This window comes from Eleutherodactylus coqui, chromosome 2, assembly GCF_035609145.1.
Source record: "Eleutherodactylus coqui strain aEleCoq1 chromosome 2, aEleCoq1.hap1, whole genome shotgun sequence".
NCBI classification, from domain to species: Eukaryota; Metazoa; Chordata; class Amphibia; order Anura; family Eleutherodactylidae; genus Eleutherodactylus; species Eleutherodactylus coqui.
This window is the reverse complement of record NC_089838.1, coordinates 125,903,884-125,975,972: the sequence shown is the minus strand read 5'-3', so window position 1 is coordinate 125,975,972 and position 72,089 is coordinate 125,903,884. Positions and strand designations below refer to the sequence as shown.

Here is a 72,089-nt window from a genome sequence, read left to right as displayed (position 1 = left end):
GATCCCGCTCCATACAACATCAGGTGCAGGCTGTTCTTACAGCGGGCACCCGGCGGCAGCAGTTCCGACGAGCCGCACCACTCGTCTGAACTATTAACACCTTAAATACCGCTCTGACAGCGGTATTTAAAGTGTTAACAGTTCTGGCGAGCAGCGCGGCTCGTCAGAACTGCTGCCGCCGGGTGCCCGCTGTAAGAAACAGCCTGCACCCGACGTTCAGGGGGCCCGTACAGCGTCCCGCGATGAGATCGTGGGACGCTGTCGGTTGCTAGGCAGCCGGGGACCTCCTGAAAGGCCCCAGGGCTGCCTATGCAGAGTGCCCATCAAGCGCACAGCTTGCTAGGCGCCCTGCATAGACAGCCCTAGGGCCTTTCAGGAGGTCCCCGGCTGCCTAGCAGCCGCGATCTGACCGGACAGGCTTCTATCAGGCTTGATAGAAGCTTGTCCGGTCCCTGCACAGTATGATGTAATGCCATAGCATTACATCATACTGTGCAAAACAGATAGTTCGTATCTAGCGAAATTCGTAACTCGAATATTCGCAAGTCGGGGACTATCTGTATAGTACTCCCTGATGTTCTTTTGAGTCCCTTTGAGAATTTCCTCCTAATGTGTTCATTCCTGGAGGTGAGAAGAAGCCACTTCTAATGTGCTAATTTTTATTGGCTAACCTGCACAATACCAAAAGAAGTCTACACAGCTCTGTTAAAATTTCATGTTTTTGCCATGTTAAGCTATCCCCAAATCATAATACTGCCTCCACCATGCTTCACTGTGGGTATGGTGTTCTGTTGGTGATACGTAGTGTTGGCTTTGTGCCAAACATACCTTTTGGAATCATGGCCAAACAGTTCAACCTTGGTCTCATCAGACCATAACATGTTGTCCTACATACTTCTGGCAGACTTGATATAGGTTTTTGAAAAACATAGCTGGGCTTGGATATTTTTCTTTGTTAGAAAAGGCTCCCATTTTGCCAACCTACCCTACAACCTATACAAATACAGGAGATGGTTGTCACATGCACTGTGCAACGAGTATTTACCAGAAATGCCTGCAGCTCCTTTAATATTGCTGTAGTCCTCTTGGCAACCACCTAGACCAATTTTCTGATGGGTCTTTTCATCAGTTTTCGAGGGACGTCCATTTTTTTGGTAATGTCACTGTTGTACCAAATTTAATCCACTTTTTGACATAAGCCTACCAATAAGCCTTATGCCATAAACAGATATAAGAAATACATTGAAAATGGATATTAGCCCTGGTTCTATGTGAACCATTGTAAAAGATGAAGGCCTTTATATGGTTCACCTGTATTAGGAAGGGAGGTGTTGAATATCAGTGGAGAAAGATGATAGACTTTAGACCTTTCCTGACTAACGGAGTTTTTTTTTAAGTGTGGAAATGGAGAGACAATACGCCCAGCGTCGCTTTCCAATGAATCTCAACAGGCAGTGGGATAAGATTAATCCAACTTCTCTTTTTATTGTGTCAATTAAAACCAGCAAATATGCGTTTCAGGATAGGCCCCTTCATCAATTAAGCTGGGTTAGACATAACTCTTTGAGCTGGAGGATATACCCAAAAGTGCTGGTGTTACCAGAAGGGTCTGTGAGCCTAACCAGGGAACACCAGGAGAAGTGGTCTTGACTGATGAAGGTCCCAGTTTTATATGTGGGAAAGGCTGTGTTGAGAACCAGTACGTGGAGCAGGAGCACTAAGAATGTCCCCTGCAAACATACCTCGGTAAGTAACAGGAGGTTTGAGGAGGGAGAAGCTTCCTGAGATTGATGCACAGGTAAACAAGCATCTTTTGGATTTGGTGGCGCATCGGAGCTCCTCCCCAGCATGTCTGCTCCATTCAGGAGATAGGCCACGCCCTATGTAGACTTTTTTATTTACTTTTATATCTATTTGGCTAATATCACAAAGGCGAGCATGATATCAGACTGCGAAACTCGACCAGAAATTGCACTCAGGAACGTACGATGTCCCCGCGGATGCAAGGCATTTTTGTATAAAGAAAGTGCTTCCCATCACTTCAGGGAAGTAACGGTCCTCTGGCACAGCTTTCATTGTTCTCAATGAGAAACCTTGCATCACACTTGCATGCACCTCATACGCTGTACAATGGTTTTTTGTGGCCCCATTGAAAACAATGGGTGATCTGCTCCAAGGGAGCGCCAAAAGATAAGCCATGCCACGCTTTCCCCCCACCATGATGCAGCCAAAAAATTGCTCATGTATATGGCCCAATTCAAAAGAATGTGGTTCATATTCTTGCGAGATGTGTGAAAGCAGCCTAGGAGAGTATCCAGAGTGTTGGACTGAGCTGCTGAGCCACTGCTACAGAACACATTAAATAGATATTCTGAGAGGAATCAAAAGAATTGTATCAGGTGGGTGCCGTAACAACTGCAATATCTAAGAGCATCTTTGTTTTAATATTTCCAATTAAAAATTTGGGTTTATTTTGTATAATTAGCAGAGAAATGTAATATCAATTTAGAGGACAATCCATTTTAATTTAACTTTGAATTTAGGAATGTATTATTTGCGAAATGGATAAATAATTGTAATTATTTGGATTGCATTAACTCTAATATTGTATTTTGATGTAGGAAGAAGATAAAAGACTTAGAGATGCTTCTACTCATCAATTAAACTCAGATTCATATGGCAATACAGTCAGGGAGTTCTCTAACTTCTCATCTATAAATGTTACATATCAGATATTAGCTGGCATACCAATAGCGAGAAAACGTAAGTAATAGTTCTGACCAGAAAGTCCTTGATCCAAGTGCATTTTAATGCTTAGGCAAGCCTCAATGCTTTTGAAACATGCATATTAGTTGAATCAAGTATGATTTTACATTAAGGTGCTGTCAAAACCTTGTTTTATAATATATATATATTTTTTAAATCACATATCTCAAACAACTAAAGGCAGGAGGACAGAACTCGACTTCAAATGGGCAAATGCGTATTTAACCAAGTGACGTTTTAGCTCTAGTTACATTCTCATGCTAAAACCAGACAGAGATGAAAGTTGTTGCTGTTTTTTTTCTTTGGTTCAGACACTTTATTTTACAGTGGCTATAAAAATCTACACACCGCTGTTGAAATGCCATGTTAAAAAATCGGACAAAGATGGATCACTTCAGATTTATTTCCACCATCAATGTGACCCATTATCTGTACAATTCCATTGAAAGACAATCAAATACTTGAGGGTGAAAAAAATAAAAAATAAAATAATGTGGTTGCATAAATATGCACACCCTAAAACTAATACTTTGTTGATATACTCTTTAACTTTATGGCATTCAGTCTTTTTAGGTAAGTGTCTGAAAGCATTGCACATGTGGACTTGGCAATCTTTGTCCACTCTTCCTTGCAAAACAGCTCCAAATCTGTCAGATCGTGAGGGCATTTCATGTGTAGAACTCTCTTCAGGTTAACTAACACATCTTCAATGGGCTCTGGCTGAGGCAGTTCAAAACTTTGATCTTCCTCTGGCAAAGCCATTCTTTTGTTGATTTGAAGGTATCTTTTGGGTAATTGCCATGATGAAAGGTGAAATTCCTTTTCACCTTCAACTTTTCAGATGAGGCCTGAAGGTTTTGTGCCAAAATGGACTGATATTTGGAACTGTTCATAATTCCCTCCACCTTGACTAAAACCACAGTTCTAAAAGCTGAAAAACAGTCCAAAATCATAATGCTGCCTCCACCATGGTTCAGTGTGGGTATGGTATGCAGAGTAGATAAAATAAACTATCCACGCTCCAGGGGAATACAAGGCTTCAAAATAGGGAACCAATGTCCTTCTTTATTAATATTCTTGAGCAACGCGTTTCGGTAGGTAAACTACCTTTTTTAAGCTCCATACATTTAAAATAACTAGCACATATAAATAGGCACTCACATGTCATTAGGTTTGTCTACAGCAAATGTATGGAGCTTGAAAAAGGTAGTTTACCTACCGAAACGCGTTGCTCAAGAATATTAATAAAGAAGGACATCGGTTCCCTATTTTGAAGCCTCGTATTCCCCTGGAGCGCGGATAGTTTATTTTATCTACTCTGCATACCTTTATCTAAGCCCCGATTACCCGGTGAAGCTTAATGGAAACGGTCCTGCAGCTCTCCAAACAAGGTCGGATGGAACCAAAGGCTTAATTACAAGCGAACGTGGACTATGGTGTCAGCGAGGTGCCTTGGGAAAGGTATCCTCGTCTGGCACCAGGTGAGTTAACACTCATTTCTTTTAACCCCTTAATGACATGGCCTATTTTGAGCTTAAGGACCAAGCCTTATTTTTCAAATCTGACATCTGTCACTTTCTGTGCTAATAACTTTTGAATGCTTTTACTTATCAAGGTGATTCTGAGATTGTTTTTTCGTGACATATTGTACTTTATGTTAGTGTAAAAATTTCATCAATAAATTTTGTCCTTATTAGGAAAAAAAATCCAAATTTACTGAAAATTTGGAAAAATTCACAATTTTCAAACTTTGAATTGTTTTCTTTGTAAGATAGAAAGTCAAACACCACAACATAGTTATTAATTAACATTTCCCATAGGCCTACTTTACACAGCAATCATTTTTTAAGTGTTATTTTACTTTTTGCAGACTCCACAAAGTATATAAATTTAGCAGTAATTTTTCACATTTACTTGCAAATTTCAAAATCTAAATTTTTTAAGGACCAATGCAGTTCAGACATAGTTTTGCCGAGCCTGTATATCAGAATCCCCCATGAATTGCCCCATTTTAAAATCAGCACCCTTCAAAGTATTCAAAATGGCATTTAGAAAGTTTATTAACCCTTTAGATGTTTTACAGGAATTAAAGGAAAGTGCATCAAAAATTAGAACAGTTCCTTTTTTCTACTGATTTTCAATATAAAACCTTTTTTTTTATATAAACAGTAGGAGTTAGCAAAGAAACAAAACTTGGAATTTATTACCTAGATTCCGCAGTTTTTAGAAATGCCCTATATGTGGACGTAGCCTGTTGTATGGGCACATGGCAGGACTCAGAAGGATAGGAGCGCTTCTTGGCTTTTTGAATGCAGGTTTTGCTAGAATAATTTTCAGACCCCATGTAGTGTTTACAGTGCCCCTGAGGTACCAGTGCATTTGAAACCCCCAACAACTGACCCCATTTTGGAAACTACACCCCTCAGGGAATTTTTTAAGGGGTGTAGTGAGCGGTTTGAACCCACAGGTATTTGAGGAATTTTTTTAACAGTTTGAGTTCAATACAAAAAAATCACATTTTTCACATAATGTTCAGCTTTAGGCCCAGATTTATATTTTTTACCAGTGGCAGAAGGAAAAAACGTACCCCATGATGCGTTACCCAGTTGCTCTCGAACACGGAAATGCCCCATATGTGGACGTAGCCTGTTGTATGGGCACATGGCAGGACTCAGAAGGAAAGGAGCGCTTCTTGTCTTTTTGAATGCGGATTTGGCAGGAATAATTTTCAGACCCCATGTAGTGTTTGCAGTGCCCCTGAGGTAGCAGTACATTTGAAACCCCCAACAACTGACCCCATTTTGGAAACTACACCCCTCAGGGAATTTTTTAAGGGGTGTAGTGAGCAGTTTGAACCCACAGGTATTTGAGGAATTCTTTTTAACAATTTGAGTTGAGAACGAAAAATTCACATTTTTCCAATAATGTTCAGCTTTAGGCCCAGATTTTCATTTTTCACCAGGGGCAGAAGGAGAAAACATAGTCCATAATGCATTACCCAATTACTCTCGAACACGGAAATGCCCCATATGTGGATGTAAACTGTTGTTTGGGCACATGGCAGGGCTCAGAAAGAAAGGAGCGCTTTTTTTGAATGCAGATTTTGCTGGAATAATTTTCAGACACCGTGTAGTGTTTGCAGTGCCCCTGAGGTACCAGTGCATTTGAGACCCCCAACAACTGACCCCATTTTGGAAACTACACCCCTCAGGGAATTTTTTAAGGGGTGTAGTGAGCGGTTTGAACCCACAGGTATTTGAGTAATTTTTTTTAACAATTTGAGTTGAGAACGAAAAATTCACATTTTTCCAATAATGTTCAGCTTTAGGCCAAGATTTTCATTTTTCACCAGGGGCAGAAGGAGAAAACATAGTCCATAATGCATTACCCAATTACTCTCGAGCACGGAAATGCCCCATATGTGGATGTAAACTGTTGTTTGGGCACATGGCAGGGCTCAGAAAGAAAGGAGCGCTTTTTTTGAATGCAGATTTTGCTGGAATAATTTTCAGACCCCATGTAGTGTTTGCAGTGCCCCTGAGGTACCAGTGCATTTGAGACCCCCAACAACTGACCCCATTTTGGAAACTACACCTCTCAGGGAATTTTTTAAGGGGTGTAGTGAGCGGTTTGAACCCACAGGTATTTGAGGAATTTTTTTTAACAATTTGAGTTGAGAACGAAAAATTCACATTTTTCCAATAATGCTCAGTTTAGGCCCAGATTTTTATTTTTTACCAGGGGCAGAAGGAGAAAACGTAACCCATGATGTTACCCAACAGGGAAATGCCCCATATGTGAATCTAAACTGTTTTTAGGGCGCAGGGCTCAGAAGGGAAGGACTTAGCATGTGGCTTTATGTACAAGCTGTGCGAAGTACATCAGGGTAAAACGTCAGGGCAATAAAAAAATTAAAATTTCAGGGACGTGTGGTAGATCTTAAAACACTCATTTATACAGAGGCCGGGTTGTGTGGGGCACGTTTCACACTGGTATATGGTGTCTTTTCTTATCCCCTGTTTGTAGCACACTCTGCACCTCTTTTGGGTCCTTCCCTTCGTCGCAGTGGAGGGAATTTCACTGAGAAAATGCTGCCCTGGTACAATTCTTGTGGCCTCGCTTCCAGAAGTACTGGGCCTCTCCCCCACCTCCTGGTCCCCAAATATTAGGTCCTTGATAACTTCCTCTTGAAATTCAACGAATGTCCCCCTGTGGCCTGCACCTCGGAACAGCACATAGGCATTATACAGTGCCATCTGTACGAGGTGCACGGCCAGTTTTTTGTACCACACCCGTGTTTTCCGCATGGCTCTATAGGGCTCCAGTACCTGGTCTGATAGATCGACCCCTCCCATGTACTTATTATAGTCGAGGACGCAGTCTGGTTTGGGGGTCTCTGCACTGGTACCTCGTACTGGGCAGGGGGTACTGCTGTGGCCGTGTATTGTCGTCAACATAAGGACATCCCTCTTGTCCTTATATTTAACGCACAATACATTGTCGCTGCATTGGGCCCGGCTCTCACCCCTTCTGAGCAGTTGCCCAAGCAGCGTCTTAGGGAGGCTTTTTTGATTTTTCCGAACAGTGCCACATGCCACTGTTCCTCTGGAAGCGAGGCACTGAAACAGGGGGACACTGGTATAAAAGTTATCCAGGTACAGATGGTAACCCTGGTCTAATAGTGGGTGCACCAGTTCCCACACTATTTTCCCTGTTACTCCCAGCACAGGGGGGCATTCTGGGGGCTCAATTTTAGTGTCCTTCCCCTCGTAAATACGGAACTTGTGGGTGTACCCTGATGTACTTTCGCACAGCTTGTACAACTTCACACCATACCGTGCCCGCTTACTGGGCAGGTACTGGCGGAATTTTAGCCTCCCCTTGAAGTGTACCAGGGACTCGTCTACTGCAATGTTTATCTGTGGGGCATACGCCTGGGCAAACTTGGCGTTAAAATGGTCTATTACGGGCCTGATCTTATACAACCGATCGTAATTGGGGTGATCGCTGGGGGGACACAGCTGGTTGTCATTGTAGTGCAGAAATTTTAAAATACACTCAAAGCGCGTCCTCGACATCGCCATGCGGAACATTGGGGTGTGGTACAAAATATCGGTAGACCAGTACGCCCTGATTGTTGGCTTCTTTATTAGCCCCATGGTTAGTATAAGCCCCCCAAATTTTTTTATCTCTGGTGCATCCACAGGGGTCCACTTATCGGGTCTGGCATAGCTGGAGGTGGGATTTTCTTCTATAAAATTCTGGGCGTACAAATTCGTCTGGGTAACAATATGGGCAATGAACTCTTCAGAAAAAAAAAACTTGAAGAAGTCCTTCCCTCTGAGCCCTTCCGTGTCAAATTGAATCCCTGGGTTCCCAATAAAATCAGGGATCTGGGGTCTGTAATCTTCCGGGGTACTCCAGTGAGCATCTGATGCATTGGGGTCAGTGGCAGTCCTTGGACGCCTTCTCGGGGGTGCAGGGAGCTCAGACTCGCTGGATGAGGATGAGGATGAGGAGTCGGAGAATGCCAAAAAAGTGGGGTCGTCATCACCACTACCTGAGTCCGAGTCTGATGCAATGATTGCATACAGTTCCTCTGAAGTGTACCTCCTGCGGGCCATATTTATATAAAATGGGGCACACGGGGAAAAAGTTTTATTAGATGGGACACTGCGGGATGGGGTGACCACGGGACGGGGGTCGGAAAGAACACGGAAACTTATGTGGTGTATTCACGTAAGTGTTTTTTTTTTTTTCTTTTTTTTTTTTTTACACAGACGAATACACTGACACAACACGGACTAACGACACACTACACACTAGATGGACTAACGACACGCTACACTAACTAATGACGGGTGACGGGACAGGTAACGAAATGGGAACAACAGGAACTTTTTTTGTTTTTTTGGGGTTTTTTTTACACAGACGAATACACTGACAGTACACGGACTAACGACACGCTACACACTAGACGGACTAACTAAACGCTACACTAACTAATAACGGGTGATGGGACAGGTAATGAAATGGGAACAACAGGAACTTTTTTTTTTTTTTTTACACCAAGGGATACACTGACTACACGCTGCGCTACACTACACTGCTGATCGCACGCTACAGCTCACTCACTACACTTCTGATCACACACTACAGATCCCTCACTCACTACACTACACTGCACTTCTGATCACTCACTCCACTCTGCTACACTACACTGCCTGATCAATCACTCACTACACTCACTACACTACACTGCCTGATCAATCACTCACTACACTCACTACACTACACCACACTGATCACTAACACTCACTCCACTACACCACACTGATGACTAACTCCTCTCCACTACACTGATCACTAACTCCACTCCACTACACTACACTCCACTACACTACACTACACTCCACTACACTACACTCACTCCCTGCCTAATCTACACACTAATCGCTCTTTTTATCACACAGATGTAACACACGTGCTCTCTACAAGCACCAGGAAATACACTGCGGTGCTTGCAGACAGAGCCGCTACTGTAAACAGCGCGAAGTCTGCTGCCGTGCTGTGATTGGTCAGGGAGTTTTTCCCTGACCAATCACAGCGATCGTGGGGGAGGGACCGCTCTGATTGGTCCCCAGCCCGGACGCAGCACTTGTCTGCTGACTATGTCAGCAGACATCACTGCTGTGTCGCAGCGATTGTCACCGCGGCGACACTTTAATGACATGACGTACCAGGTACGTCATGTTGCGGGAAGTATCCCGCTACCATGACGTACCAGGTACGTCCAGGAGCGGGAAGGGGTTAACTATTGCTATAGTTATATACTTTTTTATATAAAAAATACATCAAGGCGCCTCCCCATAACCTATTAGTGTGGGTATGGTGTTCTTTTGGTGATGCACAGTGTTGGCTTTATGCCAAACATGCCTTTTGGAATTATGGATTAAAATTTTAAACTTGGTCTCATCAGACCATAACACGTTCTCTCGGATACACTGTCATTCAGCTGAGAGCTGCCCCTGATTGGTCCCTGCGCTGAGCCAATCAGAGGCAGCACTCACTCACCCATTCATGAGTGAGAGCTGCCTCTGATTGGTGAGGCTGTGACCAATCATAGGCAGCTCATTCAGCAGGCGGGGATTTTAAATCCCCGGCTGCTGAATACTACTCAGAGCAGTTCAGGAGAACTGCCGGCCGTCCGCGGCTGAACTTCGTCTGCCAGGACAAGGTGACTATATATATATTTTTTTGTTTTTACACATTTCTGGATGAATTTCCGGGAAGGGCTTATATTTTTAAGCCCTTCCCGAAAATTCATCGTGATATCGCCCTCAGCCCATTGCTTTCAATGGAGCCGGCTGTATTGCCGGCTCCATTGAATTCAATGCGCTGGACAGCTCCGGCCCGTTTCTATTGAAACGCGGCTAGGAGCAGTTTTTTCGGGCGATTTTTCGGCCCTGGTCACGCGATTTGCGGATGCGCATCCGTGATGCGAACCGCAAATCGCGGGGAAAAACGCCCGTGTGACTAAAGCCTTAGAAAAGGCTTTTATCTTGCCCCCCTACCCCACAGCCCAAACATATGAAGACTATGGGGGATAGTTGTCACATACACTACACAACCAGTGTTTTGAGAAACATCTAGTTCTTAGTATTGTCACTGTTGTGCCAAATCAAATCCATTTCTTGATGACCGTCTTCACTGTGTTCCATGGTATATGTAATGCCTTAGAAATGTTTTGGTCCCTTTCTCCTGACTGATACATTTCAACAATTAAATTCCTTTGATGTGCTGTTAGCTTTTTACGGCTTTTGCAGCTAAGAAAATGTCAGGAAAATCTAAAGAGCTGAACTTTATATGAGGTAAATGAGACTCACTTTGAATAATGGCAGCGGAGTGCTGACTACTATTTAGCATGAGTTTAAATGTGATTGGTGAATTCTGAACACAACCACATCCCCAAATATAACACGGTGTTCACACTTATGCAACCACATTATTTTAGTTTAGTTATTTTTATTTTTCCACCTTAAATTATTTCATTTTGTTTTCCAATGGAATTGTACAGATAATGAGTCACATTGAGGGTGAAATAAATATGAAAAAATTCATCTTTGATTTTTTAACATGACAAAAACATGGCATTTTAACAGGGGAGTGTAGACTTTTGATATGCGTTGTATATTTGTTTATTAAAAATTCTAACTTTTTGCACAGACCCTGTATAGAAGCATATAGGCCATGATTTATCCAGGCAGGGGTGCTCCCTAACACTGTCTTAACATAAAGCACGCTGAAGTAAGATGTTCCAAATTTGTTAAAGGAAATGTATCCCCCCCCTAACTACAATGCTTCATTTACAGTACTGATTTCCTCATATGGGGAAGAGAGACCTTATGAGTCACCTAAGGCTTCATGTTCTGTATACAGTGTATGTCAAGAGAATTTCCCCTCATATACACCAAAAAAAACTAAAACTGTGATGTGAACAGAGCCTTAATTTAGATTAAAAAGATACATCAAAGAGAAACAATTTTTATTTTATAGAACAATTCATTTTTGCCCACTGTCCAGCAACTATACCAAGACCAAAATGAAAACCTATCAACAATGTATTGCAATTAATCAATATTGAGATTTAGTGGCTCCCAGATTTGATTGCAGCACTAGAAATTGTCCTCTTTTGATGGTAAGTACTAGATTATTAAATTAAATTAAATTAGAGCTGTGCATAAAAATCTCTGAATATATGTCATCCTCAAGAGGTTAAATCTTTAGAACATGGTCTCAGCCATCCAAGCAATTGTATAACAAGTGAAGCACAGTGCTTTGCTTTGTTATATAAAAAAAATAAAAAGAACAGTATGAATACTCACAGTCCTTTCTTTTTGTAGGTTTTCTAACAATTGGACTATCATCTGTGAAAAGGAAGAAAGGAAATTATTTGCTTGAAACTATCAAGTCTATATTTGAACAGTCAAGCTATGAAGAACTGAAAGAGATAGCTGTAGTTGTTCATTTAGCCGATTTTGACCTAACCTGGTGTGAAAGCATTGTACAGGATATATCAAGAAAATTCTCCCATCATATTATTGCAGGAAGATTGGCAATTATCCATACTCCTGTACAGTACTATCCTGTATTAGAAGGCTTGAAAAGAAATTATAATGATCCGGATGCCCGGGTGAAATTTAGATCTAAACAGAATGTTGACTATGCTTTCCTACTAAATTTTTGTGCAAATCTCTCAGATTATTATTTAATGCTTGAAGATGATGTTAGATGTGCCAAGAATTTCTTTACAACAATTAAAAAAGTAATAAATTCCAGGAAAGGATCAAATTGGGTGACCTTGGAGTTTTCTAAACTAGGATATATTGGTAAACTTTATCATACCCATGATTTACCGCGACTAGCCCATTTTCTACTTATGTTCTACCAGGAAATGCCTTGTGATTGGTTGCTGATTCATTTTAGAGGCCTGCTAGCCCAAAAAGAAGCAATTCGGTTTAAGCCATCTCTTTTTCAACATATGGGATATTATTCCTCCTATAAAGGTGCTGAGAACAAACTGAAGGATGATGATTTTGAAGAGGACTTGCTTGATATACCTGATAACCCTTCTGCAATTCTTAGCACAAATATGAATACATTTGAAAATTATGAGGTTAATAGGGCTTATAGTAGTGCTGAAGAATATTTTTGGGCCAAGCCACCTTCTAGTGGTGACTTTTATCACATTGTGTTTGAGAAACCTATCAAAATTAGCAAAATCAAAGTCAGCACAGGAACAGAAGATCGTCAAAATGATATTCTACACCATGGGACTCTGGAGGTTGGAGAACGATTAGTTGGGACTAAGAAGAACAAAAAATGTACCACTTACCTGAGGTTAGGGGACTTCATGAATGGAAACTTTGAAATGGACAATATAGACCGTAAAGTTCTTTTTAATATTGACTGCATCCGAATTTTAGTGACTAAGAATCAAAATGAATGGCTAATTATTAAAAGCATAAGTGTTTGGACTACTGAGACATTGAACCAATAAAATATTCATTTGCTGCCTTCCTTATGGAAGAAAGACATTTCAGTTGAATGCCAACTGGTCTATTTCACTTATGGACTACTTTTTTTCAAGTATGTGAAATGCAAATGGCAAATTAAATGTGAAAGGCTCTTTATATTTTACTATTTCTGTCAGGCAATATTCAAGTCAATTGGTGTTTTTGAATGTCCTCTATTTTATATCAAACAGAAGCATAATGTTCCCATAATCTAAAGGCAATTTTTATGGCCTATTTATTTTAAGATTTTATGTGTTAAATCTATGGGAATATCACTAAGGACATCTGTCTTGCATTTATGTTTGTTTTGTCTTTATGGTACAGTATTTTACTACCTCTATTTTCTTTCTATATCGAGCCCATTTTTTACCATAATCTTAAAAGTTTAATGCACAAGACAAACTTAATTAAACACTGTGATTGAACACTGTGGATGAAATCTTTTCATTTTATGCTTTATTACCGGTTGTTACAGTTAAACCCATTAAACTTTGGTTGAAATGCTAATGTGTGTTATTTATTGCACTATTTTGGCAATTAAATATTTCAGTGTTTCTTTCTAACAACTGCAATATTTTTGGGAGTGAGTTACAAATATGATCTTCATGTGATGTTTATTAAGACTTTAAATATTTCTATGTTTAGAAAGTTTAGTGCCATTTGTACAGTATGCTGTACGTTAGAATTTTTTATGTTTTTTATTATTTTTTGAAGGCAGACAGGAAGAATATTAACCCTTTTCAATCCAATTTGTATCCTAGTTTTCCTAGGGGGCTCACTCTTTTTCTGCTGTTATACAACTACTCTGTATGCTGGCTAAAGCCAGTACTGCATGAGGTGACGCGTTGGATAGGCTCCGACAGCAGAGAGGCTGGCAATATACAGTAAGAGAACCCCGACGGACGCCTTCCAACATCGGAGCTGTACAGAATTAAATCATAATGTCTTTAGACGTCAGACAGTGGATTGGATTCAGTGACTACCTAAAAAGTTAGGGGAGGAGCAAAGAATCTTGGGGGGATTGTGATAATTATCAGCAAGCAGCAATGTTGCTTATGGCTGCTGAATGTAATATTTGATTGGATATCACATCCTCCATTGCTTCTCCATGTTCGAGCTCAGTTAAACATACATTTGCCAAATTCTTTTTTTCATCTTCTTTTTTTGCCAAACATCACAGACAGCCAAAGATTTTTACAGAGAAATTGGAAAGCCAAAAAAATTACAATAAATGACATCCGTCTCTGCAGTATTTCAGAATACTTATATGAACATGGTAAACTCTACATTTTTGATAACGACAGCTTTAAAGGGGTTGTCTCACGAAAACAAGTGGGGTTATACAGTTCTGTATGGCCATATTAATGCACTTTGTAATATACATCGTGCATTAAATATGAGCCATACAGAAGTTATTCACTTACCTTCCCTGCGCTGGCGTCCTCGTCTCCATGGATCCGTCTAATTTCAGCGTCTAATCGCCCGATTAGATGCGCTTGCGCAGAAGGGTCTTCTCTCTTCTGGTCAGTCCGGGCACGAGTGGCGTTCTGGCTCCTCCCTCTTCTACGCGTCATCGCGTAGCTCCGCCCCGTCACGTGTGCCGATTCCAGCAAATCAGGAGGCTGGAATCGGCAATGGAACGTACAGAGCCCATGGTGCACCATGGGAGAAGACCCGCGGTGCACCATGGGAGAAAGTGCCTGGGAAAAGACCGGTGGCCATCTTGGGAGAAGAATTTTATAAGTTCATCTTTCATCACATCGGTGAGTAGCAAGCGGTTTAAAAACCGCTTTAAAATGCTATTTTATGCTGGGGGGTGACAGGGGGAATATGCTAATTTAAAATTTTGATGTTTTGCCTCGGGACAACCCCTTTAATAATTTAGTTAAAACAATCTAGTGAAAAAAGCACCAACACGGTTTTTTTTTTTTACGCTTTGAACACTGATCAGAAGCCTGGTATTTTTACAGGCTGTCGCTGATGGTTGGCAACCTTGGTGGCTGCCTGCACGAGGTTCCAACAGATCTATGATCCACTCTGCTGCATACATTTGCTGATCTTCTGTTGTAACCTGGATTGTTGTGATGCCACTTCTGGTTCTGAGCTTCTGATTCTGGCCTATTATCTCACACATAGAAAATTTATCTTCCCGCACTCCCTTGTCTGCTAGATATGACATTGATTTTAATAATTCTGTATCTTGCCATAGATTAATCAGTTGATGCTATAGAAGGCGTCTTTGGGGTGCAATCTAGAAATACAGTTCAGAACTCCACAAGTGGGAAAAGAGGGAAGACAAGGACTTCCTTTTAGGGGTATTCCAGGAATTTACAAACGTTTAACCTTTTTCCACAGCCTGCCTTCATGAAGCATTCAGCAATGCCTTTGTAATGCACAATGCACAAGTTTAATGAGTGCTTGTGCTTAAATCAGGGTGTGCCACATAACCACTGATTTTTTTACTTCCTCTGTTGTAATGACCATGATCAGAGGCTCCTAGTTTTCTGTCCTCGACATCCTATCTAAGCCAATTGCATATATATGAGCTGGGTGGACATTCAGGAGCAGGCACAATTATAACCTCACAAGAGGGCACCTGGCATGCTCAAAAGACAAAAAGAAACCAGCTCACCCACACCAGACATGAATTTCTGATCTGAATAGCAGAATGCAAAGAAGGGCAAAACCACTCCAGCATTATCACTGCGGAGAGGTGGTATATGCTTTAAGGGTGGTTGACATGGCCCTATTTATGCACGCAAAATCTGGTATTCAATGCACAGGAAAAGGGATTAGGTCCTCTTTAATGAAAAATTGATTTAGGGCAACGTGCTAGCTTGAAACATGTAAGACGGCACATGATTCTTGTTCACTTATGTCTGTCTGGAGTTTTCAATAAAGAGAAAAAGTTTTTACCCAACACTGGACTTACTCCATTTTCCTATGCATCTGTTGTGGTTTTCAGACAGTCCTTGTGTGGGCATAACTGTAAAGGAACTGATTTCTTGGTTGCATTTCTCTCATGGTTTTCAATGGGTACATGCTCACTTTCGTTTTTGCGCGCACCAGAAAAAAAAGGCACCAAAGGCCCTGAGACCCACATGGACGCACAATACACTCACAGGGAAAAGAACACACCAGGGACTAAATTAGGCTAAATAGCCTTTTACCTCAGGGCGTGGCTGTGTCCCACACCCTTGTGAACAGTCGCGGTCAGTGCGAGAAGGACAGTAAAATGAGAATAGACACTCACATCATAGCACAACGTCCGCGGTATAAATTAAAGTGTTATCACATGCATTTTGCGCATTTGCTCATAGGAAGCCACCCTAAATGTTTGTTAGCCAGGAGGAAACTAAATTATGAGTAAGAGCCCTAAGTTCGGGCCTTGAAACGGGAACGTTTTTTATCATCTTTCTTTACCTGATGCTTTTAAAGAAGTGAAAATAAAGTTAAAGTTTTTATTCCATGTTTTGGGTGCTGGAGGATTTCCTGTGATTACTGCGCATGCTTGCTAACACAGCCCAGTGCTGCTGCCTTCTGTCTCTAGCTTTTACTACTTTGATGGCTCTTATGAGTTGGGCAGCCCCATTAGAGCAATAGAATGTTATCTATTCATATATAGGTGCTCATATTTTATTTATGGGTTAGAAGTATTACAGTAGGTGATAAGTGTTTCAGGTTGTCTCTGAAAATGAAGATGAACTGACAAATAAAATTAGTCATAGAAGGAGAAGAAACTTGATAAGACTGCAACTGTTATAAATATTAAAGTGCAGTGGAGTGCAGCCACAGTATTTCACAGTATAATGCTCCACCGCACACTAGGACTGATCTCTTGTAGAAAAATGGATTACATTTGAAGCTCTAGCTAGTGACAGAGCAGCTACATGATTACTATTGGTTAAGTAGGTTGGAGAGAGGATACAGAGTCAACAGGCAGAGATGCAGCCTAGCAGATTATGGGTGATTTCGTAGAGAAGCACAGGAAGACTGGGAACAGGGAGTGATCAGGAGCAGAGGAAAGTAATGGGTGGATTTTCTATAGCACTGTGAAATTATTTATTACTATTTTGGAATTTGACTTTGGTCTTGGAATACCCTTTTAAACTCTAATTCAGTTTAGCCCTAAGCCAAATCACAGGGTTTCTGGATAATATAAGTTAGAAGAAGGACTGGAACCAGAATATATATATATATATTTTTTTTTTAAGTCTGCAGTTTCACAGCAGAAGAAAGTAAGCTTGTGATGCTTTAGGCATTAATTCCAAGAATCTTGGAGGAACCTGTTTTATTTAAGGGCACTTTCACATGTGCCACTTTGATGAAGTTCTTTTAATGTAGATTTTGAAAAAAAATATTAGTAGTGACTCACAAAGGGAGGGAAAGTGTATACGAAAGTTTCTTTTTTTTTTTTTTTTGTGCATATAAGATATCCAGCTGGTCACTGCTGCAGACTAATGACGCTGCCTAAATTATATCACTAGGTCTGCGTGTTTGAGCTAAAAGAAGCATAGAAACCCCTAACACGTTTCGCCAATGTAGTGGTGTCCTCAGGGGTAGCTATTTAGGAGAGCTCTATACAGCACCATATACAACATATTGCAGCAACATTGAATGATATATATTATAGGTGGCTTAGCGTTCCTAAGTTTGCTAGGCTGGTGTTTGTATTTTTAATTCCCTCTTAGTATTTTAATTTAATTCAACAAAAGATAGGTTTAATGAGGGGATTCAACTTGGGTATTTCTTGCCCTTTGGGCAATTTTGGTCTTACCTTTCCAGCTGCACATTCTCCCAATCTTGCCCCTACCTTTTATGTATCTCTCAGTGTCCCCAATACAGTAACAGTGCCCTCATACTATATGTAGCTCTCATAGTTGCCTCCACATAGTAATTAGCCGACTTTGTGGTTCCTACGCAGTAATTAGTACCGGTTGTGGCCCCACACAGTAATTAAAAGCTATAGAAATCTTTTTGCATGAAAAATCAATACTCACATATCTTACTAAGTCCCTGTAGAAAAATAACTATGCACATATTTGTGGGGGTTTTTTTTGCATTGCGTTTTCCTTGTCATGCATTTAGAAAGCCTCATAAGTGGCTTGAAGACTCTCCTGCATTCAATTATCTTGCTTGGGGGTATTCCCAGTACTAATCAGGTGGTCTCTCATGAATGTGCACAAGCTCAGCTCCTCCTCCACCCTCCTCCTTCAGGGGCTGTATAGAACAACCACAGCTATATTTCATCTTCTTTCTGAGTAGCTGCTAGTCCGTTCCCCCTTACTGCTTGTAAGAGCAGAACATTTATGCGAAGTGAATTACAGCCCTGAGTAATAGTGGCTTTTTCTACTCTTCTCTCTGTCCTCTTAGTCTTCTCTACTATCCCCTAGCACTGTCATATAGGCCTTTTTAATGGGTCAGTGGAAAGGCAGTGAATGCACATTTCCAACAGGGGGGAAAGCTAGGGGAACCTGATTGACAGAATTGGCTACAATTTCAGTCCCCCAGTCTGCAGTGCCTCGGAAAACAATACGAGCATTGAACTCAAACAATCAGAATTTTTTAATGAAAAACAATAACAAAAAGACACATTGAGTAAAAAAAGAGTGCAAAGGTGTGCATAGCCTTTAACTTCTATTGTGGCACCACATACCAATTAACCCCCTTTGTGGGCCCATACAGTAATTAGTGCCCATTGTGGCTCCCACACAGTAATTAGCTCCCCTCGTGGCCCCAACACAGTAATTATTCTCCATTAAGGCCCTGACACAGCAATTAGCCCCCTTTGCGGCCACACACACACTAATTAACCATTGTTATGGCCCCACACAAAGTAATTAACCCCCTTTTTGTCCCCCTGCTTTTACATATTATGCGGAAGGAAAGTGTACGGTATGCATAGCTGAATATGATTAAATGTAGAGCAGTCTGCTTCCTGTGTGACCTAGTTTTCTTAGTTATCTTTTTATGCGAATAATCTTAAAGACCAGTATTTCAATAAACCCTTTAACATATCATTTTTTTTCCTGTAACATTGCTTTCTTTGAATACAATCCCTATTTCATATATTTTTTAAAAGTAGTCTAATCTGCAAAGATGTATAATTAAAATAATAATCAGAGTAGTCATCTATTAATCAAGGAACCATTTCAATAAATGTTTCCACAAGTTTTTTACATTTATATTCATTAGTCAAATAGAATCCCTTTTCTATTTCATGGAATTGTATTTAGCTTGAATATTCACACAGAGAAGAGGGAAATTGATGCTGCTTATCTTCAGTTAAAAATCTCCATTGATGTCATTCTCTCACAGTATGACTTTTATAGTTTATTGAACACTTTTATAGAATGTTGCCTAATGGTAAGTTGATCACATTCTACGGCAAATATAATATTTCCGACTGTTGAACACAGTATATACAATTTGGGTAGAACTGAGCTATGTTGGAAATAGCATATAGATATAGTTTAGATGTATTTGTCCTCACATTCATTGTGATGCTTGATTCTGATTTATCTGATCTGCAGATTATTGTACAAGAAAAGAAAAAGAAAACATTGAGTTGTGAGGTCAGCACAAAAAATGAGTAAAATACAGCTGTATTACATCTGTATGGTAAACTACTATTAAATAGATCATAGATTGTATATTATTATTAGTGTTCTGCGTCTTGATAAAATCAACCCGATTTTTCCCAAAAATCAAATTTCCCATAATCCCTGCTACAGGGGTCTGAGTGTAGCCAATCAGAAGCCAGGGTGCCTTGATGATACCACCAAATGTGTCCTCCATCTTGCATATGGGCAGCAGTTTCATTGGACACTTGCAGCACATGACTTAGCCATATATAACATAGGCACAGTGTAACCAACTGCCATTTTACAGCTGAGCACAGGACAGAGAAGTTGCATCACGTTTATATGCCTATATAACACATGGTCTGATGTTAGGGACAAATATTCTATAGAGGATATATTGCTGCTTTGTGTGAAAGTTTGTATACCAGCAGAAAACTTAAAACGGTTTCTATTAGAGGGAGCAGAGAAAAAGCTGCATCACATTCATATGGCTATACAAAACGTGGTTTGTACATTGGAAGAGGGTATATTTATGCTGCTCTCAACATATATATCAGCAAAGCAGACAGACAAACTACACTTTGGCATTGGGAATATTGTAGTTCCATGTGGCCTCAGACAATGTTCAAAGTCACCAGTCCCGTCTCTACAAATTATTTGTAGTCCTGACGCAGCTAGCAATGAGGAGAGGAGTAACTCAATTATGCTGGACCAAATAGGGACAGTGTACAAATATTGAAGCTATACTCTGTGGCTTTCTGTTCTCACATATCATGCCACCCAGGGATTGCGGTTATTTAGATGAGGTTGCCTTTTTGTTAATATAGAACAAAAGGAAACCCAAACAGGGAAACCTCAAATACATACAGTGCTTGTCAGTGGCCTCTGATGTTATTCAGTCATAAGTCTGGCCACTAAGAATAAGTTGCATGCCTTACGCAGCTAGCAGTGGTTTTCTGCTAACTACAAAGTAAGGCGAAAAGTTACATAAAATTACACTAAAAAGAAAAAAAAGACTAAGTAGAAAGAATAAAAATAAAAAGGGAACATGAATAAAGCAAGGAATAGGGGACGTGTCAATGGTGGTAGTGGAGGTGGTAGGGGATGGGCCAAGTTGACACTTCAAGCAGCTTCTACTGAAGCAACAGCTCTATGTTTTGCAAGGGTGAGGCAAGCCCATTGCCATTTCTTAGAAATGGTTCGATCCAAGTGTTACTTCCACAAAACACGGAACAGGTCATAGAGTGGATAACGCTGTATGTCTCAAGTACCACCACCTCTTTCTCTCAGTCACAGGCACAAAGCAGTCAGTCTGCACCAGTTGGCCATAAGTATCCCCTCTCTACTTTACTCCATGCCAAAAATCTTCCACAACCTCCAAATCAGCCCATATGAATCAGACTAAGGCACTATTTGATCATTCAGTGCCATGGATGTCAACCGGGCAGTCCAAACAACCAGAGGGAGAAGACCAAGACTTTGAATAGACTGATGCCCAACCATTTTTCCTATGGAAGAGAAAGATAAGGGTGGGTCAGTGTACACATTCAGCCCTCCACAGGCAATGTGTACTAAGGGAGATGTGGAAACAAAGCTGCCAACTCTGGTGCTCACTGTGACATAGAGTCCACTCAGAGGGAGAAGGACAATGCAGAGGAAGAGGAGGTGGAAAATGATGAGGTGCTCGACCCAAAATAGGCAGACAGGGAGAATCATAATAACAGCTCGCAGAGGGAGGAGGAAGAGGTGGATATTGTGAGGCAGCACCATGCTAAGACAGGGAGTAGGATGTCTCAGGAAAACATAGGAGTCATAACGTCAACATCAGCAGCACCAACATCAAGCCGACAGCTAGGTCTTCTCTTAGGACTTGTGCAGCCTGGCCATTCTTTGAAACTGCATGTGATGAAAAAAGAGCAGTCATCTGTAATATCTGTGGTAAGTGGTTAAAATGCAGCAAGAACGTAAACAACCTCAACACAGTGTGTATGAACAGTCAATACCTGCTGCCTTGGAGAGCCCTACCCAAACCAGAAGACAAAGATTCAACTTCATCCTGCTCCCTCTTCTACTGGTGTAGCTGCCTCTTCCTCCATCTTCCTGCCTTTTCATGCAGTAATCTCTGAGTACAGTGTTGTAGTTTTGTGTAGGAGCAGTTGCATGCCTACTTCATACCTGTCTTTCACAACTGATGACCGGGCTGTAGGCTTCAGAACCAGAAGTGGGAAGCAGAGAGCAGAATTTGAATCACCACCATCATTGACATTGTCTTCTACCCCATATTCCAATGTGTCCCAGATCAGCAGCCAGCCCTCATTACCCCAGTGATGGGAACGTAAAAAAAAATACCACCCCAACCATCCACGAGCACGTAGCCTGAAGGCAAGCATTATGCAGTTTCTTGCAATAGCAATGCTGCCCTTCAGGCTAGTGGACACAGACACCTTGATGTTCATGCTAACCCAGAGTTCCAGATATCCAGTTGCCATTTATTTGCCCAAAAAACCATCCCTTCCCTACACCGCCATGTGAGTGAAAATGTGTTCCTGGCATTGCAGAATGCTGTGAATAGCAGGGTTCCCCTGACCACAGATATGTGGTCCAGTAAGCATGGCCAGGGGCATTACATATCCCTAAAAGCATACTAAGTCAATGCCCTGCAGGAGGGGCATGAAACCAAAAATTGTGGTCCACTTTGTCTGTCCCCTCCTCACCCCTTTCTTCCTCCTTCTCTTCCTTCACCTCATTGTACAAGATCTCAACACCCTCCTCATCGGCATGCAATATTTGATAAAATCTAGAGATGAGCAAGCACCAAAATGCTCGAGTGCTCGTTACTCGAGTCGAACTTCCCGCGATGCTCGAGGGTTCGTTTCGAGTAATGAACCCCATTAAAGTTAATGGGCGACTCGAGCATTTTTGTATATCGCCGATGCTCGCTAAGGTTTTCATTTGTGAAAATCTGGGAATTTCACGAAAGTGATGGGAACGACACAGAAACGGATAGGGCAGGCGAGGGGCTACATGTTGGGCTGCATCTTAAGTTCCCAGGTCCCACTATTAAGCCACAATAGCAGCAAGAGTACCCCCCCCCCCCCTGCACTGTCAGCATAAAGATCGTTCTCCTCTGCCACAGCTGTAACAGCTGTGGCAGAGAAGAACGATGTTAGCCCATTGAATTCAATGGAGCCGGCAATACAGCCGACTCCATTGACAGCAATGGGCTGCCGGCGAGCATGGGAGTGAGACCCCCCCCACTGTCAGCATAAAGATCGTTCTTCTCTGCCACAGCTGTAACAGCTGTGGCAGAGAAGAATGATGTTAGCCCATTGAATTCAATGGAGACGGCAATACAGCCGGCTCCATTGAAAGCAATGGGCTGCCGGCGAGCGCGGGATGAATTTTCGGGAAGGGCTTAAAAATATAAGCCCTTACCTAAAAATCATCCTAAAATGTGTAAAAAAAAAAAAAAATGTATACTCACCTTTCCGCTGAAGCCGGAGTTCAGCCGGGTCTGGCCGGCAGTTCTCCTGAACTGCTCTGAGTAGTATTCAGCAGCCGGACATTTAAAATCCCCGCCTGCTGAATGAGCTGCCTCTGATTGGTCACAGCCTCACCAATCAGAGGCAGCTCTCACTCACACCCATTCATGAATTCATGAATGGGTGAGTGAGTGCTGCCTCTGATTGACAGCTGAGAGCTGCCCCTGATTGGTCCCTGCGCTGAGCCAATCAGAGGCAGCACTCACCCATTCATGAATTCATGAATGGGTGTGAGTGAGAGCTGCCTCTGATTGGTGAGGCTGTGACCAATCAGAGGCAGCTCATTCAGCAGGCGGGGATTTTAAATCCCCGGCTGCTGAATACTACTCAGAGCAGTTCAGGAGAACTGCCGGCCAGACGCGGCTGAACTCCGGCTGCAGCGGAAAGGTTAGTATACATTTTTTTTTTTTTTTACACATTTTAGGATGACTTTCAGGTAAGGGCTTATATTTTTAAGCCCTTCCCAAAAATTCATCCTGAGATCACCGGCAGCCCATTGCTTTCAATGGAGCTGGCTGTATTGCCAGCTCCATTGAATTCAATGGTCAGTGCTCATTTAATCGAGACGAGTACCGCGTGGTGCTCGTCTCGAGTAACGAGCATCTCGAGCACCCTAATACTCGAACGAGCATCAAGCTCGGACGAGTATGCTCGCTCATCTCTAATAAAATCTGATCTTCATACAGTGCTGCATGGGGTAAAAGAGAGAATGCTGTGCTAAGGCCCATGGAGGGCATCCACACATCTAAAGAACTGTTGAAGGCTCTGCAGGCTCAGGATGACATGTTGCTGACCATTGCCCATGTTTATATCCACTGCTGGAAAAGTCCAGAAAAATGTGTTCACATTTTTGGCGTTCATACCCAGCAGCCATTCGTCTGGTGGAGGTGTAGTGATAGTTTAGGTTACCACTCAACCACCTCATTTGTGACATGCCTACCGATGGGAATTCTATGTTGCATATGTTGCAAAGACTAATCCAGCAGCAGAAAGCGATCACTGCTTACCAAATGGTGTATGTCGTTAGTAGACACTTTATGGAGGTTGGTCATTTGAAGCCTGTGGAGTGGCTGCAAATGAAAGACATTTGTGCCATTTTAGCCTGCTTTGAAGAAATGACTAAAATGATCATTCATAATGATACACTAATGATCATCCCTGTTGTCTGCCTGCTGGACAGACACTACAGGGCCTTAGGCACAATGAGACGTTCTTATCACAGGAGGAGGAAGAATGGATATCAATTTCCCAACCGCCCAGCCAATCCACCATTATTCAACACCGCAGAGAAGGTGGCTTTGGGCAAGAAAGGAGAACATTTTCTCCTACACATTCCTCTATCCATGGGATAAGTATAGAGGAGGAAAGGCAGGAGATGAAAGAACAGGAGAAAAAGGAGGGGGATAATTTAAGTTCAGAGGTAGGGGAGGGGGCTATGCAACATTCCTTCCATCACTAACCCCAGTTATTCTACGTGGATGACGAGACCAGCCGGGGATAGTACAATTAGGATAGTGCCTCAAGGAAAAATAGATATAGAAATTATGAAAAAAATGAAAATGGACTGACCTGGACCTGATTTAAAAGGGAAACCAGGTGCCACACCTGCAGTCCTAGTTCTAGTATCTAATTAGGTCCTGTTATGCCAATGGCATCCGATGCATTGAAGGAGAGCCACAGGAAATCCAAATAAACTCCAAAGGAGTTTTTGGGAACATAGAACAGAATAAATGAAATTATAAAAAGATCTTGCGCAGGAGTACAGCCGGAGCACACTCTTAGGTCTGACCCCGAGGAATGCAGGCCATCACCCTTAGGTACTTAAAGGCATATGAGTGTTTTTATAATGCAGTGCTTGCAGAAAGACCGTCGCATAGCCCACATCAAAACATCCAGTACTGGATGGCCACACTTTTTGATCCCTACTACAAGGCCAAAATGACAATTCTCACTCCTGCAGTGCAGAGGGACCTCAAAACGCAGCACTATCAGGACAAACTATTAAGCATCTCCCTGGAAATGAGTAGCACATGGAGAAGGCCTACTCCACACTAACAAGGTCTAACAAGGCTACAATAAGCTACATGAAGGGCACTGAGACTGTAGAAGGATTGGGCATGCTATACTGACCTGAACAGCGGCCCGGGGCAGTTGCTGCAACACTCCAAAAACGCCAATGAAAAATTCAGTTTCTTTACTCATGATCAGTGCAATGTTTCAGTCCCACCATGGGACTTTATTTAAGCAATGTGATATATGCATGTCAGAATATTTAAACCAAGTAATTTATTAACATAATTAAGGCTGGTGGCATGCAGAAACATTATAAAGTGTGCAAAGAACAATAGTGGAATACAAATAAAGTTACAGTGCAGCATTCATCTTAAATATACAATATGTAATATTGGCATGCAATACATAAATATCAGTGTCATGACCATAAACACTTAAAAATTCATGTGTGTTGCAGAGGGCAGGACAGATGCACACTCGCCGATTGCCAAAAGCCATCCACATGATAAAATAAATGATACAAGCAAGCCCATGTGGATCTCAGGTTTGTAAGAGTAACTAAGTGGGTCAGCACTGCTAACCAACCAACAAGGATGGTTAAACCACCTGATATTGATCTTAATGACCAAATACAGATGTGCAGAAGAAGATACTGCTGTCTCAGGCATCATCTTGGATAAGGACTTTAGCCGACAATAGAAAAATACATTGCAAAAATAGGTTATATTATACAGTAAATAGCGGCTTTTATAGAGCATGTTAAAGGCAAAACTTGTGCATATTTTTAAGAGTTGCGTATAGTGGTAGCAGATGCAATACACCAAAAGCCTTAAAAGTGTAAAAAGAAAAGTGATGTCATCCTATTTGTGGGATTGAATTACCATTTGATCTTAGCTCTGAATAGCACTTCCCCATTGTACCTTTATTAGCGGTGTACCATACATATACTCACTAGGGGAGCAACGCTATTGAGCTGCTCATTACATATTATACAGTGCCAATTCAAAATCTGGACACGTCTTTTCATTCCATGTTTTTTTTAATGTTTTCTGCATTGTAGATTCATTTTGAAGATATGAAAACCATGAAGGAACACATCTGAAATTAAGTAGTAAACAAAAAAAACAAGCCAGAATATATTTTCTATTTTAGGTTCTTCAAAGTAGCCCCCTTTTGCTTTGATGCCAGCTTTGCGCACTCTGGACATTCTCTCAAGCAGCTTCATGATGTAGTCCCTTGGAATGATTTTCAATCAACAGGCATGCCTTGTCAAGAGTTAATTTGTGGAATGTCTTGCCGTCTTAATTTGGTTAAAGGGGTTGTCTCGCGGCAGCAAGTGGGGTTATACACTTCTGTATGGCCATATTAATGCACTTTGTAATGTACATCGTGCATTAAATATGAGCCATACAGAAGTTATTCACTTACCTGCTCCGTTGCTAGCGTCCCCGTCGCCATGGATCCGTCTAAATTCGCTGTCTTCTGGCGTTTTTAGACGCGCTTGCGCAGTCCGGTCTTCTGCCTGGTGAATGGGGCCGCTCGTGCCGGAGAGCTGGTCCCGCGTCGTCATCGTAGCTCCGCCCCGTCACGTGTGTCGATTCCAGCCAATCAGGAGGCTGGAATCGGCAATGGACCGCACAGAGCCCACGGTGCACCATGGGAGAAGACCCGCGGTGCATCGTGGGTGAAGATCCCGGTGGCCATCTTGGAGAAGGAAGAAAGAAGTCGTCGCAGAGTGGGGATTCGGGTAAGTAATATATATATATATTTTTTTTAACCCATCCCTTGGGTTTGTCTCGCGCCGAACGGGGGCCCTATTGAAAAAAAAAAACCCCGTTTCGGCGTGAGACAACCCCTTTAAGTCGATCAGTGTGCAGAGGTAGGGGTGGTATACAGTTGTATACAGTCTTTAGCAATCTCCAACTACTGGTCTAATCCAAAATATGGCAACAACCACTCAACTAAGTAAAGAGAAATGACAGTCCATCATTACTTTTAGACATGGAGATTAGTAAGTCTGGAAAATGATAAGAGATGTAAAGGGATCCTCAAGTTTAGTCATGAAAACCATCAAACGCTATGATAAAATTGTCTCTTATGAGGACCGCTCAAGGAAAGGAAGACCATGAGTTACCTTTGATGCAGAGGATACATTCATTAGAGTTACCAGCATCAGAAACCACAAATTGACAGCACTTCAGACACATCACAACAGCAAATATTTAGAGGAGACTCGAGCCCTTATGATCAAATTGCTGCAAAAAAATCACTACTATGGAAAATCATCAAGAAGAAAATTGATTGGGCCAAGAAACACAAGGAATAGGCATTAGACCACTGGAAATCTGTTCTTTGATCTGATGAGTCAAAATGTGAGATTTATGATTCCAACTGCCATGTATTTATGAGACTTAGAAAAGTTGAGTGGATGGTTTTTACATGTTTGGGTCTACCGTGAAACATGGAGGATGAGGTGTGATGAGGAGTGATGGTGTGGGAGTAATTTTCTGGTGATGCTGTTGGTGATTTATTCAAAATTCAAAGCACACCTAAATCCATATGTGTGATAGCTTTCATGTCTTCAATATGCATCTACAATGTAGGAGATTTAGGCCGCCTGCAGACGAGCGGGTCGTTTCTGCGGCGAGGATACTCGCCACAGGACCCAACCAGAGCGCCTGCAGGGACGAGCACATACTCACGCGCGCCCGGCGGCCCCGTCTCTTTCATGTGCCGGCTGCCTGGCAGCCGGCGCATGCGCAGACCGGAGCCGGCGACCGGGTGAGTGACGTCTCTGTGCGGGGCTCGCAGAGAAATAGGTCATGCCGCGGTTTGTTTGCCACGCGAGATTTCGCACGGCAAAACCGCGGCCATCTGCATAGGATTGCGTTTGTTAACGCAATCCTATGCAGGCTTTGAGCTGCAGAAATCCCGCGGGATTTCCGCCTGTGTACAGGTGGCCTAATATTGTAGATTTATATTGAAGACATGAAGAAAAATATATGGAAATAAGTAGCAAACATAAGAGTGTTAAACAAACCTAACTATGTATTATATTTTAGATTCTTCAAACATTTGACTGGTACTGTATAGTCACACTAAAATTCAACTCAAAACAGGATTCAATTGTTTGTTTTGGTTCGCTCGATGCTGATGTTTATCCTCTCTGGGTATTTGTTTCAAAAATGTCACATATTGACTCCCACATAAGTTACTATTTTCAATTGCCAACAAAAAGGTTACTGGTGAAGGAAATTTCTCAACACTGATAAAGCACAGCTTTATACAACGGTGTGTAGAACCTCTATCGAAGCTCTATGCAACATTCACTGGAAGGAAATGGGGAATGTTCCAGGGACTCCCTGCCCAAATAATATTATGGGGCTCTTCATTTTCTGATGGTTCTCTATTTTCCATATGACATTGGGGAAAGCAAACTGAAACATTGTGATTTTTAATAATTAATTCTGTAAACTTTGAAGCTGTGCAATTTCAACTAAAAACTGTGTTACCAATAAGTGACCACTAGATGGTAGCATTTAACCATTCAAAATTTTATATTGTTCTATGGATGCCTGACAGTATATTTGTCTTATTAAGCATGTTAATGGTGAAAAAGCTTAAACTACTTATTTTGGGCCCCCAGAACCAAGCAATTATTTTTATTTTTTCATTGTCATACTTTAAGAGGCATCATTTTAGTAGCTGTATGAAGTTGTATTTTTTGTATGACAAAATTAATCTTTCTAGTCTCCATTTTGGGATGCATATATTTAATAGATTTTTTTTTTTGGGGGGGGGGGGGGGGAGCAGGAGGATGCAAAATAAAAAAATAACCAGCAATACTGCAATTGTCTTTTATGGTCAATTATTTACATTGTTTATTGTGTGGTAAATACAGCAAGTTAAATTTAGTCAGTACAAATAAAATCATAGAAGAAAAAGAATAGTTATTTAATGTTTTTGTACATTTTCACATCAAAATTTATTCCTGTGTTGGCATATTCTAAGAGGTACTCTGAGGTGCTGTCAGATGGAGCTCCGTTCATCTTATCACTGAGGATCTTGACATGCAGGAGGTTATATTGCCCCGCTACTGATCATCTTCAGCTCTCATGGCATTTTGACGAGTGTAATCTGTTTCATAACTATGATATACATGTACAGCATTTGGTCTTAATATAAGGCATTCCATAACATGCATGTACACCATTTTGCAGCAATCAGTTTTGAGTGATTAATGAAGTTTTCCAGTAGTAAAAACCTGACCCAATTTCATAAAAATAATCATGAATCTGAGTGGCCCAGAAACTATAGGCCGCTAATTGACTGCATGGTCTATAAATCTAAATCCTTGCTGATGGCAACATCAATGTAGCTAGTTGTTCGCCTCTAAAATCCTGTCCGATCTCCTTATTCCATGGTCATCTATTAGGTGGATGGGTGAGAAGACCACCTGTGCTCCCAGTTCCTTCACTTTCCTGCCAAGGTCTTCAAAATCTCTGCAGGTCATTTTTAACAGTAAAATTTGTCCTATATATTAGTAGGAGTTGAAGGGTCTTCATAGCCTATCAGACACATTTTTGACTTATGCACCTGGAAGACAGCACACCTCTAGAGAGGTTATGTCAGGTCTGCAACCTCAATTCCTTTCAACAGGGAATCCCCCGAACAACCATTCTTCTTTTCTTCCTCAAAACAGTACTTCTTTCTCTCCATCAAGAGGATTATGAGTGCTTACTAGACTGTTCTTTGTGGGCAAAGTCATTTCTTGATGCTATTCTCTCCTGAAGACTCTACACCTTTTCCTCCAGTAGAGAGACAAGCTTACATTTCTTGCAGGTGAAGTTTGGCTTTTCCCCTGGTAGGTCTGTAAACATGTAGCATATGTTGCAGCTCACTAAATGGCTCCTCTCCCTTTCCAGGTTGCACATTCTCAGTTGATGTCCACTTCAAAAGTTCTAATAGGTAACGAAAATGGATATTTAACCTATTAGATGTTACTGTGTGTTAAAATTTACATGCTATGATGTGCACAATCTGGCGCCGTTCTCCAAGCAGCTAGACTTGGCTACACCCAGCAATCGTCCCACTCACAGCAACTCTGCACTTTCCCCAGAATGAACCGAGAATATGTTAATTACATTCCTGGAGCTCCAATCTCTGGTCTGGTGATGTCCTCTGAGCAGCTAAATCCAGTGATCATCCCACTCACAGCAGCTCTTTACTCTTTCAAGGATGTACTAGTAATATGCAAATTTTCTTCTTAGAGCTCGAATTCCCAGTCTTCCTGTTCTTCTCTGGATGAGTAGAACAACAAGTATAAACACAACAGGAATATAAAAAACCCATCCAGATGTTGCCCTGGGTCAGATTTGAACTTACAACTCTAAGGCCTCCCTCACACAGGACGTTTGCAAAACGCCGCCTTTTCAGCTGTGTTTTCAGCCCAGCTGAAAACGCTGCCCATTCATTTTAATGGGAGACTCAGCTGAAAATACCCAAAGATAGAACATGCAGCGCTTTCAAAATGCAGTGTTTTTCAAAGCAGCATTTTCAGCCTTGTGTGAGCAGCCCCATTGAAATCAATGGGAGCCTTGTGCAGCGTTTAGAACAGGGCTGAAAACGCTGCTGAAAGCGCTGCTGAAAGCGCCCTGTGTGAGGGAGGCCTAATAGTGCTAACAACTGAGCCACCACACCTGTCCTTTCTGCTCCATAGTGCAAGAAGAACAGAAAGAAAATCACAAAGAGAACATAAAAACAACATCCAGATGTGGCCCTTGGTTAGATTTGAACCTAAAACTAAAACAGCAGTGCTAAAAACTGAACCGCCACATTCCTTCTTTCTTTTTACTTCTTCAGACAAGGAGAAGATGGAAAAGAATACGTACAAAGAGAACATAGAAACTCCATGCATATGTTGTCCATAATCAGCCATGAACCCAGAACCCCATCGCTACAAGGTAATACCGTTAGTACTACTCACTGAGCCACCAAGCTTCTTCCTACTCCTGCTTGTTGTTTTTCTCTGAAAGAGAACAAGAAAAACAAGAAGGAAAAGATCTTCTTCTTCCTTTTCTCATTGTCCTCTTTGTCATCCTTCTTTTCCTTTTATTCCTTCAACTTATTCTGCTTCTTCACTATCTTATAATTCTCCTTCTCCACTGGAGTAAGTTTTTGGATTGTGGGTGGAAAATGGAGAACCTTGAGGACACCCACGCAAACAGTGGGAGAACATACAAACTCCATGCAGATGTTATCTGCAAGGAAACACTGCTAACCTAGAATCTGGTAATACTGGTTGTAAATTGATGCCTTTATACAGTATAACGTTTTTCCTTTGGGTTTTGCTTCAAATGCCATGGTTTACCTTGTGTTCAGCCAGCAGTAACATCAGTCTGAAGATAGACTTCCACATAAAGCCAATTTCACACGAGTGCACTACAGACGCATTTATGTGTTTGTAACACAGATTCTAAATCTGCAGCATGTCTATTAACGTTGCAAATTTAAGCTGCGTGATTTTACCCTCCACTTGCAATACAAGAGTTAAATTCCTCAGTAGAACTGCAATCAAAAAATGTAGCCCAATCTGCACCATTTAGGTGCAGATCTGACCATTGCAGTTTTGCAGCGTAGTTGCTGCAGGTTTTCCATTGCAGAATTCCGGCAGTGATCACGCCACATGTAAAAGTAGCCTTAAAGGGGTATTCTGGCTACACAAATTTGCTGACAAATGATAATCAAAAGTTAATAAAGTTTGCAATGTGGTTCTGCGTCTGTAACTCTAAAACCATTACCTTCTTCTGGCACTTCAGGAGTGTTTATTCACAGGTTGCGTTGCATAGGACCTGTAGGCATTCCAGCACTACAGGTTATGATTGCTCAGTAGGAATGATCAGGGAACACTTTTTTTTATATTCGGCTCTCGGGTCCGAATTGCGTACAAATAGCTGGGAAGTGCTTAGCAGGGACGCGCACAGGAAGACAGTACAGGGTGGGGAATTGTGTGAAGTGTAGTTAAAGCCAACACTATAGGACAATGTATGTCAGGGAGTTGAACAAGTCGAGACTCTATGGGTAGAAGTACATGGAGGGAAAAACAATAATAAAATCCTCAGAGGGGTTTCCTATAGACCACCAAATGTAACAAAATCTACTGAAAATCTATTACTGAGGCAATTAAATGGAGCAGCAAATCAAAATGAGGTAATTATTATGGAGGATATCAACTATCCAGATATAAACTGTAAAGCTGAAACCTGAGGATCTCATAAAGACAACAAGTTTTTGTTACTAACTAAAGATAATTTCCTTACCCAACTTGTACAGGACCCAACTAGGGGGACAGCCGTTTAGGACTTAAAATTAACCAACAGACCTGACTGAATAACAGGGGTACAGGTTGGCGGGCACCTGGAAAATAGTGACTATAATATAATACATTTCCACTTGCCATTCAAAAGGGAGTTTTATAGGGGGGGGGGTGCAAAAATACAAAATTTTAGGAAGGCAAACCTTATTTGGCTTAGAGATGCTCTTAAAGGGGTTGTCCCGCGCCGAAAGCTAAAATTTTTTTTTTACACAGACCCCACCTTAGTAGACAGAAAAACAGCATCCATTTGTTATTTAAAAAAAAAAAAAAAAGATTTGCTTACCTGGATCCCCGTTCTGCGGCTTTGAAGATTCTTCTTTCAAAGATGGCGCCGCTGGTCTTCTTCCACGGTGCACTGCGGGTCTTCTCCCATGGTGCACCGTGGATGTTCTTCTCCAATCAGCGTTCCACTGCCGATTACAGCCACCTCATTGGCTGATCGGCACCACGTGACGGAGGTGGAGCTACGCAATGACGTGGGAAGAGGGAGGAGCCAGGACGCAGCTCGTGAGTCCCGGACCATCAAGAAGAGGATTCCTCTGTGAGCAAGCGCGACTGTTCGTGCGACCAGAGAAGAAGTTTGATCGTCGCCATGGAGACGGGGACGTCAGCACCGGAGGGGGTAAGTGTATAACTTCTGTATGGCCAATATTTAATGCACGGTGTATATTACAAAGTGCATTAATATGGCCATACAGAAGTGCTTAACCCCACTTGATTTCACGAGACAACCCCTTTAACCTTATTGACTGGAACAATGTCTACAAAATGAGAGTGTAGACAATAAGTGGGAAACTTTTAAAAACATCGTAAGTACTCATTTTGAGCATCTCACACCTTGCAGGAATGAAGGAATTAGGAATATTAGTAAATTAATGTAGCTCAATAAAATTGTAAAGGAGTCAATAAACAACATAAAGAAAGCATTTAAGCTACTAAAACAAAAAGGCAGTGAAGCATTAAAAACCTTTGAGTAAAAAAATATTTATGTAAAAAGCAGATAAAAGTAGCAAAGTTGGAGACAGAGAGACTAGTAAAACTAATGCTAAACTGTTCTTTAATTATATAAATAGTAAAAAAGATTATTTATTACTGATAGTATTGACACTTTAATAAATAACGTAGGAAAGATTATCAAGTATGATGAGGAGAAATGAAATGTATTAAATAGTTTTTTCTTCAGTGTATTCACAGAGGAAAAGGAAATGTCAGATGAGATATAGAGTGATTAAGTGAATTCCTCCCTAAATGTCACCAGTTTGACCCAGGAAGAAGTGCCAAAGCCACCTTAAAAAAGATTAACATAGACAAATCATTGGGTCCTAATGGCATACACCCTCGGGTTCTAAAGGAATTATGTAATATAATAAACAGATGATTGTTTCTTATATTTAAGGACTCTGTAGTGAATCTTTAGTGGTCTCTTCCACTGGATTGGCGCATAGTCAATGGGGTGCCAGTATTCAAAACAGGGTCAAAAAGTTAGCCCAGAAGCTACAGGCCGTTAATTCCAACTTCCGTTGAGGGTAAAATGTTTAAGCGGTTTCTAAGAAATGCTATCCTGGAGTACCTCAAGAAAAATAGCTGTATAACTTCATATCAACATGGGTTTAAGAGGGGTTGCTCCCGTCAAACCAATCTAATCAGTGTTGTAGTAATAATAATATAAATGTGTTTCTTAAATCAGCCTATGCAAACATATATATATATATATACATATATATATATATTCATATATTCACCTTCAAAGGAAATAGCTAGCAGTTAAATGGTTAACTAGCTCAATATTATAGGTTGGTATGTACAAGTAGAAGTTGAAGCTCCCACGTAAGGTTCCCATAGCTCGCTAGCAAGGGGAGAAACTTCTTATCTCTGACTGCATACTTTCGGTCCAGATTGGAATATTAATAAAGTCTATGCTACTTGGGTATATAGGAATTACATGTTCACATTGTGACATACACCTGAGATGTAAACATATGTTAATCATTAGCATCATTACATGCTAGACCAATATTAAGTTGTTAGGATGTTAGGAGGGGCATGCATGTAATTGGTGCGTCATATTCAGTATATTTGTATTGTACTTCCTTTCAATAAACCTGAAAGGTATTGGGGACTGACGGAGAGCATCCGTCAGTTCAAATACAGATATTCATGCATGAAGCTTCTCATTATAACCAATCTGGAGCAAACCAGTGAAATCTTCTGGAATATGATTTATTCCTATAACATCAGCTTCTATAAGGAGCTAAGTTTTAGACTGGACCAGGGAGAGCCACTGGATTTTGTGTATCTTGACTTTTCCAAAGTGTTTGACTCTGTAGCATAAAAGGTTGGTACATAAAATTAGAATGAATCTGGATGAAAATGTGTGTAAGTGGGTAAGTAACTGGCTCAGTGATAGAAAGCAGAGGGTGGTTATTAATGGTATATTCTCCAATTGGGTCACCGTTACTAGTGGGATACCAAAGGGAACTTTTTAATATATTTAATAATGACCTGTTAAAAGGATTGCACAGTAAAATATCAATATTTGCAGATGATACAAAACTAACACGAGAGGGCAGAATGTAGTTGCAAATAGATCTTGATAGGTTGTGGGATAGGGCAGAAAGTTAGCAAATGATGTTTAAGGGCAGCTTCAGATGACTGTATTTGCATGTGTTTTTTTACTCAAGAAGGACATATCAGAGCTTGAGAGGGTTCAAAGGCAAGCAACTAAATTTAAAAAAAATGGGCAGACTACAATACCCTGAGAGGTTATGAAAATTGGAGTTATTCACTTTAGAAAAAAGACGGCCGAGGGGCGACTTAATAAGTATGTATAAATATATCAGGGGACAATACAGAGATCTCTCCCATGATCTGTTTATACCCAGGACTGGGATTGCAACAAGGGGGCACCCTCTACGTCTAGAGGAAGAAGGTTTCTGCACCAACATGGAAGGGGGTTCTTTACTGTAAGAATGTGGTGATGATGACTTCAATAAAAGAGTTTAAAAAGGGGCCTGGACACATTTCTTGAGCAATACATTATTACATGTTATAGTAACTAATTACTACAGAAGGGTTGTTGGTCCAGGGATTATTCTGATTGCCAGACTTGGAGTAGGAAGGATTTTTTTTCTCTTAAAGGGGTTGTCCCGCGCCGAAACGGGTTTTTTTTTTTTTCAACCCCCCCCCCGTTCGGCGCGAGACAACCCCGATGCAGGGAGGTAAAGAAAGCTCACCGGAGCGCTTACCTGAATCCCCGCGCTCCGGTGACTTCTCTACTCACCGCTGAAGATGGCCTCTTCCTCCGTGGACCGCAGCTCTTCTGTGCGGTCCATTGCCGATTCCAGCCTCCTGATTGGCTGGAATCGGCACGTGACGGGGCGGAGCTACACGGAGCTACACGGAGCCCCATAGAAGACTGCAGAAGACCCGGACTGCGCAAGCGCGGCTAATTTGGCCATCGGAGGGCGAAAATTAGTCGGCACCATGGAGACGAGGACGCCAGCAACGGAACAGGTAAGTATAAAACTTTTTATAACTTCTGCATGGCTCATAATTAATGCACAATGTACATTACAAAGTGCATTATTATGGCCATGCAGAAGTGTACAGACCCACTTGCTGCCTCGGGACATCTCCTTTAAAGCAAGGAAATTGGATTCTTCTTAACTGAGTTTTTTTTTTGCCTTACTCTGAATCAACATCTGGGGGAGGGGAGGGGTTAATAGGCTGAACTAGATAGACATATGTATTTTTTCAGCCTAACATACTATGTTACTATATCAGCAAGAATGTGGTGGCCATCTTGGCAAATAGTGATATGGGTAAACATCAGAAACGTAGGGCAGAGTAAAAAGGTAAGGGCTGCACAATGTATACCCATAACCAGCTATGTATAAAAATGGTGCAAACAACTTTGATATCTGGAATTTTTGAAGATTCACTTCACAACTGGAATACCCCTTTAGACATGTGAAGTTGTGATGACATCACACAAATTTATTAGTCACAAGGGACAGATGCATACTGTGGAGACAAGATCCAGGTAAACCTTGTATTCTTCTATGTACAGATTGCAGTTTATAATGATCTATTGTGGTTTATAATAATGGTTATACTGCTCTATAATGACCAGAAGCCAACTATACTTTTTTTGCCCAATGTGACTATTGCAGATCACATTGCAGACTGTAAAGTTCTTCCAAGAGCAGTATTACACTACAGAGCTTGATGTCATCTGTGAAGACAGAAATAGTGCTATAAATTCCTACATTCTATCATTTATAAAGAAGTTGAAAAACAATGACCTGAGCATTGATTTTATTTTCTTTGAACACTTTTCAATCCAATTAAACTGTATAGTGTCTAAAGCAGCAGACCTTCAATTCTACATTAAGTGTCAGTAGAAAGTTGTGAAATGTTTTTATACCTTTACATGTCCTTTTATCTGAGCTGCCACTAAGGCTCTGCACAAATTAGCGCTGGTCGGCTTTCCTTGCAAGTATAGTGTTGTTTGAAATGTTATTTTGTCTATAAAAATGGAAACTCAACAAAAACTGACCAGACCTGTTGTAAATCTGTAGGATAATTTATAGTGGGTCCATATATTACATAGCATATAATATGTATGGTTAACCAAGGCTGCCCCTTGGGATAACAACTGATCACAAGGCTTCAGGAAGCAATCAGTAAATCACTGGGCCAGCTGACTTAAAAGAAATATGTCATAGGACAAGCCCTTTCCTATGATACATTTACAGATCTACAATAGATCCCTTTTTGAATATTCGTTTTGGCAGTAATATTTGTTTGCCAAATATTATGCAGAAGGGAGCAGAAATAATTGAATACCTCTATGAATTCTCTTATCTGTAGCCCTCTTGGACCATATCCAAATTCAGCCAATCCAGGATGACAGTACTAAAATAAATGACTTACACCACAGAAATGTGTGCCAGAAGATGTACAAGGGAATATGGTGTTTACAGATGCACCTTACTATAGTATCATATTGACTCCATGTGCTACCCTTTTTGTTTCATGGGGGCATCATATTGTACAGTATGTCAGAAATATTCCTACCTACATTCTATGTAACATACCTCTGTGATACAGAATTGGATGGAACATACTACAATTTATTTCTGTTGGAGAAAATGGAGGTAAGTAGGGTTCCATATAAACCTATGGGTGCCCTCTTACAGCTCTGTAAACCTCAGAGATTAGATACAGCTGTAGTATGGCCATGTTCACGAGGTCTTACTCTGTAAACCAGGTTCTAACTATATTGAAAACAAGAAGTCTGAATACTGATCCCTAATGCATCGGTCTTGTTACTCTGCTGTAATATTTAAGGTCTATTAATGACTATCCATTTACATACATTTTTGTCGAGTCCCAATATTTTCATTTTATATGCCAATCTACATACGCCAAAAATTGATATGGAATTTGTGTGGAATCAGTGTGCATTTCATGTAAAAACCATATCAAATCCGCAGCAAGAAAGTAGTCAAACTCTATTCTAATGGAAATCTCCACCATAGTCTATACGGCACATTTTTTTTCCGTGCATGGATAAGACATTTGCGTATAGTCAAAAAAGAAGTCATGGATTCCACACAGTTTTACCACATGAGGAATCACAGAGCCTCTTATGGTTTAGAAATGCAGTCCTCAGCTCTCGCTCACGACCTAAAGGTTGCAAATTTAATCCCCACATGGTTCACATAACTGGCTCAAGGTTGACTCAGCCTTCCATCCTTCCAAGGTCCGTAAAATGAGTACCCAGCTTGGTGGGGGTAATAAATAAAATTACCCCCGCTATACAAATAACAAGATTTTTTTATTTTATCCTCATTAAATGGAGGCTAATCCATGTGCAATCCGCGGCTGCACTAAATACAAATTCTTGGCATAAATCTGCACTTAAACATGGACTTCCCCTACTGTTTTTACTGAAATCAACATTTCAAATTTTTCCATGTGAACAAAGCCTAAGGAATAGAGATGAGCGAACGTACTCGTCCGAGCTTGATGCTCGGGCGAATATTAGGGTGTTCGGGATGTTCGTTATTCGTAACGAACACCACACGATGTTCGGATGTTCGGGTTACTTTAACTTTCTTCCCTGAGAAATCATTTCTATATGCGCTCAATGGGGCCGGCGGCAGCAGCGCCAACCCCATTGAGAACATATAGAAGACAAATCCTTCTTCTCTGCCACAGCTGTAACAGCTGTGACAGAGAAGAACGATGTTTGCCCATTGAATTCAATGGAACCAGCAATACAGCCGACTCCACTGAATGCAATGGGCTGCCGGCGATCGCGGGATGAATTGTCGGAAAGGGGTTAAATATATAAGCCCTTTCCTGCAATTCATCCAGAAATGTGTAAAAATAAAAAATATATATATACTCACCTGGTGCCGGCAGACGGAGTTCAGCGCGGCAGGCTGCAGTTCTCCTGAACTGCTCTGAACAGCTGTGAGTAATATTCAGCAGCCGGGGATTTAAAATCCCCGCCTGCTGAATAAGATGCCTCTGAATGGTCACAGCCTGACCAATCAGAGGCCAGCCCTCACTCACACCCATTCATGAATTCATGAATGGGTGTGAGTGAGGGCTGGCCTCTGATTGGTCAGGCTGTGACCATTCAGAGGCATCTTATTCAGCAGGCGGGGATTTTAAATCCCCGGCTGCTGAATACTACTCACAGCTGTTCAGAGCAGTTCAGGAGAACTGCAGCCTGCCGCGCTGAACTCCGTCTGCCGGCACCAGGTGAGTATATATATATTTTTTATTTTTACACATTTCTGGATGAATTGCAGGAAAGGGCTTATATATTTAACCCCTTTCCGACAATTCATCCCGCGATCGCCGGCAGCCCATTGCATTCAGTGGAGTCGGCTGTATTGACGGCTCCATTGAATTCAATGGGCTAACATCGTTCTTCTCTGCCACAGCTGTTACAGCTGTGGCAGAGGAGAACTTGCTGTGTCGTTCCCATCATTTTCTTGAATTGCCAAGATTTTCACACATGAAAACCTTAGCGAGCATCGGCGAAATACAAAAATGTTCCGGTCGCCCATTGACTTCAATGGGGTTCGTTATTCGAAACGAACACCCGAACATCGCGGGAAGTTCGTTTCGAATAACGCGAACCCGAACATTTTGGTGTTCGCTCATCTTTACTAAGGAACACCCACAGTCTTATCAAGATCAGCTTTGGTACTCAATTTATTGTGTACTTGTATTGGCGTGAAAACCCGGCCGATATACACACATCTGAACGAGCCCTGATACTGTATTAGTTATGTGAGGATGGTATCTATTAAAAACTCTTTAATTATTTGACCCGCTATTGAGGATAGCACTGGCATATAATGTGAACCTTTTTTTTAAGCCACATTTGCTAAATACTTCTCCCTTTTTAGCCAACATAGCTCATCCGATTGCTTATTAATCTTATATCTAAGCAAAAGAATACATAAAATAAAAAAAAATAAGTAAAAAATAAAAAGTTTTTATATATTCCTATAAGTTTATTGCCATTCTAGATGAGAAACGTTTTAATACAGTAACAGTTTTTTAAATAGTTTTTTAAATGTTTATTTACCAGGACTAAATCTGATGAGTATTAGATCTTCTAATTCATATATGCAATTTCCTCAAAATACCGGTACTTCTCTGCAATAGTCCAATATTGTGACCATTAGGAGGCAGTATTGCTTCTGATTCACTTTATGGATGAACACAATGCAGATAAATGGTATTTATTTTCAAAATGTAAAAGTCCAAATAATTTTATGTATATAAAAATCACATGTAACAAACAACACATTTACTTTATATTAATGACAATCGATTTCCAATTTATTTATGGCACAAATATACCTTTAATTGTAAGTAAAATAAACATAAATCACATTTACGTATAAATTAAACACATCTTAGTGAATCATATTGAATTTCTTAGTAATAAGAGCCCCTTTTCAGTATGTAGGGTCTTCTGGCTTTGCTTACAATAGCCTGTCTTTTTAAAATATAAGGAATTTTTCGCTTTACAATATCGTCATTTTCACTGTTTGAACTGCTTGATTCAAGGTAATCCCGTTGAGACAGCTGAAAAAATAAAAAAAGATCCCATTAAATTGACAAACCAAAAACCTCGTTTGTCTGATACATTATATTGCAAGTGATGTGGATGTCAGTGAGTATAATATATCATACAAGTAATCTTATAATTGGAGAAGTAGTGGGTTCATCTTTATTTATATTTATATAGTAATATGCCTATATTGACAGTAGAATTTTTATACCATAAAATGGAAAATGGCAATTTACAGACAGTTTCTTCTTTTGGAAGGTTAGCTAGTTATGTACTTTCTCAAAAGAGAATTATCTGAGGTTTCATTAGCTTCTAGCTGAGACTACTAGAAATGAGTCAGCATTCCAATCACGTTGTACTATGTCAAACCATATAGCTAAGCAAATGCATGCTCTATGTTGATGAGGTCCAATATGCTAAAACAGATTTGTCCATGAGTCGATTAACCCCTTTAGGGGCACGTCCGGAAAATCTCCGGGGCTTGCTGCACTGTCCATGCAGTTAAACTCCAGAAGATTTCTGTGGACAGCTCCAGTGCTGAAATGCTGGCCAGGACAAACAGTTATTGAGCCACTGTACACGTTTGTCACTTCGAATTACTTCAGGAAAATCTCCGGGGCTTGCTGCGCTGACATGGTAATAATAAACCTGCCACTGAAGGGGTTAAAGGGTTGTCTATGATGGGACAATCCTTTTAATAAACTTATGGAAAACTCTGTTTGGTATACAGTATGCAGTGCTCAGGTCAAACAGCTAATTGCCCCAGGAATTACTCCAAGTATCCCCAGCAAATAGTTAATCTTGTCGGGTATTTCCCTGTAGTGGCTACTGCAAGAGGAAATGTAGTACACTGACATGCAAAGAGTCATGGGATAGCAGTATGTAAATTGATCATAAAGTGGTGTTACCTCAGGCAACAGCTTTAGGATGCTCACATCTGTATAACTTGTGAGGCGTTCTCTTGTGACTGAGGTTGAACACTGGCCAGAAGGCTAATGGCAAGGCAATTATTGGAGTTTGAATGAGGCATGATAGTGGGTGCCAAATGGACAGGACATTCCACTTCCAAAGTTGTGCAGGCATTTAACATTCCTCGATCCATAGTGTCATGTATGTACCAGGAATACATAATCGAAGACATTACCAACCATTGTGGACAGCATAGTGGCCAATCAGGGATGCGTAATAATCTCAAATACCGGCATCTGGCTGAAAATGTCTGTGCAAACAGACAAGCAACACTGGTAGGAATCACATCTATATTCAATGGGATATGGGAGCATAAGACCCACCAGACTACCTCTGCTAACACCACAACACCAGAAATAGTGCCTTACATGATCTTTTGAGTTTGCTAACTGGACCTTACAGAACTAGAAACATGTGGCATTGTCTAATGAGTCACAGTGTCAACTGTTTTGGGCTATCTATAGGGCTTGTGTGTGACACAGACACCATGAACCCATGAACTGCAGCTGTCAAAAGCACTGTGCAGACTGGTGGTGATTCCATATTGGTGTGAGGTGTGTACTCATAGCATGGGTTGGGTCCATTGATCCACCTAAATATGTCCTTGACTGATGCCCACTACATTTCACTGCCTGGTGACTATTTGCAGCCCTTCCTGCACTTCATGCACCCTCCCAAGAGGAAGACCCAACTCTATAACTTTCATATGCCCTAGTAGGGTATATGAACAGGAGTTCTGTTCTTGACACGATCCGTTAAGTGTCTTTGTGTTGCACATTTAGCTCAATCACTAAACGGAATTAATGTGCAGAATGTTTGAATATAAATCCCTCTTACTGCAGACTCAATGGCCAAATGTTTCTTAATGAGCGATTATTGAAACAATATCACATCTCTGCAGTTGTATAATGGTACTTTGTAAATGTCTTCTTTTGGCATCACTATTTAAGCCATTTATTAATATGCTTACTTGCAAGATTCTAGCCAAGTAGCAGGATTTCCTTAAGAACAACATTTAAGACATCAAGAGGCTCAACATGACTTAGTTTGGAATTAGGGAATATAGATGAAGAGAAAGAATATAAGAAAAGTAGAATTAAAACCTGCATTTTCAGTCCTGCGATATGTAAGATTACAAAACAAGTTAGATAGCATACAGTTCTTTGCTGAAATACTAACAAACTCCCAGGAGGTTTAAGCATATGAAGGCTTATGTGGATAAGTTTAAATTTATGTTAAAAACAAAAAACAAACAAACAGTTCACACTTATAGACCATATCAATATGTGAACTCCTTCATGCTCTTCTTAAAGAGTAGCTACACTCTATTTAATTTTTTCCTAAAATGTACAGAATAGGCGATTATAAGCATTATGCAACATGTTATATAAGCCCATTTTGTACAGAACGGCTTCTCCTCACCCAGAGCCAGGGGACTGAGCAGCGTATGCTGGAGACTAATAAAAGCAGTGCTGGGACTGATCTTTGAAAATCAATAAAATATAAAGCAGGTTTTATTAACCCTTTCCAATCCACTTTCTGATGTCTTAAACATTATGATTTAAGGCTGTGCAGCTCCGTTGTTGGAAGACGTCCATCGGGGTTCTCTTACTGTATACTGCCAGCCTCTCTGCTGTCTGAGCCTATCCAACATGTCACTTCATGCAGTAGTGGCTTTAGCCAGCATATAGCGCCATAGTATAACAGCAGAAAAAGAGTAAACCCCCTAAGAAAACCAGGACACAAATTGGATTGGAAAGGGTTAATAAATGGGTATATGAAAACAGCTGTACCTACACTAGAGATAACAATGCAGGCACACCTGTAGCTTCTTGCTCAGCTATATCGTTATGGACATTTTACATGGGACAATTCAAAATTGTTCAAATTCTAGCGCTCCCGCAGGAATTTGAATGGTAATCATCTCATGTAAATTCATGCAGCGACTGAACAACTGAAAGATGCCAGTGATACTCGCTCCTACGTAACAGCCCAGGAGCAAGCATCACTGAGATGAGCTGTCGGGCATCATTTGCCAGATAGCTTGTCCCATATAAATGGACAATTAGGTAGCTGAAGACAGATTTTTCAGCACTGTCTTCACCTAGCTATATACAGATTGCAAAATATTACCTTGATTGTAATAACACCCTGCAAAGTAATGCAAACTGTAAACCGCCCCGATAGCACGGCACACCGTGATATCACACAGCATTAAGAGTCAAGCTAAAGCGGAATGGCCCATTTACATGTAACAATTGTCCCTCAAAATTCGTTCAAACAAACGAAAAAGTGAGCAATAATATTTATGCTTGGCTATCATACACTTTTTGTTTGCTTCTCGTTCGTCACCCAGTTACGGCCTGCATAAAAGTCATCGCTATTTCGCTCACTTTATAGGAATGGAAAGCACTTAACGAAAAGTGAGTGATGATCTGCTTGTCTAAACATTATGCTCGAGCTCGAACAACTAGCGGTGACGTCACTCGCTCGTGCGCTCGTTTAAAAAACAATTGTCCCATATGAAGGGGGCATAACCCATCTGTAGTTAGAGGAGTTTTGTACAAAAAATGTACAGAAGAGACTGATAAAAGCTACTGCAAAAATAATTAGAATCATCTTTTCTGAACATTTTAGACAAAACTATTTAAAGTGTGAATACTCTTGAAATTGGCCTAATATTCATAAAACACGTCATGAAAAACAGTGTTATTAGTGGTAACAATTAAATATATACAGTGGGTGTTATCATTTTGAAATAAAAATTGTTCGGACTCTGCAAAAAAAGTGTTTAACCAACCCTGCTTCTTCTCTAGTGCTCTCCTAGTCAGTGCAGAGGGGGAAGTTGCGTAACCAAAAAGGTTTTGGTAGATGAGAAGGGCTGTTGACATATTTCTTAAAGGGGTGGTCTCGCGAAACCAAGTGGGGTTATACACTTCCGTATGGCCATATTAATGCACTTTGTAATGTACATTGTGCATTAAATATGAGCCATACAGAAGTTATTCCACTTACCTGCTCCGTTGCTAGCGTCCTCGTCTCCATGGTTCCGTCTAAATTCGCTGGCAGCTTGCTTTTTTAGACGCGCTTGCGCAGTCCGGTCTTCTCCATTCAGCACGAGCCGTTTCAGTGTGCTCCCCGCTACAGCTCTTCTGCGCATGCGCAGACGAGCTGTCACTGCTCGGGAGCGCGCTGAAGCGGCCATTCTGCACCATCCTCTGTTAGAGGAAGGTGCAGAAACTGGAGCTGCCCAGCGGAGAAGCCCAGCCCAGCCCAGCAGCCCCGAGAAGCCTCCCAGGTAAGTGATGGGTCGGGGGGGGGGGGGGGCTGCCGCTGCGCCGGGCTGCGCCGGGAGGGGGGGCTGCCGCTGCGCCGGGGGGGCTGCCGCTGCGCCGGGGGAGCTGCCGCTGCGCCGGGGGAGCTAGCGCTAGGCCGGGGGGGCTGTCGCTGCGATGGGGGGGGCTGTCGCTAGGCCGGGGGGGCTGTCGCTGCGCCGGGGGAGCTAGCGCTAGGCCGGGGGGGCTGTCGCTGCGATGGGGGGGGCTGTCGCTAGGCCGGGGGGGCTGTCGCTGCGCCGGGGGAGCTAGCGCTAGGCCGGGGGGGCTGTCGCTAGGCCGGGGGAGCTAGCGCTAGGCCGGGGGGGCTGTCGCTAGGCCGGGGGAGCTAGCGCTAGGCCGGGGGGGCTGTCGCTGCGATGGGGGGGGCTGTCGCTAGGCCGGGGGGGCTGTCGCTGCGCCGGGGGAGCTAGCGCTAGGCCGGGGGGGCTGTCGCTGCGATGGGGGGGGCTGTCGCTAGGCCGGGGGGGCTGTCGCTGCGCCGGGGGAGCTAGCGCTAGGCCGGGGGGGCTGTCGCTGCGATGGGGGGGGGGGGGCTGTCGCTGCGCCGGGGGAGCTAGCGCTGGGGAGCCGGGGGCTAGCGCCGGTTACCTGCTGTCTGGTCGGCGGCTGCGGGGCGTCTGGTCGGCGGCTGCGATGCGTCCGGTTGCCATGGAGACACAGCTGGCGGCGTCTCGGGAGCGCGCACGTCGGGCTGCAGCGAGCGACGGGGAAAGAGCCGGCGGCCATCTTGAGGAAACTTTTATAACTTGCTGAAACGCTGGAACGGTAAGTACGAACCAGCTAGAAATGTCATTTACAGGGGGGCTTAGTAATGTGTGTTTAATGGGGGGGACTGGGCAAAAAAAAAAATTAACTGCTTCCTCGAGACATCTCCTTTAAGTCTTAGAGATGAATTCCTCTCAGACGACATTATTACATAATAAGTAACTTACTTTTGGAAATCAAGTACTATGTGTAATATGGAACTGTGCTATAGAACCTGGAGCAATATTCCCTTCAGATATAGAATTGGCTATAGCACTCTCACATAATAGTCTGCACTTTCTTTTACTTCAAACAAAGAAAGACGCTTACCATGCTTTCAGTCTTCTTCATGGTTTCTTTTGTACCTCCTTTCATATCTTCTGTTTATTAAAACATTTTTCTAAATTGCTATCTGACATTTTCAACCAAGTGTCACCCACTCTCTTAATGCCCAAGAGGCATATTTGTTAGAAGAACCCTCCAGTAATTCATTATTTCTCAGCAGACTACCATACTGAGTAGTGTGATATGGACACAGTAGACTATTTTCCAGCTTTCCATAAGAATGATCACATCTTATATTCTCATTTTTCTGACATTCGAATGCTAATACCATGATTATAAGATCTTCCTGTTTTTAAAATTAGGAAGATGATGGAAACCTGACAAACATAGTAACTGTAGTTCACGAGAGACAAGCAGTTGTATTGCATAATTATGGTTTTCTTCCTTTTCTAAGGATGTCTTAAGGGAAAGTCAGACCATACGAATCCTGAAAGATTTAGAAGTTAGTCTAACAAAGAGCTAAATAAGTGTCTTTGGTGTGAATTAAAGCATTCCTGTCAATCTTCTTCATTTCTCTCGATTCAAGAAAACTTATGCAAGAATTGTCTTAGCATATTTGCTGTTTAGTTTACATTTCTGTATAGTAATAATGATCTAAAATGCAGACAATTTACATATTGCACCATACCTCTGAATGTTGAAAGACCATGCTTTGGCAAATTTTCTGAAGTTGAAGTGCTGTCAACATTGCTTCCAGGTTAAATCCATCCAATGATGTTGGATACTGTTTTCTAACTGTTAGATCTTCTTCTCCAGTCTCCCCTGCTTCCTCTGTTTGGGTGTTGAAATTGTTTACAAGTTTGCATACATTGAGAAGAGTCATTTTCCAGTATGGAAGCCTTGCTTTATTCACCTAAAATTAAATATTTGCTAATTATTATGAGAAAAAATGGCTAATTTCTTAAACATAGGAAGTGGCTGAAACTAAACTTTAATTTTGCAGTGCCGATATACATGTGTGTGTCAACCCTTTGCAATCCAATTTGTATCCTGGTTTTCCTAGGGTGCTTACTCTTTTTCTGCCGTTATACAACGGCACTATCTGCTGGCTAAAGCCAGTACTGCATGAGGTGACACATTGGATAGTCTCTGACAGCAGAGAGGCTGGCAATATACAGTAAGAGAACCCCAACGGACGTCTTCAAACATCGGAGCTGTACAGTCTTAAATCATAATGTCTTTAGAGGTCAGACAGTGGATTGGAAAGGGTTAATGCTAATTACTTTCTGAAGGTTCACAGTGTATTTCAGCCATGCATATATGTTATGATAAGAGGATAATTGTCTCTTTTAACCACATCCAAGTAAAAATTGAATCTCTGTTATCTAAACCAAATTTGTATTCTTCTACAGTCTCGGGTACTTAGCTTTTCTTTAATTTCATACATTTTGTATTGGAATTAATAGAACTAGAATAGATATCATTTTGTGAATTTGATGGAAAACAAAAACAATATTAAACGTATTGGTTAATTTCTCGGCCATAACAAATTGATTGGTATTCTTTATTTTACTCATTCAGGGCATAATAGGGCTCTTATATGGTTTTGTGCATTGTATATGTAAATGATACATGCATTACATAATTTAGTACAATTTGTTTACATGATCTATACTATACAGCAGGGTTTCTCAAACTCTTCAGCCTTGAAGCACCCCCTGGGAATTTTTTTTTACTTCCAGGCACCCCTACCAAAACGAGTGTGTGCAGTGGCCTTGGGTAGGCATGTAGCTTATCATGATGTATAATTTTACCTCCGTTATTCCAGGGGCCTCAATAGTAATAGCATCCTCTTTCAGTGGGCCCAGTAGTAACAGTGCCCCTCTCAGCAGCCCTAGTAGTAATAATGCCCCCCTTTTATGCCCTCATCAGGAATAATTCTCCACCTCATAGCCCAATCATTAAAAATGCTCCCTTTCTGGCTCTTCGATTAATAATGCTCTCCTTGTTTCCCCATTATTAAAAATGTTGCCCCGTCATTAATAATGCTGCCTTTTGTTCCCCCTGTCAGTAATAATGATCCCCCTTATGGTCCCATCATTAATAGTGCTCCTTCTTGTTGCCCCCATCAGTAATAATGCTGCCCCTTGTAGCCCCTCATCAGTAAAAACATTCCCCCTTGTTGTCCCCATCAGCAATAATGCTCCCACAGTCCCTCTTCTGCTGTATAATTAAAAAAAACAATATACTCACCTCCTTTGCTGTCTAAGCTGCTCTGCTCCAGTGGTCTTTCTTACACTTCAGTCCTTCCTGACTCCTGGGTTGCATGGCCACATACTACATGACCGCACAATTGGAAAGTCAGGCAAGACCAGACCAGAGGAAAAGTGAAGGAGGTGAGTATACTGTTTTGTATTTTTTCTTATTTTATAGCCTCATCCAGTCCCCTCCTAAACTGGAGGCTTAGAGGAATGACTATAGCAGCCACTAGTGCAGTGGCAGTTGCGAGAAGTCCCAGGATGTGACCAGCCCACTGGGATTCTTCCCGGTGGACTGAACGGCCAATCTGCCCTGGTGATGTGCATCCCTGGCAAGCTCTTACAGCATACCAGGCTGCTTCGGCACCCCGGTTGAGAAGCACTGCTATACACTATATCATACTATGCTATTTTATAAGCTTGGATGCCACAAACAACCAATGTACAGTGATGGAGCATATGAAAATACCGTTATGTCTTAAAAGGACAAATATACACACTGAGTATAAAGTGTAAAAAGACACAAATATACAGGGAATAAGATGAAACAAAATAATAAGTAAATCACCAATGAAGTGGACGCTGAACCAATGGAGAGTTTTTTAGAACAATAAGTATGAAACATTTCTCTTGGGTCTGGAGTGTGTCAAATCAGTACCTAAATGGGAACTAAACCTTCTTTTATAATCTAGATGCTTGAAACCACTACAAAGTGTTCTGGTTAAGAAATATGGCATAAGCAAATATTCCTATACACTAATGTGCAACAGCATTCTGCAAGTGTCAAGAAAAGTGCCAAAACTGAATATATGAATTTTGAATTACAGTATTGCTATATTTGTAATGCATATAAATATGAGTTTCTTGATCAAATTGTGAGAGCCCAGAAAGTAGACTTCTTCAGATGGGGCCCTTAACTAACAGACTTACCTTGACTAGTCTCCTGGTTACATCCGTGTTCACATGCTCAGGTACTGCGCCTTGGTCTCACGTAACACCAGCAGGCACTCTGCTGAGGCTATTTCTGTAAGTAAAAACTTGGGGACCCCACAGCAAAGACGAGATCCAACTTAGGGGGCTGAAGGATGACTACTAGAGTACCCAGGTACTGCTTCCAGATCCAGCCCTAAGCCAAAACACTCAGTGACAGAACAGGTCCACAATCAACTCAGTGATAATGTGTTCTCTTGCAGCACAATACATAGGAGCATCACCTCTTAGGTGATCAAGTCTCATGAGGAGCTGAAACTAGTCCTCTGGACCTGTGATTTTTATATGCACAGATTACAATAAAAGGAGTTTTTATTCACGGCACTTCAAGTTCCCATCTGTTTGATTCTGCTTTACGTATAAATACCACCGGATCGAGTGGTTAATGAAGTATGTGAGTATAGTCCTACATGTGAAATATATGCTGCAAGCTGAAGTGGATAAGACGAGGTGAGACTTTTTTTTGCTGTTCAGAGTGTGAAGTATCACTCACTAGCTTGTTCTGACTATGACATGTAGTTGATAATCTAATTGGAAGAAAAAATGTATTCAGCGCAGGTCCTTTTCAAGAACAGACATATGTAATGTTTTTAATATGTACAAATGTTATCCATCTTGCTAAAAAGTTCTTCTTGAAAAGCAATGTGGCAATTATCTATATTGCTCATGCACACTGCCCAGTAATCAAACATGAAGGATATTTGCTAGCTTAAAGATCTTGATTAAACTAAGATATAAAAACGGTTAAAGAGCCACTCCAGTGAAAACACATTTTTACATCCCTGCACCCCTCACCTGATTGCCTATCACACTCTGGAGGTCTCCTATGTATATTGCAGTAATTTCCATGTAGTGCAGGCTCCTGTCTGATGCTTATCGGACACCATGTTGATTCTGATATTTCTGCTTTTACTTTCACTATTCTGTTCCATCTATCCATGTATCCCCTGATACATCAGCACAACATCCTATGAGCAGCTATAGACTGTACTATTTCTGCTTCAGGGAAATATTGCCATTACCTTCTGTATTCATCTAAATAGGCTACAGACCATAAATATACAGTCAGAAGGATGAGCTGTGATCTCCGCTATTATAACTGTGGCAAGAGTTTTTGTGCTAATTTGAGTTGGTCAGAATAAGATCACATGACTTCAGGAATATCAGATACAAAGGAATAACTAAGCAAGGTAACACTAGCTTATTTTATATATATAAGCTATATATATATATATATAGCTTATTTTATATATATATATATATATATATATATATATATATATATACATATTGGGTCACTACTTATGTGATGAATAAAAAATAAATCACCGAAGCGGCCCATTTTTAAAATAAAACGGGCAACATCCAGCTTGTTTAGTCTATTATTACCCTGGTAATAAATGCTGTGAGAGATATCTTACAGCCGTTTCTTTTGAACATCCTGTAATAGCTTAACTTTAGAGATGAACGAACCTACTCGTTTCGAGTAATTACTCGATCGAGCACCGCGATTTTCGAGTACTTCCGTACTCGGGTGAAAAGATTCGGGGGGCGCTGGGGGTCGGGGGGAGGCGTGGCGGAGCGGGGGTAGCAGCGGGGAACAGGGGAGAGCCCTCTCTCTCTCCCTCTCCCCCCCACTCCCCGCTGCAACCCCCCCACTCACCCACGGCACCCCCCGAATCTTTTCGCCCGAGTACGGAAGTACTCGAAAATCGCTGCGCTCGGGCGAAAAAGGGGCCTGGCCGAGTACGCCCGCTCATCTCTACTTAACTTTTATTTCCTAAAAGCAGCACTCCCTAAAATTGTTCCGCATTCCATTTTGCCACTTGATAGCACATTGTTCTAGTTTCTTCTTCCAGTAATTGAGTTTTCAGTGTCTCTAAGAAACAATTGATAACTGGTATAGACTGACATATGTGATAACTGGTGGTTGATAACAGCTTCCTCTAAGTTTTAGTACCACTGATCAATATTAGAATGAGTAAATGGTGCCCATGTTGACACTGAACATCTGTCTGCTTTCAATGGTCAATTTCTACAACGGGGCATGATATTTCATTTGGGTATGGACAGGAAACTCTAGAAGCATTATTTTATCTTAATGACTTATGTAATTGTGCAGATAAGATATATAACATACTGCTCATCCAATAGAGCAGGAATAGTGCCTTTAAGTGGTTGCAAACACACAAAAAAAAATCTGTTCAAGAAATTAATCAAGAAGCCCTTGTATATAATATGCATGGGAACTACTTTCATGCCCTTGTAAAAAATAGCGGGTTTTACATTCTGGTTTATCAGCTCCCTGTGTCCTATGACAGCTCCATATGCGTAGCTCTGTTCCTAAATGTAGAATAAAACAGCAGCCATTTATAGTCTAATATAGGGCTGCTGCACCGTTTCGAGCCCAAGGGCAGAGTTGTGATTTTGAAGCACTCCCAATGACCACAACAAGCCTTAACGAGGTATTACCATGTGAGATATTTATGACACATCAGAAGTATATGCCATAAAACTCTGATATGAGCAGGTTACGCTTCCAGGACTGCTACCTATTCCCTTCTACCCTAATCAACTCTCCAGAGGAACAAAGGCCCTTTCAAGGAATGCATGATTTGTAGATAATGGGTGTTGTGATAATAGCCTAGCATTTCACAATTGCCATAAACTACAATAAAGAAATCTGCATGCATAGATGTCCAACAATAACGCTTACGTTTTTCTGGAGTCCCACACAGGAGTTGAATAACTCTATTTTCCTGATATATGGGGGATCTGGGATGGCTCCACAGTGCAGCATTAGCACTTGTCCGCCGCTGCTCATGAGCTGTGTGCCACTCCTCTTCTTGCTAACATGGATATTACATGTGAGCAGCCACCACCCACAGACAAGCATTTCTGTGCCCGGATGGTTGGGGTGGCTCAGAATCCTACAACAGCAGGTCACTTGGGACCCAGGGTAACAGATTATGCACCCTTGTCTAGCAAAAAGTGTCTGTAGGATCGGAAGCTGCTGAGTTACAGTTTAGGCAACCAATCGGCAGCCTGAATATCCAGCCTTTCTCTGTATAGGTGAAGTAGTGAAACATTTTCAGACTCCTCCCACATACACAGATGCATTGTCACTACCAAATCTGGGTCAATACGAAATCTTGGAGTCTTCAAAAAGCTGGCATGGTCATTTAGTATTGTATTCTCTTTTCTTTTTAAGACTTGCACCATTATTAAGCTATTCAGTAACTCCAAATTTTAAAACAATAAAGGAGTTGGCATAGAGATCAGTTTGGGGAGTTTAGGTTTAAAGAGTACCTGTGTTTTCTCCGTCGGCTGTTTTTGGAGACAAAAATGGCCAACGGATCGGAGCTCTCAATAGTGCTATATGGGGTTGTCTTCAGCTGCTGGAAGGAGCCAAAAATGGCCGATGGAGCAGGAACACTCTGAAGTGAAAGTGCAAGTACTCTTTAAGGAAATAGAAATTATGATTTTCTAGCAGGGCTTTAAAGATAAAATACCTACATTTTTAGTCTTCTAGTGTCTAGAGATGACAACTTCGATTTTGATTGTTGTTGCATTTTTTAAGGGCCTTTTCCTATTATAAATGTATAACAGGCTTAGAAAAAAAACTTCATTTAGCAATGAATTAATTAGGATGTTTTCAGATCTTTGTCTCTCATTGTCTCAATACCTTTATGTATTGTAAAGGAATATCGTTCTTTTGTTATAAGAAGCGGTGACAGTGAGTAGTTTACAGCTGGTCTGAAGAAAAAAATGTTCCATGTGCTGTATAGGTAAGATAAGGGAACAATGGACAATGCTGGAGTGGAGAGACTGATAGGTACTGTGTCTGCGTGTACAGTGCCATCTGCATACCTACATAAACATAGTAATATGTGGTAAAAGCTATTTGTCTTATAATGACATCATTTGAAACTCCTTTATTCAATATGTCCTTTTATTTAATTGTAGCAGAATTTCTCTACATCTTCAGTCTCTAGTGTATAGAAATGCATTTTACTGCAGTTTAGTAAAGATTCAAAAGATTGCAAGCATTCATCGCAATTGCTTAGTATAAGAAATGTAACATGGAAATAGTTGTCTTCTGAATTATTCATTTACATAGGGCCTACATATTCTGCAAAACTGTACAGAGTTTGTCATTATTCACATCGGTCCATGTCCCCATTGAGCTCAACTATTCCAAACTAAGCTTTCTGTATGTTTATGATGTGTGGAAAGAAACCAAAGTACCTGGAGAAACTCATGCATTCCTTCAAGTCAATGTCTGACCTTTTAACAGGCCTTGTAAAAAATGATTGGGTATATAAGCCCAAACCAGAGTCTTCTCCAGAAGGAAAAGATAACCATGTACAGACAGCCTGTTTCGGCAAAATCTCCAAAACAAGCTGTCTGGCCATGGTTACCTTTTTCTTCAGGAGAAGACTCTGGTTTTGGTTTAAACTCCCAATCATTTTTTACAAGGCCTGTTAAAAGATCAGATATTGACTTGTAGGAATGCTACTTTCGAATAGGTCATGCTGTAGAGACATTGCTCTATCTTTCTATTTCCCGGAAATATCTAGATTATTTGCTCGGACCCTTCACTTCAATAATATTATCAGAAGACTGCAGTTTCCCAACAGTTCTCGGTTTTGGGCCATTTCTACACAATGTGGAATCTGCTTATTGCTTTTTTTTTATCCTTTTCTATCCAACAGGAAATAGAAAAGATATGACAATGGAAAAGTATTTGCAATGCATAACAGAGACATGACGCAAAATGTGAGGAGGAATACAACCCAGGAAACACAATGCTGTAATCAGGCTAACTTGTAGACTGAGAAGAAGGGTAGACCTAGGATTCCATGATACAGTATGTCACATCTAACAAATATTTCCTGGTCTTGAATGAACAGATATTGACAGGTTTGGAAGCATGTAGATTGACTTGGGAAGAAAATATTACACACCTATTACACATGTAGATTCAAGAATAACGCAGCATTTTTAGTTTCATGTAGTATAGCTTAACATGGCTAATCCTAAATATTTGCAATTGCCTTTTGTGCTGAAAAAGCAGTACTGACCTCAAAGGGTCTCACTTACTTCTAGTTTGTTGTCCACTGCCTGTTGTCATGTAAAATGTGTCTGTTCTAACAGAGATACCAGAATGAATTACAGGAAGGGGGGGATCTTTGTTTGCTGCTGTTTTTAACTGCCCACAGAAGCCTATGGAGAGGGGAGGGGAAGGAGGAGGGAGACAGAGTCAGAGAGGCACACTGCTGCTGCAGTTATTAAGCGTTTGCTGTTTACTCTCTCCCAGCTATTATTTTCCCAGCTACACTGCTCAGTACTGCTGTATAATGCTCTCTATGCTGCTGTTACTTATACACGTGTGCTGCAGAGAGGCAGAGAAGAACATATTCTACTCTCCTATGTGTGCTTTGTACTTGCTCTGTGCTATGTGTAGCAGAAAGTCTACACCCACCAACCAGTTCAGGGAAGACTGACAATTAGAGATGGAGCCTTGAGGGGGGAAAATGATGAAATATGCAAGATACAATTCATATAATGGTCAGAAATATTGCTGATCATCCTGTATAAACACATAAAAACTTATTTCGAAAAGTCATCTGAAAATAGGATTACGCTTTAAATATTTTTTTCATATCTATTCCTTGATTTTCTATTCCACTGATTTTTGCAATGTCTTGTGATTGATACCACCTGTGGTACCCTGATTTTTTCAGAAAGTAGTATTAGTTCTGGTCACTTTATATTTATTACCTGCCGGCACTGACACTGCTTTATTTGAAACTGAATCTCCAATACTTTAATCTGCTAAGTATTATTTTCTCTCATCCGTCTTTGTCTATTATATCATTTCAGACCCTGATTTAATGAAGTGATATGTCCATTATGGTGAACAGTAATCAAAGCTGCTTTAAAATTTAGGTGGATATTTAATTCATCTGCCCATCAACTGGATTTGAAGTAAAAACCTTGGCAATATAAAACTACCTGATGACCTAATTAAAAGAAGTTGCATATTTTAGGCAGTGTATCTCCAACACTTTCTATCAATTTACTGTTCATCTTTGCTGAGATTTGTCTCATGAACATTTAAAATTCTGCCATATGCTGTAGGTAAGCAGCTATCATATTAGTAGCAGCACTTTCTGACAGCGAGACAGTTAAAAGTTTCTTGCTAATGAGCATCTGACAGAATTTCCAATGCCATAAGGTAAATTTGATTGAAAATAAACTTTTCCTAAAACTAGGTGGATATCATCCTGAATGCCAAGAGAGCAAAATATACCTTGGTAGCAGTCAAGCCAATTCATTGTTTACATCAACTCACACTAGAAAAAGATCATGTTTTGTGTAGCGAGTGTTAGTGAGCTCTTAACGGGGTTTCGTCATTAAAAATAAAAAAAATCCTGCAGGAAGAAGAAAGCCCATGCATAACAGGAAGGAGAGGATCCAGCCAGCTTGTTTGATTGGTGAGTAGAAGATGTGGAAAGTAGACTGCTTGGGGAGGAATATGTGAGTAAAGAAATTTATTTTTTTAATGACAAAACCCCTTTAAATATGGTCATTCCATTGCATATCAACCAATATGATACCAAGTCTAAAATAATAATTATAAGTGCCTTATATAAGTAGGACTATTAACTGAGCATCGTTGTATCCATCAGTCTATAAAAATGTGGTTATGAATGTTGATGACATATCACCATCGACTAAAGCCCAAAACATTTATTGAGGAAGTATGGCTGCTTGTCCCCAATACTGACAGCTGATAAATAATAACAACATATTTGTATACATAGATAGAACCAATGAGAGGGTCTAAAGGCATAGGTTAAAATCGTTTCCCTTCAAGTCCTGGTTAACATTACCACATGACTGGTTATTTTAGATTAGAGGCTGGATGTTAGTTAGAACCCTTCTCCATCCCATAAACTTGGGGTTGAATCACTGTATCATTTTTTGCTAGAATTGTAGGGGCGTTGCATCCCTGAGGCAAGATGAGCCTCCTGCCTCAAGTGGTGTATCCAGTAGGTAGAGGGGTTTGGTGCAGCATATAGGAGAAGACTTGCGGTAATGTGTCAATGATGACTGAATAAAGACCTGTGATGATATCACAAGAGGCAGAGCTTAGCAGTAAAGACTTGTGTGCTGGGCAGTGGGGTTGAAGGACCTGTAATGATGTCACGAGGGGCACAGCTCAACAGTTCCGGTCCTGTGATGATGGGAATTGGGTGAGATCAGTGGGAGGTAAAGAAAATTACCCCAGGGTCAGCCAAAGTAGCACAAGGAGCAGCTTCTCAGTAAGTCTGTCATGTGTGTACATTCTGTACCTTGTACATGGCATGGCAATTTTCTTTACCATGCATATAATAATAGTTTTAGGCGGGTGGGGGTGCTATTTTGCTGTTTGCCTAAGGCAGCAGAGAGGCTAGGCACACCCGTAATTGTAGGGATTGTGGACCAAGGGATCTCTCTACAATGACTCTGTAGCAGCCACATGAGCTGTTTTAATGACATATACAAGGGTCATGTAAAAAATATTGGCAACACCTACTATATTTGCAGTATAACAAACTCAGAGAAAACGTGGCATATAATTCAGAAATAGAGGCCATGAGTGTTATCTATGGTATTGTTCATACTGTTTCTGACAACTGGAAGGTGTCGCAACCCATCAAATGTCACCATCTCACTAAATACCACACCATAACACAATGTTTTCTTGACATGAGTAGATTTTTTTGTGAAAATTCAGATTTTTACATGACCCGTGTCTGGGATTTAGTAAAACTGCACAAGAAGAAACACCCTCTAGGGTGTATGAATATCAATAAAAATGCTTTACAGGTACAGAATATTGCTGTAAAGTTGTATATTGTTCTAAGGTAGTATTGATTGTCACTGAATAGTATAATTATGTAGTTAGTGAGTAAGTGAAGAAATCTGATTAAATGAATTGTAATTGAATAATAGAGCACCTTGACACTAAGATAATAAACAGTCACTAGAGTACAATCAAGGTAAATGACCTTCCATTAACCAAAAAATTGCATTATAGAAGAATTTTGGTGCTTTAAATTGATATATTCATAGTCATCAGTGTTAATATATCATCTGTCATAAGTATATTATCCATTATTATATAGTGATTTAATATCCACAGACTTACAAAGAAAACTGTAGTCATAAGTATCATCATATATCATCATTATACCAAATGAGGGTAAGAAGAGACAGGATTAACAGCAAACGACTGTGCAATATTACTACAGCAGCACTCAAATGGCTCAAAGCTGCCTTAATACCAAATGGAGTAAATGATAATATCATTATATTTTATAAGGCTCTAGACACTGATGTGTAGTACAGATCTAGCATGTTTAAAATTGAATTTTGTGGTATACTATGCTAATAACATAGCAAGCCTACCCAATTTGCATAGCCCAACAGTATGGGGCAATGGCTATGCAAATTGTGTAATGCACAGAAGTGTGCCAAATATTACTTTGGTACATGCTGCATCTGTAGCCATTATACATTAAAGAAGTTGTTCCACTACTACAACAACTTATGATCTATCCACAGGACAGGTCATAAATGTTTGTGTGAGGGAGATCCAATCAATGGGACCTCAACTTATAAGAACAGGGGTTTCAAGTCTCCCCATATATGTCTTTGGCTTTGGCTTTGTGTTCTTTTTGTGTTTCTATGGTAACGAATATTACATCACATGAAAGCCTTATGTGTCTAATATAGGTTTTCAAAATGTTTGTATTTGCAGCTTATGGCAACAGTGATCTAGGCACACGGAAAAACAAAATGGTGGAGTCTAAGGCGATATTCACAGCAAATGAGAGCAGAGGAGTGATAAAATTCTTGTTTCTGCAAGGAAAGTCTGCAAAGGATATTCATGGTGATATGTCGCAGACATTGGGGGATCAATGCCCTTCATATTCTACAGTTAAGAACTGGGTTGCCAAATTTAAAACGGGCCACTTCAGCACCAATGATGAGGAACGTCCTGGACGACCAAGAGAGGTTGTTGTTCCGGAGATCGTCGATGCTGTGCACAACCTCATACTGGAGAATCGGCCAATTTCAGCTAAAGGAATAGCAGACATCATGGGGATTTCTCGTGAAGGTGTTTGTGTCATTACCCATGAACATTTGAACATGAAGAAACTATCTGCAAAGTGGGTCCCCAAATGTTTGTCAACAGATCAGAAAAGCATGCGAGTGAAAACTTCCCGGTCCATTTGTCAGCGTTTCCGGACTGATAAGAACTTCCTGGATCGACTGGTCACTATGGATGAGACCTATTTGTATGACCCTGAAATCAAGGAACAGTCAGAAGAGTGGAGGCACAGTGGTTCTCCTCGCCCAAAGAAGTTCAGGGTACAAATATCAGCCACTAAGGTTATGGCGTCTGTGTTCTGGGATAAGGAGGGCGTGTTGCTAGTGGACTACCTTCAAAATGGTTCCACCATCAATGCAAGGTATTACATTGAACTTTTGGACCAATTGAAAGCCGCTCTGAAGGCCAAAAGGTGCGGCAAGCTGGCCAAAGGAATCTTGTTCCTGCAAGACGACGCCTCCGCTCACACTGCACAAGCGACCACGGCAAAACTGGTGGAGCTAGGTTTCCAGCTGGTTGACCACCCACCTTATTCATCAGATCTAGCTCCCTCCGACTATCATCTGTTTCCAAACCTGAAGAAACACCTCAAGGGTAACAAATTTCACACCATTTCTGATGCCATGGCTGCTACGGATGACTGGTTTGAGGCACAACCAAAATCCTTCTTTTTGCAAGGCTTACAGAACTTGGAATCCCGATGTAAGAAGTGTGTTGACATCAGAGGAGAGTATGTGAAATAAATCTAAAGTTTCATCTTCCAATCTCGTTTCTCGTTTCTTTCTGGGTAAAGCCAAAGACTTATCAGCAGCCCCTCGTAAATGCAGCAGTAGTCACATGTGTGTGCTAGCGCTCCATTGATCTATCCTTAAATGCTTAAAGTGATTTTTTGGGAATGCCACCAAATGGCTGCTGCCCATGTATTCTGTTGAAACATGTTCTAAAATGGGAGACTTCATGTGCAGACCAAAGAGGAAAAGGAGCAGTAGCAGGGTTGGGCCACAATTGAGCGCAGAGCTTAATGTGACTTTTCTGAACAGTATAGCATTAGACTCAACCCTGTCCCCTTCTCTCTCTGGTCTGCATATGGATTTTCCTGGGTTTTCACAAGCTGAAAAAGGTGAGTATAGTCTATTTTTTATTATATGCCAGACCTATCTGTTAGAGAATTTTTTTTTGTATAGTGACGAGACCCTTTTCGAAAATGCTTTTACAGATATACATGTTTTTTGTGTAATATATATGATATAATATCCCTCCTACTGTAGATTAGAAGAATATTAGAATGTGTTCATCTTTACCTTAGCCTGCTATGGTCAAAGGACTCCAATATTTCTCAAAACCAATCAATACAATATCATTGCATGCTAGAAAAATCCTTGACAGGTTCCACATCACAACCCATCCACTAGGTGGCCAAATATAGACAGATATATGATAGAAATCTCATGACAGAATACCTAAAAAAAATCATGTATGTTTTTTTTTTTTTAACCTGGTCATTAACATCAAGATATGTTGAGCCAAGAGGGAAGATACGGAAGGACACAGCTGTAAAAACATAAGGCTGCACACTGAAATCGTTCTACTATGTAATCAGTCTCCAAGGTGCTTTCTTTACAATGAATAGTGGGGAGGATATAATTCTTTATTTTATGCACCGCAGATGCTGCAGAACCTTTTTTTGAAGTGTAAGTCGAGTTTCCTTTCTACCATAGATATGAAAATCCCTTTGAAGAGCATATCATATATAATATAATAATACACATTACAGCTGCTAAACAGGTAGTTTACTTACATCAGGGGGAATATAGCTGCAGATAACAGGATGCAGAATGGAGCTGCCATACTCTGGGTCACGTGATATACTAATGGCCAACAGAGCACAGGCGCATTAAGCCCAAGAAGTCAGCATAGTCCATTAAACCAAGAAGGCATGCCTGCTGCTGGAGAGCAGGGAAAAACTGACTTTTCTCCAAAAATCTTATTCTTCTCCCCTCATTTGCATACTGGGCGGAAAAATTTCAAATGCAGATTATAAAGGTATCAGTGCACCTACATTGTTTAGCGCTGTTGCATTATCTGTGTCAGAACTACTACAACATTAACTCAGGACTTATTCACACCTCCATATTTGCACATTTTTGCATGCATATATTTTATATTTGATGTCAATGGATTCGTTCTTATGAGCGAGTTTTGCAAGTGCATTTCACATGCGTGGAAAGAAGTAGGACCTGCTCTATCTTTCCGCACTTTGCACAGCAAAGGTCCCAGCTACACAAAACTGTGAAAAAAAAGAACACATATGGACCTCATTAGGCTATCCACAGAAGGGGTGTGTTGTGCGCATGCGTGAACTAGCCCTGCATGCACAAAAGTACAATAGTATGCGCAGACACATGTGCAAACTCATCAACTTCTTTCATGTGTAAATACGTTGAGCTTTGGTGAGCATTTTTGCACATACGCTCCTATGAAGAAGCCCTTAGATTGCATTCTTAAAACCTGATGACAGGTCCTTTTTAAAGCGGAGCGAGCATTACATGTCAGTTCAATGACCGGGCTGAGTAAAAGAATGCATGCAAGAGAAATCATCAGGATGAGCCGAGCCGTGCGTGTGGAGCCCTGCTGGGGATAATCTCAGGGTCTGACACCAGAATGGAATATTCATACAAACATTATTCACAGACATGTAAATGGAAAGTTTCTGTTGACCTGCTTTACATTATTGTAATTCTTTATAATTGGTTACTACACTTCTCACCAGACAATACAATCTTGCATTTCAAGCTTCACCTGGTAGGGCTGAAGTCTACATAACAAGACTGTTGAGGAAGTATAATTGGCATTGGATAATAGATGGAGCACAGTTTTCGATGAATAAAAAAGCCCATAAGAATCATGGATGAACTCAAAGCAGGAGGGGATATGTATTATGGGATTTCTTTTTTATAAAGCAAGAAGCCATTCTAGAATTATTGTTATAGAGTGTAAAAGGAATCCTGGTTAACAAATGAGAAATTGTTAATAGGATCAATAAAAATAAAGCTATACCACAGCTGACCTATCTATCATACATGATTTTGCCATTTGGCACCAATCTAAGAGTCATTATAAAGCATTCTGGCAACCCAGTGTAATCCGGACTCAGAGAGAAATCACAATGTACAAGTTTTAGAGCTCCAAAAAGTTAAAGGGTTTTTTCCACTTAAATACTATTGATGACCTCTCATCGGGATAGGTCATCAATAGCCGGATCGGCTGCGGAGCATATTAGTGCATGAACCAGGGTTTGGTTTGTTTTTCTTTGACTATTCAAATGCAATACTATTGCGCACAAGTTTGAAAAAAAAGAAAAAAAACGTAACGGGAAGATAGGTCCCACCTATCTTTTCTTGCATGTAGTATTAACGCACGAGAATCCTGATAGTGAAAATGAAATATTGAAATCAATGGTTTTGTATCATTCCATTATGTGGTCATGAAAATCATGGCGGAAGAATGGGACTAAAGCCCGCTTATATGTTTAAGCCCTAAGGATGATTATGTGATAGCAGTGATGTAGTTGCTTATAGGAGAGAGCACATTGCTAAAAGTATGTTGTGTTAGATTAAGGACTTCTTCACGCCACCGTATTTGCGTATGTGGGGGTGTTTTGCGCACATATGTGAACATGCCCTGCGTGCACAAAAAGTACAGTACTATGCAGTGATACACCCACTAAGCTTCCTTGTTCACTGAGCAAATGTGTTGCGCTAAGGGGTGCGCTGAAGGATATGATCACATACGCTGATTTGGATGGTGAAATTTACTCATTGAATTGATTGAAATTCACAATGAAAATCCATTGATTTCTTGGCACAAATAGCACGTGCCGCAGAATAGAATATCCACAGCCTGTCTATTTTCCACTGCGGATGTTTCCCACTGTGAGGAAATTGGGGTTGTTAACAGAATTTCAGCGCACATTTCACAGCCAAGATCTGCAACAATTCTGCAGTGTGTGAGTTCACCCCAAAGGTAGCCTTCTTCTCTTGGCTCATAGAGATCTTTCATACAGGCTAGAATTAGGATGCAGGATGCACCACAAATCACGGTAAACTCTGCATCGAAACCCGCAGGCACCGGCGGTTTTTAATGAGGACTTGAAAATGGCTTAAAATACGCCTGAAATTCAGCATCAAAATCCACAGTTAGGGCTTATTCAGGTGACCAGCCGGAGGGCAACGAGGTTGGATGATGTACATTTGCGCGCAATGTCTGTGCATAGTACTGTCCTTTTTGCATGCGCAGGGCCAGTTCAAACATGTGCAGCACACCCTTTACGTGGATTAAGCCTTTGCAATCCAATTTTGGATTTAGGTTTTCCTAGGGGGGTTTCTCTTTCTGCCATTATACTATGGCGCCATCTGCTGGCTAGAGCCAGTACTGCAGTATTGGAGAAGCTGGAGAGGCCCCCGACAACAGAGCAGCCAGTCATATACAGTAAGAATACCCTGCCGGATGTCTTCTGACATCAGAGCTGTAGAGCCTTCAATCAGAATGTTGGAAGACGTCAGACAGTGGATTGGAAAGGGTTAAAAGGCCATTAGCCTGAGGTCCAGAAGTATTCTTTTTTACATGGTTTTTAGCAGTTTTTCACACATCCTCTTGCGTATTTACACCTCTCCCAAAGACTTCTATGGGAGCCATTTTCATTGCACAAAACGCAGAAAAATAGAGCAGGTCCTACTTTTTTTCCATTGTGCTAAATGTGCGCGCAAAACACGCTCACAAGAATGAACTTATTGAAATCAATGGGTTCTATTCTCTATGTTTAGCACGCGCATATTTTACGCTTGTAATAACATGCGCAAATACGGTTGTGCGGAGAAGTCTTTAGACATGTAGGTTTTGGTATGGAATTCCGTAGCTGTGGAAAAGTCCCATAGAGGCAACGCAGGTAATAGCTTCTTATAGAACTGTGTGGTCCCACAAGTTATTACAACCATTACAGCTACAGTTTGGGAAATGCTGTCGTTCATTACATGATCTCCTAAATAAGACGATACACACCTTTGATGAGTACATATTGCTGAGAACATCGGCTTCTAATGCTTGCATCTCCTCTTCAGAATCTATGGAACGGTAAAAAATAAATCAATATAATATGGTCTTTCTATTTACTGAGTGCTGTGATTTTAGCTGTTTTTGGGAACGCATGACTAATGTCTATACAACACACAAGTCTAAATGTTTGAACCCTGAAATGTATGATTACTAATAACACTGTACATTGAAACATCATCCAAAATAGTCCAAGCCGATAATATTCTGTGGATCTACAAGTACACAGATTCCAAACATCACATCTTAAATTTCTATTGAAACAGAAACAAGAAAACCAAAGTACTTCATCTTGATGAATACGATGGCACCACAAATGGGGCTATGTCAATCATCTAGGAATACTTAATGCAAAATTATCTGACATACTAAAGCATGAAATGGGTGTAAAAGTGAATGAAGTGTAATATAGATCACATGTAAAGTTCTTTTTATCACTGAAGGGTAATATCCATGAAACACGATTCAACTTTACAAATGCAATGTGTTAGTAATGTAATGCGTTAGTAATGTAATGTGTCCATGTGTCATGATGTGTTAGTGCAGGAGCCAACTGCAATATTTCTGATTAAAGATTAATGTGTATGAAGGAGCTACTAAAATGTTAATATTTATCTAATTTATGTGTCCATGTTATTATATATTAAGCAAAACTGCTACTGTATTGTTGCTACTTGTATGTTCTTTCAAACTCATTGATAATGTTTGTAGCTTAAACTAAAAGTATGTAAATATTCAAGTAGTAATTAGTTATCATATCTGAGAAGTCCATATGATTATATATATATATATATATATATATATATATATATATATATATATATATATATATATGTCTGTGTGGGTATATGTGCTTTCTCTGTGTGTATATGGTGTTATATGTGAGTGTATGTGTGTTTGGTACTGGTGCATTTATAAAGCAGTCAGCTCACATAAATCAATAGCTATCACTTACTTCTTCAATGGCTTTTATAAATTGGGCACAATAATGCAAATTACTATACATCTAGAAAACAAAATCAAAGCAATCTGTGCCCGACACAGTGCTAGAATACCATTACGCATCTATTCACGTGGATGAGCCCAGTTTCTTCTTTTCAGTATGCTATCAGTAAGCAGCATTATTTATTTTGGACCGAACACCCAATAGGTTAGCATATGAGCCTATTCTTATTCTATTTTACTGAATGCTCCTTGAAACCTAATTCGCATTACACAACTTAATTTACTATAGATCCATGTGCCTTACTGATTTCATAAATGGGCACAAAGCATTTTATCCAGACTGAGCTGGGAATATTAACCATGTTTCTGCCAGAGACGTAGAACAGTCCTGTAAAAACTGCCAAGTATTTGGCAGGCATATGCCTAAAGATTGCCCAATGATACCGTTTAGGCATATCTAAATCTTCATAATATCTCTAAGAGGTTGTTTTAGTCATTAATATCAACATATGGAACCTACTTAATCTATTTAAGCTCTGCTCACGTCGATGTTGGAGCCTCCATCCCGGACTCCATCATAGTTGCCAAAAAAAACAGCAGAGCTTGTGAAATATCAAACCCCATGATGGAACCCAATGGACCCCATTATAAGTCAATAGGGTCTATGGGGTGCCATTGGTAATCGTCCAGTGACAGATCTGTCACATCTTGAATGCCATATTTCAATTCATATATTGGAACAGAAAAATGGAATCCCTGAGGCAGGTGTGAACATAATCTGACTTGTATTCATGGAACAAGAACTACAAATCTCTATCCCTTTAATAGTATTATATAGATGAAATGTGATTATAGAAGCGCACGGGGTATAATGTACTGTATTAGAGGAAGATTGGGTTTCTTCTGTTTCTTAAGGCAAGGTCATATGAGCAACAGGGAGTATAACTATTAAATGACCAGCTATGACCTGTAGAACTGCTGTGCTGTGATGGGAAGGAGCATTTTTCATCTTCTTGTTGTTATGCCAAATAAGTATATCATCACTTCACAAAATTGCAATCTCTTGTCAGAAAATAGTCAGCACGACCTTGACATAAGACATTTCTTACTGTTTCGTAGACAAGTAAAAGATGAACACTTTCAGCTCTGAGTACCTCAAACTCTATTTGGCAGATTGTACTATTATTGATAAATTTAATGAATATGATGCCTCCGGCAAAGGAATCAGTTCTGCCCTACAAAGATGTATCCAAAAATGTACCATAGCCATTTACATTTCACTAATTGCTTATTCCTACCGTAAGGACAATACATAATCAAAACATTTATCCTTTGTCGGACATTTAAAGTGAAAAGTTCTGATTGTGTTTTAATAGTAGTGTGACCACTTCAAGTTGTTAAGTAGTTTATTTCCATTTCACACTGCAAGAAAACATATGACAGAAACTTCTGTCTCTGCTAATGCTTTCTCCTGGCAGCAATGAAAAGTGCTATGCATATGTGATCAAAAATGCAAATGAGACAGCTACAACAACAACTAGACCAATAGTAATAGAATGATCGCACAGAAAACACTATATATATATATATATATATATATATATATATATATATATATATATATATATATATATATATAGTAGAAAGAGAGTTGAATAAATAAGGAACAAAAGCAAGACAAAGTCCTATATCCACTATACAGTTAGCAGCCTTCAAAAACGTTAGGATGAATTTGTGTTGCATGTGCTTATAATCCTTCATAAGTAAAAAAAGAATCAATGAAATAACTGTACAGAAAAAAAATCATCCTGATATGTGACTCTTCAGAAACATGTAGAAGAACTGCATAACAAATGTCCTATTTCACCTCAACATAGTAACAAGCATAAGTAGCAAGGCAATACATTACCTGTGCACATCCCACAGCAGCTGAAAGCAAGGAGCATCAGACACACCATCTGAATTCTTAGTCCAGTCATCATGGATTAGTTTAGGAACTTAAGTCCATTCAATAGCAAAGAGGCAAGTGATACTATTGAATCTGCTCTCTCTTCTGTGCTGACTAGACTGCTCTGTATCTCTGCACCATAATAGGAATGCTGGACCCTCCCCAACTATATAAGCAGTGAGATGATGTCACAAGTGTACAGGAGAGCATTTTGAAGACATCCCCAACCCTCCTCTCTCAGCTATTGCTTCTCCGTATATCAAGCTCTAATTGCGAATAACATGACGCACATTGGTAATAGTAGAGTTTTCTGGTTGTGGACGTAACTTAATGACGTTCTGGGAATTCTCATTGAGGGCACCAGTTATGTTATTTTAAGCTTTGGTTAGGAGGCACAAATTTATAGCACATTGATTCTGCAATTAACTTATTGTGATCATTCGCCACCTTATCCGTATAAATAGAACCCATCAGCTATGTGCTGAATAAAAGGGTAGATTTTGCTGCTGAATGTTCCAATGTACGCATAAGGAAATGAAGTTGGTGACAGTTATTGAGGCTGCATGCTGAAAGTCAATCTTCACATAACACCTGCTCTCATCTCTGGCTGATTTAAAACAACAGTTTGCATGAAAGGCGATGAAAAATGAACTATTTTAAGTATCTAATAAGCAACCCTTCATGTATAGTAACCCAATAGACATTTATAGTAACCCAATAGAGTTTTACTGCAAGGGGTATTCACATTATAGACATACATAGCATTTCCACAATCTATGCCATTAAAGGGGTTGTGCCAAGATTAAACGTTATTCCGTACCCACATGATAGGCCATAACTATCTGACCGGTGGGGGTCTGACCATTGGAACTTTCCCCAATCATGATTAAAAGTGTTCCGTGTCTCCCTGTGTGAAAGGAGCGGTGGCTGAGCATGTTCAATGCCGGTACATTCATTTTAATGAGACTGACAAAGATTGTCAAGTGTAATGAATGGAGCAGCAGAGCACATGCCTGACTGCCACTACCTTTATTTGGGGACTTTTAAGACTCTGCTCTCTTGATCAATAGATCACCCAGCAGCCAGATCACCAACAGTGAGATAGTTATCCCCTATTCTGTGGGTAGAGGATAACTTTAAATCTTGCACAACCCCTTTAATGTATGATTGGTGTGGGTCCTAACACACTTGCTCAGTTGTCTCTGTGTCTCTCATAGAAATGAATAGAGAGAGCAGCATGTATGCATTATCACCCCTGCCTGGAGGTGGAGAGTGGTGGACACCTTACCAGGTGGGACAAGAGGCAAGGAGCTCAGTAATTTTTTAAAGGCATTGTCTTCTTTAAGCAGCTATTAATACACATTATATATAAGGATGTGGATATAATAGAGTAAGACGTCTCACTCAATTAGGTAGAGCAACAAAAATTACCACTTTCTTTGGAGGATTCAACTCTTCCATGCATTCTATGCACAGACTCCAATTGATTTCAGTCAAGTAATAACTCTGCGATGAGCTCATAATTGGGGTAAATGTCACATAAGAAAGGGATGGCCAAACACAACAAATTCTTTAAATTTTACTTTAACCCTTTCCAACCCAATTTGTATCCTGGTTTTCCTAGGGGGCTTACTCTTTTACAACCGTTATACAACGGCGCTATATGCTGGCTAAAGCTAGTACTGCATGAGGTGACACGTTGGATAGGCTCTGACAGCAGAGAGGCTGGCAATATACAGTAAGAGAACCCCGACGGACGTCTTCCAACATCGGAGCTGTACAGCCTTAAATCATAGTGTCTTTAGACATCAGACAGTGGATTGGAAAGGGTTAAGTTATAGGAAAAACAATTATAATGCAGGACTGGTAAAATGATAATTTTTCTTAATTTTATTACACTATTTTGCTGTTAAACAACTTAAAGAGGATGTCACTGGATGAAGTGATAATCGTCCGTGTAAATGCAAATAAATTGTTTACTATTTGTTTACTTCTCGTTATGGCTGACTTTCAGTTTGCATAAACAACATTACTGGATGGCGGGATTCTCGTTGAGTAAGTGCACACCTCTCAACACTTCACATAGATCCAGCGGCGCTCTCTACCTGTCTAAATACTTTGCACGACAACTTTAGCGATGACGTCAGCACCCGTGCAGTTGTTTAGGTGACTGTTGTTCCGTCTAAATAGGACATTACTTTCAATGGGTAACCTCAAGTCCAGGTTTGCCTGTTGAGGATGAGTGGAGGGGACCAGCCTCTTTATACATTGACAGCGCGGGGAGCTGTTCCTAAGAAGAGCCTTTTCGAGCAAATGGATGTGCTTATGGGGAAAAAAATAGGGAGTCACTGGGGACATGGTGGTAGAGCCGCTGACTTCTTTAATGGAGCAGCCACGTTGGGTGCTAATATGTGCAGTAGGAGATGGAGCTTCCTGCTTACCTACACTGTCTTCAGTAAGGAAGCCAGCTCTGTAACTTTGTAATACATTCTGCATCACTAGCTGCCATACTAATGACAGGCAGCTAGGAGGCAGAGCTGGAGATTCTGTCTCCTACAGTACATACTGTATACACAGTACACAGCATGCACCATAGCGGGTCTAGTAGACTGTTTAGCAGCAAAATACTGCAATTATATTATTAGGGAAAAATAGTTTTTGAAGTTAGCACTTTTTGATGTAACTGAAGGTGCCTAAAGCAACAACTGGCAACAAACAAAAGTCATTCAAACCCGCGAATTTTAGGAGGACTAGCCAACTGTCAGATGTGTATGGGGGTCTCCCAACTTTGCTATAACAGATGATGTTGGAGGAAAGAAGAATTAGGCAAACTGATGTTGAACATTCAATCCTTTTGTACCCCATAGAGATAAGCTGTCTAGCTGTGGCTTTCTCTACTGCCCGCAGTAATCCACAGGTATGTTCTGCTGAACTGAGTGTTCATACATATGGGGGAATAGAGCTGTGGAGCACAAGAGAAGATATTTACACAATGAAATTTCCACTTCTCCAGCAAAACTTGGATAGAGCATAGCCTGTGAGACAGTCACCTTCACTCCTATTCCCAATCAGAATCACCAAATTCTATATTCAACATCTTTCTTTTAAAGCCGCACTTCTGGCTAATTAACCACTAACAGTCAGTATAAAAACAGAATAGAACGTAGTGCCATAACGCCTTTTGGGCAGCAGAGAGATAAAAGCAGGTCTTTTATTGTACCTACAAACACTACATAAAAATCAGCATATATAATATAACTGTCTTTCCTTTGATAGCAGTTTTCTCAGACCGACTCATTTTGCTCAGTTTCATGCCATATTCTGCTACAAAGAGCTATTATGCGCACAATCAATCATTAGGACAATTACCATAATTAATAACATATGTGTATCACGCCAATAAAACAGCTTCATACTATACATCTTGAAATAATTGTATTCTAATATGAAAAACTCCTATATTCAAATTTCTTTTCATATTATTATCCTCTATTCTACATATTACATGCCTATTGCACGTTATGAGAAGTCACCAACCATCACAGAATTCACCACTACTACCACTACTGGTTATTTTCATTTGTTTTTGCATGCTTTCAAAGCATAACAAAATTTGGGCAGCGCGAAAACATAAAACAGTTTAGGTCTTTTACAAGATTTGTTTATTGATTTAATGTGTTTCCTAAGGATCCCCCACTTTATTCTCAGACCTCAAAAACATTCTTGGGTGCAACGACTTCAAGAAACAGAGGCCAGTGTTTTCCATCACATTTGCAGTGCTCTGTAATACGTTGATATGAATAATGGTTTATAATAGACTCAATGGGGTATTGAAATTATTTAAAATGTAATTTTAAAGACAACCACTAGAGGGCAGTAAGAAGAAATAAGAAAATTAGTAACTCTCCGAGAAGATATGCTGAAGTTCAGCACGTACTGTTTGCATGACATACTGCACAATGACTGTAAATGAAAGAAATAGCAACAAGATACTGCTACTTGCATCTATATGTGCGTCTGTTGTGAGAGGTAAATGTAATAATCACATCAACAAATCAAAGAAAATGAATTTTTTATCAGATGACTTCGATATCATAAAAGATGCATAAAGTAGTATGAAACTAAATAAGACACATTGTGGTTGGTAAGTAGCATAATTGAATTACCTAAATAAGGTATGTCAAAACATTTTCACAAATTAAAATTTACTCTGCTGAAATATTTGATTTTAATGGCCAGCAGTGAAATGTTTAAATGAGATTACTAAAAGTATCAAAAGAAAAAGAAAACAAACAATAAATGGAATGAAATAGAATAAATACAATAACATACATTATTGAGTTAGATGAGACCTGTGTTTATTAATGATACCGACATATCCTGCTGTATTATGTAATAAAGGGAACAATAAAACAACCAATGAAGCAGATTTGCTTAATTCAAAAGGATAGTAGACTATGGTCATTAGAGATTACAATACTAGGCTTCTTTCACATAAGCGCATATTGGCCAGCTGTTTTCACAGCTGGCCGATATACGCTACGTTGGGAGTCAAAAATCTGGTGAAGGGGTGCACAAATCAAACATTTGTGTGCCCATTCATATGGCCCGGTAAGACCGGCGCAAATGTGCCGAGCTCACCAAGCTATTGCCTATTTCCCCTCCCTCCCCATCGCAGGCTCACCTCTCGTTCCTCCCTGCTCGTTCTGTGCAATGGGAGGAGGTGAGACACAGGCGGAGCTAAACGCCTGTCCGCCCCGCCTCCACCCATTGATGGCTATGAGAAAAGGGGCGGAGAGATTGGGTGCTTAGCTCTGCCCACATCCCGCCTTTTACCATAGCCATCAATGGGAGGAGGCGGGGGAGACCAATACTTAGCTCTGCCCATACCCCACCCATTCCCTTTGCACAGAACAAGTGGGGAGGAATGAGAGTTGAGCCTGCACATGGAGGGGAAGGGAAGGGGGGGGGGACAGTGGGAGGTAGCTTAGGATCCACGCTGCTAAATTCCCTCCAACCTACGGCCGCTGCCTTGGGCTCCCATAGGCTCCCACTACCAGCCTCACCACCAACAGCATGCGCAGGCATATGATGGCCAAGCACCCCACAAGGTGGGACAAAGGCCATTCACCGCCTCCGGGTCACACCACTGCCTCTTCCCCTGTGCCACAACCTGCCACACAGATCCAAGCCTCCTCCCAGGATGCAGGCATAAGCGTCTCCCAGCCTGCACCCAAACCCTCACCTCCACCATCCTCCACGGCCTGGGACCGCTCACGTGCTACCCACACCAAGAATAGCGGGTCCTACCTTGGTGCTGGTATCTGCGGTGTATTATGCCACCTCCTCCAAACCCGCCCCCTCCTCCTCCTCCGCCACCTCCACCTTTCAATTACGAAGTGTGAGCAGGTCGTCAATCAGCATAGGTGACAAGAGGCACACAGCCCCGAGCTGTTACAGGGTCTGACGGAGCAGACTGACCTCTGGCTTTCGCCGCTGAGCCTCCAACCAAAGCCTGGTGGTGGCTCTGCAGCTTTGCAGCCTCCCACACATGCCATGCCTGGCACACTTCTTCAATCTGGTGGTTCAGCGGTTTCTGAAAAACTACCCCCACTGGTCTGACCTGCTAGGCAAGGTGCGCCACGTGTGCGCACATTTCCGCAAGTCCACCACGGATGCTGCCACCCTCAGGACACTGCAATGTCTGTTTCAGCTGCCAGAGCACTGACTGCTGTGCGACGTGCCCGGCATGTTGGCCGGGCTGTACGAGCAGCGTAGAGCAATTATGGAATACCAGCTGCAACATGGGCAGTGGAGTGGTAGTCAGCCTCCGCAGTTCTTTACAGAGGAGTGGGCATGTATGGCCGACATCTG

General features: G+C 40.9%; 2 protein-coding genes across 2 annotated transcripts in view; one reads left to right on the top strand and one right to left on the bottom strand.

Annotated features, from left to right (window-relative positions):
• MGAT4C (MGAT4 family member C) overlaps positions 1 to 12,985 on the top strand; it is a 67,367-nt gene extending 54,382 nt beyond the window's left edge. Inside the window, exons 3-4 of the mRNA XM_066589297.1 lie at positions 2,622 to 2,763; positions 11,670 to 12,985. Coding sequence (XP_066445394.1) covers positions 2,622 to 2,763; positions 11,670 to 12,826 — 1,299 coding nt within the window. The 3' untranslated portion in view covers positions 12,827 to 12,985. The remainder of the gene's footprint in view (positions 1 to 2,621; positions 2,764 to 11,669) is intronic.
• A 26,990-nt stretch (positions 12,986 to 39,975) lies between these two features.
• Positions 39,976 to 66,335, bottom strand: NTS (neurotensin). Its single transcript, XM_066589863.1, has 4 exons — positions 66,177 to 66,335; positions 63,272 to 63,333; positions 46,488 to 46,712; positions 39,976 to 40,477 (listed from the first exon to the last, which is right to left on the bottom strand). Exons 1-4 carry the CDS (start codon positions 66,247 to 66,249, stop codon positions 40,328 to 40,330), a joined length of 510 nt encoding a protein of 169 aa, XP_066445960.1. The 5' UTR covers positions 66,250 to 66,335; the 3' UTR covers positions 39,976 to 40,327.
• Positions 66,336 to 72,089: the final 5,754 nt, after the last annotated feature.

Excerpts from the sequence above, each read along its gene's own strand:
- NTS (XM_066589863.1), bottom strand. The coding sequence starts at position 66,249 with ATGATGACTGGACTAAGAATTCAGATGGTGTGTCTGATGCTCCTTGCT. Across the intron at positions 46,713-63,271 it reads GCAATATGTACTCATCAAAG|GTGAATAAAGCAAGGCTTCC; the intron begins GTGTGTATCGTC and ends ATTTAATTTTAG. Across the intron at positions 40,478-46,487 it reads TGGTCTTTCAACATTCAGAG|CTGTCTCAACGGGATTACCT; the intron begins GTATGGTGCAAT and ends TTATTTTTTCAG.